This window comes from Gossypium hirsutum, chromosome A02 (assembly GCF_007990345.1).
Source record: "Gossypium hirsutum isolate 1008001.06 chromosome A02, Gossypium_hirsutum_v2.1, whole genome shotgun sequence".
NCBI lineage: Eukaryota > Viridiplantae > Streptophyta > Magnoliopsida > Malvales > Malvaceae > Gossypium > Gossypium hirsutum.
The window spans coordinates 66,521,751-66,593,839 of NC_053425.1; the positions used below are offsets into that span (position 1 = coordinate 66,521,751).

Here is a 72,089-nt window from a genome sequence, read left to right on the forward strand (position 1 = left end):
ATAATTGTGAGTGACTCATGGTTCATTTTGTATATAGCCTTGGAAGTTGGCTAATGTTGGTTATGAGTATATTTGTATTAATGTCATTTGTGAATGTGGAAACTTGCATAATTTCATGCGGAAAGGTTGATGTTTAAGCATGTTTGAAAATAGTATGAGAATGACATGTTATTGTCTTGGTTGTGATTATTTGGTTGCTCTTCATGCTTGAGTTTGTGCCATGTGATGTTGAGTAGAAATGTGCAAGTGAGGGTGGCAAAATGGCTTGGTAAATAGCCTTGTTTTTGTCCACACAGGTAGACACACGGGCGAGTTCTATGCCATGTGTGACACACGGTCAGCCCCATAAGCGTGTGATCTAGCCGTGTGCCTCTTACACCTATATTGTTGCAAAACAGAATGCTCAGTATCGAGCACACGGGCATGAGACACGGCCGTGTGTCTCAACCGTGTGATGGACACAGTGATACGAGCTCGCCTCATCTTGAGTGGAGTTGTATGTAGATTACCCGATTGTCTACGAGAAGAAGTTGATGGGTATGGAATGGAGAAGTGATTCCGGGTTTGAAAGAGACTTGGATGTCAAAGTTTAGGTTCGAGAATGGTGATTAAGTTTAGGTTTAAGAAAGAAAGCAGTTGGGATAGTTGGTAGGTTGTTTATGGTTCGAGAAAGAAACGAAATTCTGTTGAATTGGAATATTTGGGAAATGGACGAAATATGATATGGCTGATCCTAAGAACAAGTTGAACCGATATTAGCAAATATCGACCCGAGACTTATTAGTTCTTAAGAAGGGATGATTCAAACGAAATGGACCTCGACCCACTATCTAGGCAGATAGGAACCTCAGTATAAAGGGTTTTGAACGCCACACTAAAACTAGTGATAAGTTCAATTTCGTGAAAGAATTAGGTTGACGCCACTACTAGGTAGATAAGCCAACAAAAATCTTAAACAAGACTTAGAGAAGAAATTCTTACAAGAACAAAAGTTCGGCTATATAAAATTTGGAAAAAAGTCCTTTTACAAGAAATAAACAAACTATTTATAGTTGTTGCCAAGGTTAGCCGAATAGCCATTTTAGGTAGCTAAATAGCCTTTTGTTTTGTTCCTAATTAAGCTAGAAAATTCCAGATTTATTTTGGAAGTTTCCTTGAAGCTTCTTGGCTTTGGAGAACTCATTGGACGGCATTCTAGAAGCATTTGTTCAGCTGGAATTAATGGCACGTTTTGGGAGTTGAAATGCATATTTAAATTCGTCATTGGAACTTGGGAGATTAATTAGGCTGGTGCTTGGAAGAGATGAATGGTCTTAGCATTTAAATAAGCTCCTTGAGTAGTTGGCCAGCCATAAAGTGTGAAAACAAATCAATGAACAACCCCTCAATGTGAACTCATGGTTGTTGGTGTGAAAGTCTTGAATGCCAGCTTCGAAAATTGAGTAGCCACGTTGGGGAGAGTAACCATCAGCTGATGGTGAATGTTGCATTGACCGAACCATCATGGCTTTTGGGAAAACCAATTCAGCAACTTTAATTTGTTTAAATGCCGTCCCATGCACTGCATCTGCACACATAAATTAATTCAGCACATTAATTAATTTAAACACATTAATTTCGGCTGCTCAAGACACATTTAAAACTTGTAGTAGCTAAGACAATTTAATTATGCAAGCTCAAGACATGTATTAAATCAGCTGGAACTTAGACAAATTTAATAACAAAAATCGGCTGGGCAAATTTAATAAGCAGCTCATTTAAAACTGGTCTAAACTTGACTAATTAATTAGCTAATAAATTAAGCTAGTTTAAGACACCATTATACCTATTTATAAAGTCCAGATTATGACAAATTAATTATTAATTCCTAATTAACTAATTTAGCTAACAGCAAATTAAATGATTTTATTCCAGCAAATTGAATGAAAAAATAAAATGAGCAGAAAACAGGCTCTTAAGCTAAGTTGAGCTGATTTGAGCTTGAAGGAGAATGCATGGGTCGCTCGGCTTGCTGATCCAAGAGCTTTCAATAAGTCCAGCAACGGTTTCACCCCAAACTCTATCAACTAAGGCTGTTGTTGTGTCTTTGAATCTCTTTGCTCGAGCTCGGGTAATCGGTCCTACGGGCAACTCGAGAGGATCTACATTGGTTGCTGGCAACTCGGGAGGTGTGGTCGTATCATTCCCCCTCTCTTCGAAGCGATTTGCCCCCAAATTGTCACCTATATCATAAAAAGAAAGATCAGCTACATTAAAGGTAGCACTTACATTGTACTCACCTGGGAGATCAAGTTTATAAGAATTATCATTTATTCGTTCCAAAACTTGAAACGGTCCATCTCCTCTCGGTAACAACTTTGACTTCCGCTGAGCCGGAAACCTTTCTTTTCGCATGGGAACCCACACCCAATCTCCGGGTTCAAATATGACTTGTTGTTGCCCTTTGTTGGCCTTGCGCACATATTGTTCCATCCTAGCCTCAATATTAGCTTTAACCTTTTGATGCAATTGTTTCACATAGTTCGCTTTCTTCTTGGCATCTACATTAATAATTTGATCGTTAGGTAATGGAATTAAATCAAAAGGAGATAAAGGATTAAAACCGTAAACTATTTCAAATGGAGAGAATTTAGTAGTAGAGTGAACGGTTCGGTTATAAGCAAACTCTATATGAGGCAGGCATTCCTCCTACGATTTGAGATTTTTGCGGACGATGGCTTGTAGTAGAGTGGATATTACACGGTTCACCACCTCGGTTTGTCCATCCGTTTGGGGATGACATGTCGTGGAGAATAAGAGCTTCGTGCCTAGCTTGCTCCAAAGTGTCCTCCAAAAAAGGCTAAGAAATTTTGCATCGCGATCGGACACTATCGTCTTCGGAATTCCATGCAATCTGACAACTTCTTCAAAGAAAAGGTTAGCAATATTAACAGCATCATCAGTTTTCGAACAAGCAATAAAATGTGACATTTTTGAAAATCGATCTACTACAACAAAAATGGAATCTTTTTCAGTTCGAGTTCACGATAGACCTAAGATAAAATACATTGAAAGATCAACCCAAGGCCCTTTGGGAATAGGCAAAGGCATGTACAGCCCATGTGGGTTAACCTTTGATTTTTCCTTCTTACAAACCAAACATCGTGAACATATTTTCTCGACATCCCGTTTCATCCGTGGCCAAAAGAACTGTTCTTGCAGCATGGCCAAAGTCTTTGCAATGCCAAAATGGCTCATGAGGCCACCACCATGTGCCTCAAGTACAAGCAACTCTCGCACGGAACTTTGCGGGATACAGAGCTTACCTTCTCGAAAAAGGAAGCCATCAAACCTGAAAAACTTATCAACAGTAGCATGTTCACACAATTTATATACATCCCCAAAATCAGCATCAGAGTTATACACATCTTTCAAAAATGCAAAACCAAGCAGTTTTGAATCCAAATGATTTAAGAAAGTATAATGACGAGATAGTGCATCGGCCACAATATTTTCCTTACCTTTTTTATACCGTATAACATAAGGGAAGGATTCAAGAAATTCTACCCATTTTGCGTGCCTTTTGTTGAGCTTGTGCTAGCCTTTGATGTGCTTGAGGGATTCATGGTCCGAATGGATGACAAACTCCTTTGGCCACAAATAATGTTGCCACGTTTCCAATGCCCGGATCAAAGCATACATTTCCTTATCGTATGTGGGATAATTCAATGGTGCACCACTTAGCTTTTCACTAAAACACGCCACGGGCTTCCCTTCTTGAGTCAACACAGCATCAATCCCGATACCTGAGGCATCACATTCAATTTGAAACATTTTGTCAAAATCAGGTAATACAAGTAATGGGGCATTAGTTAAATGATCTTTAAGTGAAATAAAGGATTTTTCTTGCTCCTCGCTCCAAAAGAAGGCAGAATTCTTTTTGATCATGCTCGTGAGAGGTGCCAATGTGCTAAAATTTGGAGCAAAGCGACGGTAAAAACTTGCCAAGCCATCGAAACTTCATACTTGACTTATGCTGGTTGGTCTAGGCCACTCTTGGATGGTTTTCACCTTTTCTTGGTCAACTTGAAGTCCTTGCGAGCTGACAACAAATCCTAGGAAAACGACTTTGTTAGAACAAAATGTGCATTTCTTAAGATTGGCATATAAAGTTTCCTTTCGCAACACATCAAGAACAGCTCGTAAATGTTTCAAGTGATCATCTAAGGATCTACTATAAACAAGAATATCATCAAAGTAAACCACACAAAATTTACCAATGAAAGCTTGTAGAACATGGTTCATTAAACGCATAAAGGTACTAAGGGTTAGTAAGACCAAATGGAATTACCAACCACTCGTACAAACCGTGTTTAGTTTTAAAGGCTGTTTTCCACTCATCTCCCTTGCGCATCTGTTTTTGATGGTAATCGCTTTTGAGGTCAATTTTGGAGAACAACTGAGCACCACTTAGTTCATTGAGCATATCATCTAGGCGCAGTATTGGATGACGATACTTAATCGTGATTTTGTTCACGGCACGACAGTCAACGCACATGCGCCAAGTCCCATCCTTCTTCGGCACCAACAAAACTGGAACAGCGCATGGACTAAGGCTCTCGCAGATGAATCCCTTTTCAAGGAGTTCATTCACTTGTTTTTGTAGCTCCTTTGTCTCCTCGAAATTGCTACGATAAGTGGGTCAGTTTGGTATAGATGCTCCAGGAATGAAGTCGATTTGATGTTCTATTCTCCGAATATGTGGTAAGCCACTCGGAACTTCATCGGGAAATACATCTTCGAATTTCTGCAAGAGAGAGACAACAGAAGAAGGTAAAGCAGCATCTAATTCGTTAGCATTCAAATATGATTCCTTGTACATGAGTACAAGTATGGGCTGCCTCAACATAAAGGATTTTCAAATGTCACTCCCTTTTGCATAAACACTCATTTTTGTACTCGTCTTTTCTTCACTCTTTTGTTTTTCTTGTTCTTTATTCTTTTCTCTCATTTTTACAACTTGTTTCCCTCGTTTCTTTTCACTCACTTTTTCACACACCTTTTCGCTCTTTTCTTTCTTTTCATTCTCTTTAAAATTTTCAATTGAATCACACAACTTCTCTTGATCTTCGTATACTTGTCTAGGTGTCAAAGGCACTAAAGTGATGTTCTTGCCTAAATGCTTGAAGGTGTATCGGTTGGTGTAGCCATCATGTACCACCTTTCGACCAAATTGCCATGGATGGGCAAGCAATAGGTGCCAGTCATGCATGGAAACCACGTCGCAGAGAACTTTGTCGTTGTATTTTTCGATGGAAAATGGTGCCAATACTTATTTTGTCACCTTCAACTCTCCACCATCATTAAGCCATTAAAGCTTATACGGACAAGGGTGCTTCGTTGTGGCCAAGCCAAGTTTCTCCACCATTAACGTACTAGCGATGTTTGTACAACTCCCACCATCCACAATAAAGCTACACACCTTGCCTTGTACAAGACAGCGCGTATGGAAGATATTCTCGCGTTGTTGTTTATTCTCTGCACTTTGTAAACTTAGGCTACGTTTCATTACAAGGATTTCACCTTCGATGGCATATTCAAGATCGCCTTCTTCATCACTGACAGGGGTGTCAGATTCCTCTTCTTTCTCATCTTCTGACTCGATTTCGACGCTGGCACTCATCACCATTGTTCTCCGGTTAGGGCATTGACTAGCGATGTGCCCTCGCCCCAAGCACTTAAAGCACTTGATGTCCCTCGAGTGATTTGGATTGGCAACTTCTTTGCCTTTGCTTGATTCACTAATGGGTTTGTTAAACTTTTCAGGATTGTTTTGTTCATTCGGGCGATTAGGAAAGTCTTTTTTGCTCGTACCTTGTCCCCACTTTGAGTTGTTTGCGGGGTTGGCATAGGTCCGAACGGAGCTTTTCTTCTTGAGTTGTTTTTCTACTTTGATTGCAACATGAACCATGTCGATCACCTCGACAGAGTGCTGGAGGTCCACCACGTTAGCAATCTCTCGATTTAGCCCGGGAAAGAACCTAGCCATGGTTGCCTCGCGGTCTTCTTCCACGTTCGCACGAATCATTACTACTTCCATCTCTTTGAAATAATCCTCTACGCTTTGGTGACCTTGCGTAAGGTTTTGTAACTTTCAGTATAATTCCCGATGGTAATAGGACGGGATAAATCTCTTTCTCATCACTGCCTTCATCTCTTGCCATGTTGAGATTGGCCTCTCTCCGTTTCATCTTCGACTTGTTGTTAATTGGTCCTACCACAACATGGCGTAGTCAGAGAATTCGATGGCTGCCAACTTGACTTTCTTGGCCTCCAAGTAGTTATGGCAGTCGAACACCAATTCTATTTTCTTTTCCCACTCCAAGTACGCCTCCGGATCAGACTTGCCTTGAAAGGGTGGTATGGAGAGGTTAATGTTCTTCAAATCATCATCAACTCGGCCTCGATCCTTTTGACCCCGATTCCGCTGACCTCGGCGTCGCTCACTTTGGTTTGAACCTTGGTCGCTTTCTAAATCACTTGGGTCATACATCTCATCTTCGAACGGCCTTGCTCGTCCTCTTTCACGTCTAGGAACTTGAGGCATTCTTTCTCGTCACCCCCTCTCTTCGACTCGGTCTAGTCTCTCGTTTATGGACTCGAGTTCATTGCGAAACAGACGTTGGATTTCCCTTAGGAGGGCTTGCTGGCCTAAATCAGGGACTCCTCTGCCTTCGGGAGCCACGTTCCTCACAGGTTGTCTTGGTAATCCTTCGTTCATGTTACGTTCCGGACTTCGCGACATGTTGCAACCTCACCACAAACCTCACAAGATCTCTCGGAAAGAAAGAATGATGGGACTCACACTCGTGTTTACACTCGTTTGGCTTTTACCTTCCGTCGAATACGCTCACTCACTCGTGCCTTTTTCCACTCCTTTATTCTCTTATAACCTCGTAAACGATTTACAAGCTTGATCTTCTAGTTTGGGAATCGGTTTCAAAAGGGTAAACAATGGGTATGCCTTTAGGTTTAGGGTTGGCTGAAAGAATAGGGAATTGGGTTAAAAGTGTGGCGTGTATATGATTAGAGAGATTAGAATAGAAGATGGATCGGGATCTATATCAAATCAAGGCTTGACGTTCAAATAACAATCGAATTGCATAAAACACCTTTTTTTTGAATTCTTTTTTTTTCGAATTTTTTTCGAATTTTTTTCTGAATTTTTTTTAATGTACTTTTTTTATAACTATTAAAATGATAATTACAATATAATACTTGAATTTCATGAAGTGATTTTTTTTGTATATATATATTTTTTTCTGAACCTACTACGGGAATGCTCCGCTCCGAACGTTTAAGCTTCTCACTTTAGGTAGCTCTGATACCAAATGGTACGATCTCACCTCGTCTTGAGTAGAGTCGTATGTAGATTGCTTGATCGTCTACGAGAAGTTGATGAGTATGGAATGGAGAAGTGATTCCGGGTTTGAAAGAGACTTGGATGTCAAAGTTTAGGTTCGAGAATGGTGATTAAGTTTAGGTTTAAGAAAGAAAGAAGTTGGGATAGTTGGTAGGTTGTTTATGGTTCGGGAAAGAAACAAAATTTGGTTGAATTGGAATATTTGGGAAATGGACGAAATATGGTATGGCTGATCCTAAGAACAAGTTGAACCAATATTAGCAAATATCGACCCGAGACTTATTAGTTCTTAAGAAAGGATGGTTGGAACGAAATAGACCTCGACCCACTATCTAGGCAGATAGGAACCTCAGTATAAAGGGTTTTGAACGCCACACTAAAACTAGTGATAAGTTCGGTTTCATGAAAGAATTAGGTTGACGCCACTACTAAGTAGATAAGCCAATGATAATCTTAAACGAGACTTAGAGAAGAAATTCTTACATGAACAAAAGTTCGGCTATATAAAATTTGGCAAAAAGTCTTTTTACAAGAAATAAACAAACTATTTATAGCTGTTGCCAAGGCTAGCTAAATAGCCATTTTAGGTAGCTAAATAGCCTTTTGTTTTCTTCCTAATTAAGCTAGAAAATTCCAGATTTATTTTGGAAGTTTCCTTGAAGCTTCTTGGCTTTGGAGAACTCATTGGACGGCATTCTAGAGGCATTTGTTCAACTGGAATTAATGGCACATTTTGGGAGCTGAAATGCATATTTCAATTCGGCAATGGAACTTGAGAGCTTAATTAGGCTGATGCTTGGAAGAGTTGAATCGTCTTAGCATTTAAATGAGCTCCTTGAGTAGTTGGCCGACCATAAAGTGTGAAAACAAATCAATGAACAGCCCCTCAATGTGAACGCATGGTTGTTGGTGTGAAAGTCTTGAATGCCAGCTTCAAAAATTGAGTAGCCACGTTGGTGAGAGTAACCATCAGCTGATGGTGAATGTTGCATTGACCGAACCATCATGGCTTTTGGGAAAACCAATTCAGCAACTTTAATTTGTTTAAATGTTGTCCCATGCATTGCACCTGCACACAAAAATTAATTCAGCACATTAATTTCGGCTGCTCAGGACACATTTAAAACTTGTAGTAGCTAAGACAATTTAATTATGCAAGGTCAAGACATGTATTAAATTGGATGGAACTTAGACAAATTTAATAGCAAAAATCGGCTGGGCAAATTTAATGAGCAGCTCATTTAAAACCGGTCTAAACTTGACTAATTAATTAGCTAATAAATTAAGCTAGTTTAAGACACCATTATACCAATTTATAAAGTCCAAATTATGACAAATTAATTATTAAGACCTAATTAACTAATTTAGCTAACAGCAAATTAAATAATTTTATTCCAGCAAATTAAATGAAAAAATAAAATGAGCAGAAAACAGGCTCTTAAGCTAAGTTGAGCTGATTTGAGCTTGAAGGAGAATGCATGGGTCGCTCGGCTTGCTGATCCAAAAGCTTTCGATAAGTCCAACAATGGTTTCACCCCAAACTCTATCAACTAAGGCTGTTGTTGCATCTTTGAATCTCTTTGCTCGAGCTCGGGTAATCGGTCCTACGGGTAACTCGAGAGGATCTACATTGGCAGCTGGCAACTTGGGAGGTGTGGTCGTAGCACACGGCCTCGGGACACGGGCATGTGTCTTGGCTATGTGACTTCAATTTGTTCTTGGGCGACAAACAGAGAGTTAGATGGGTTAAGGACACGAGCGTGTGTGACCACACGGCCTGCCCACAGGGGCATGTCCCAAGCCACATGGGCGTGTGACCCCTGTTTTAGCAAAAATTCTCTAAGTGTCGTAAAATTTTCTAAAGTTCTCGATTTAATCCTGAACCGCTTTCAAAGCATGTTTTGGGCCTCGTAGGCTCAATTTTTGGGACGATGTGATTGATTGTTAAAAAGTTTTAATTTGGTGCCAAATTTACAAATTGGAATGTATGTTTGCTTTTGTTTACATCCAATAATGCCTCATACCCTGTTCTGGCGTCGACTACGGGTAAGGGGTGTTACATTTAATGGTATCAAAGCTATGGATTATTTGTTTTTCGGACTAACCTAGTATGTGTGAGAGTCTAGCTATACATACCATATATAACCTATGATAGTGTGATATCTCTCAACTCTAATGGAATTATTTTGTTGAGACAGAGATGCTTTCCAACCGAGCTACTTTTAAGAACACTGAAAGTGTAACATCCTGATTTTCGGGTTTTTCGCGATTCTTGATATTTTAAGTAAGTTTCTAAAATTTGGTATGTGATTATGGAATTCATAATTTGAGCATGTAAATGGGCTTATGGAAGGCCCATGTGTTGCCCAAAACCCGGTAGAATTTTCAAAATTTGGACTTAAGAGTTAGGGGTTCTGGCTAGGTGACCTTATGTAAAGTTGTGGGAGAAATGTATCCCAAAAAGAGCTGTAGTAAAGTGGAAAGGGTGACGCCACTAAGCTCCTAAAAAGGTGGCGTGTGGAGTATAGGGGAAGACATGGGATCGATTCCCTGTGTTGGCAAATAAGGTTATATATTTTTATGAGCAGGAATGATAAGTGATGGAACCCAGGTAGATTTTGTTGGAGGAGTTTGAATTAGTCAAGTGCATGTATTAAGGAGTGATAAGGGGAGAGATTTTAGGGATGATGGAGAGATAAGGGGGAGTGTATCTAGGAGAGATTTTAGGAGATTTGAAATGGGGGAAGGGATGGCCAGCCAAGGGGGAAGGTTAGTGTAAATTCGGCTATTGGGTTTTAGGGTGGCATTTTCCTCTTTTGTTTTCTTTCTTTTTTTCCCACTTGTGCTTATTTTTCTTAAGCAATTCCTCTCTTTTCTCTTCCATTATTTCATCCATAAACTCTTTGCCCCCATTCTTCCTCTCTTTCATTTATAGTAAAAGCTGAACTCATCATTCTTTTCATTGCTAACCGAATAGCATCAAGCCAAATCCCGAAGGAGGCAAGGGAAGTCGATTTCTCCATAAAGGTATACACTTGTTCTTTTTCTTTTAGCCAATTCATGTTATGTCAGAAGCCTTTCAACTCTTTTGTCAACACCCTTTTTGGTCCATAACCACTTCTTCTTCAGTGATCCAAAAACCGAAAGCACAGCATCCTTGGGTGACTTGGTGGCCAATTCTTAGGATCCTTGTGGAGCGATTTCTGTTAGTGTTTTGGAGCTGGGACTGCATTGAATCGGAGTTTTCATGGGATTGGAACCGTTTGGGTAGGTGAACCTTGGTAAGTGCTCGTAGCTTTAATCAATTCGGTATTATGGAGGTTAAGAAAAGCCGAAACCCCTCTAGTTTAGGGAGGTGGCCGAATATGGGTATAGGCTTTATGGGGTTCTTCTTTTAATATTTTTATGGTTTCTATAGTGGAGGAGCAGCAAGGCATAGTGTCGACTTTGATTAGCTTGGATCACCGGAGTGGCTAGATCTCGTCATAAATCTCGGCAAAGCTAAGGTGTCTAAGGCCATTATGGATGGTGGCTGAATGTGTTAGTGTTAATATTGAATGGTTCTTGATTTGGTTCAATTATTGTGAGTTGATCTATTTAACGGTTGATTATAGGAGAAATCGTGTAGGAGATCTCGTCGAGGAATATCGTAAAACAGGTGTGTAACGAACCCTTTTTCATAGCTTAAAGCGATAAATGCCGAAAAGCAAAAATGCCGAAATTCTGGCATTTCGAAGACTTGTGAGAAAACGAACGCTCATTAGTTAGTTAGATTCGTTGAGATGATGATTGGGAACATTGGAAATGGTAAGAGCACGATTTTTGGCATTCACGGTAAGTTGGGCCTCGAAGCGCTGATGTAGGGCCAATGGGCTTTCGGGCCCATTTGGGTAAAAATTGGTAGAAAAGGAGAACATGTTAAATTGTGCATCGAGACTGATAAAACCGTTATGGAATATAGGCTAAATGGGCCTAGATGACAAAATCGGCCAAGTAGGGCCCATTAGGGGTTTTAGGCCCAATAACTCGACTTCGCTAAAAATGGGCCAGAGTCACTGTTTGCACACATGAATTGTTAGTAACCGTTAATGAACATAGAAACCCTAATTTTTTAAAAAAATTACAGAATTACCCTTATAATATGAAAATGACCGTTTTGCCCCTAGGTAAAAATAACCATTATACCCCTAGGGTTTATATATGAATTTAATACATGGGATTTTGATAAACATGGTATGTATGATATGCATATGACATGTATGATATGCACATGATATGTATGATATGCACATGATGTACTCATAAATGCATTGGGTTCGGTTTTTATATGGATGGAGGAAGTGCAAAAGGGCTTATGCCCCAGTTATCAAAAGGGCTTATGCCCCAGCTATCAAAAGGGCTTATGCCCTAGTTATTAAAAGGGCTTATGCCCCAGCTATCAAAAAGGCTTATGCCCCAGTTATTAAAAGGGCTTACGCCCCGGTTATCAAAAGGGCTTATGCCCTAGTTATTAAAAGGGCTTTTGCCCTTATTAAAAGAGGCTAGGCCTCTAGTTATATTATAAAGCAGCTATGCTGCCAGTGGAGAGTTATGGTTGGGTGGGTTGAGTTATTCCCCACATGGTGTGTTGGCTGGTACGGGTGGAGAGTAGCGGATGGTGGGTCGAGTAGTCTCCCCAAATGGGCTTGATACATTCATTGATATTACATGTGATATTGAAATGAGCCTATGGGCCATATCGTTTACAGAAAACGGCTTCAGCCCAGTGTTATGAATTATAAAATATGAAAAGGCTACGGCCCAGTATATACATATTGAGATTGGACTTGGGCTAAGGCCCAGCAGGCTGATATTGTTTTGGGCTCTGAAAGGGGCTTGTTGCACACTGAGTTTCCAAACTCACCCCCTTTCCTTAACCTTGCAGGTGAGCCTTGATGTGGGGACTTGGAGCCGGAGGGGATTCAGAGTGGCCGCGGTGATCGCCTTTGGGCTTTTAAATAAGCATTGGTTTTCTTTAAATTTCCTTTAATTATTATTTATTCTTGGGTTGTAATAAGGCCATTTTAACTTTTCTTTTACTTCTTTTCGGGATTATTTTATTTGTAATAACTTTAAAGCTGGTTGATAATTATACAAATGGGCTAGACTTAGGACGTGTTTTCCAAATGATACTTGATTTCAAAATATCACAACACCACGATTATTCGATTTATCAAAGACGTCCACTTAAACAAATTTAAACTCGATATAACGAAGTGTGGCAATGGTCATGGGCATGTCTAGGATTGGATCCAATCGAAGAGCTTGGTACTTAAGTATCCTTCATGGCTCACCTCCTCTGTCTTGGATACCTACCTGGTTCCCAGCTTCCATTCACTTTGTTAAATCAACAAAATATATGGTTTTTAAAACACTAAAACGGAGCATGGGTTTTCAACTCTAATGTGGCACGTCAGATTCGGCCATAATGTCTGGGCTGGGTTTGGGGTTTTACATTTAGTGGTATCAGAGCCAGGTTGCAACAACTCGGCTGTGGATCGGGTCTAAAAATTTTTCGAAAACTTAGGCCTAAGAAGGGTATTTTTGGAAATGGTTTTTGAAGATTCTTTTCAAATATGTTTTACAGAGTATACATGTTGAAATGGTCCAAGTTTTTCTGCTTTAAATCAAGAGTTTCAAAATAAAGGGTGTTTTCAAATCAAAATTTTTACCTTCTATAAGCAAAAATATGGCTTTTTGAGTTTTAAATGGATTGGAGAAAGAAGTGGCGCACTGAATCCCCGGCACCAAGTCTATAAGTATATTTTCCTTACGATATATGGTAATGATATGATGCTATGAATAGAATTGAGACCCTGCTATGATACTTTAGATAGGGTAGAGCTATAAAACGGTAGGAATGAGACTGTAGCTAGGCTACGATGATACGAAAACAATCCTTGAACTGCTATAAGACATTTTCATAATAAACAGAGGAACATTATACTCATATCATAAAACTCGTAATCAGATAATTCGATATGAGTACAAGAGGAGCTCGTGGATGAGGCCGCGGACGTGGTCGCGGAAGGGTGCAAGCTGAATCTTCATCATCAGGGCATAGGCCAGCTGAGGAGGCATCTGTGCCACAAGCAACAGAGACTGGGTCTTATGATCGGGCTGCGGGGGATGACGATTTGTCTCAAGCCATGTTAAGGGTTTTGGAAAGGGTTGCTGGAGCTAGCACTGGGATAGTGAATAGAGGGTCCATATCGGAGCGACTCAGGGCCAGCGGAGTAGAAGTATTTAGAGGTGTATCTGGAGTAGCACCAAATGTGGCAGAATATTGGCTAGAGGCAACAGAACGGATCATGGACGATCTAGACTGCTCAGTGGAGCAGAAGCTGAAAGGAGCCGTGTCACTGCTACGTGACGAGGCATACCGATGGTGGATCACCGTAAGGGAGAGTACCCCAATTGAGCAAGTAACCTGGGGATTGTTCAAAACTGCTTTTAAGGGGAGGTTTGTTGGAGCTAGTTATGTGGATGCTTGTCGGAAGGAATTTTTGAATCTAACACAGGGTAATAAGGCTGTAGCGGAGTATGAGGCAGAATTTTTGAGGCTGAGTCGATATGCCAGTGGGATAGTGGCAATTGAATATGAGCGTAGTGTTTGATTTGAGGATGGACTCCGCGATGAGCTTAGGATATTGATAGCTCCATAGAGGGAGCGTGGTTTTGTTGCATTGGTAGAGAAGGCTAAGATAACTGAGGAGGTGAAGCTGACTGAGCGGCAGAATTGTGAGAAGGATCGACCCAGGTTTAAGAGGGATTTTAGACCCTTAAGTGCCACGAATTGAAATGTTAAAAGAGCAAGGATGGAGGAACTGGTTCCAGCAGTTCCAGTAAATACTTATAGACCGCAAGCTTGCAGAGACTTTGGTAAGGTGCATATGGGGGACTGCTGGAAACGAACTGGAGCATGTTTTCGATGTGGGTCTAAGGAGCATAAGTTCAGGAAGTGTCCTCAGAGGACAGCTCAGGAGCTAGCTGCAGAGCAAAGGGATGTCCAACCACGGCGAGGAGGACCACCACCACAGAGGGGTCGTGGGCAAGGTAGAGGTGGCAATGGGAATGGACGAGGACGTGGGGCACCTGGCAGGGGTGCTGGACACGCTGAAGCTTGACAACCAGCGTTGGTTTATGCTGCATAACGTCGTGAGGAGGGTGACGCTCCTGATGTTATAACTGGTACGTTCTTCATTCATAGCACGCCTTACACCGCTTTGATTGATGTGGGTTCCACTCACTCGTATATTGCTTGTGATGTATCTGGGGCTTTGGATGTGCTTCCTGAAGAGACTGTAAGTAGGGTATCGGTGATAAGCCCTTTGGGACATTCGGTTAAGGTAGATAAACTTTTTAGGGTAGTGCCTTTAATGACACAAGATAAAACTTTTGAAGGAGATTTGATGGAGCTGCCATTTGGGGATTTTGATCTTATCTTGGGAATGGATTGGTTAACTAAGCACAAGGCGACGTTGGATTGTGCTCCAAAGAGGATGGTACTAAGAACTGCCGAATATGAGGAGATAATGGTCATAGGGGGAAGAAGGGATTATTTGTCCAATGTTGTTTCGGCTTTAAGAGCCAAGAAGTTGATTCAAAAAGGTTGTGAGGCGTACTTGGCCTTTGTAAGTCAAACCGGACTTGAGGAGATAACGGTGGAGTCGGTTAGGACCATTAAGGAATTTCAGGATGTATTCCCAGATGAACTTCCTAGATTACCCCCTAACAAAGAAGTCGAGTTTGGAATCGACTTATTACCTGGAACAACTCCTGTGTCCATTGCGCCTTATAGGATGGCACCAAAAGAGTTGGTAGAATTGAAAGCTCAGATACAGGAACTGTTGGATAGAGGGTTTGTAAGACCAAGTGTTTCCCCGTGGGGCGCACCGGTACTATTCATAAAGAAGAAAGATGGAACTATGCATATGTGTATTGACTATCGGCAGTTGAATAAACTGACTATCAAGAACAAGTATCTGTTACCAAGAATCGACGATCTATTCGACCAATTAAAAGGAGCCTCAGTATTTTCTAAGATCGATCTTCGGTCGGGATATCATCAATTAAGAGTTAAAGAAGTGGATATTTATAAGACGGCATTCAGGACTCGATACGGTCATTACGAGTTTCTGGTAATGCCTTTTGGCTTGACTAATGCACCGGCAGCATTCATGGATTTGATGAATCGGGTGTTCCAGCCATACTTGGATCAGTTCGTAGTCGTTTTTATTGACGATATCTTGGTGTATTCGAAAACGGAAGAGAAGCATGATGAGCATCTTCGTGTAGTGCTACAAGTGTTAAGGGAGAAGCAACTTTATGCAAAATTTAGTAAATGCGAGTTTTGGCTAAAAGAAGTTACCTTATTGGGGTATGTTGTGTCTGCTGAGGGGATCAAGGTGGACCCTCGAAAGATTGAGGCAATTTTGGAATGGAAGCCACCGAAGTCGGTAACAGAGATCTGAAGTTTTTTGGGGTTGGCAGGTTATTATCGGAGATTCGTGGAAGGATTTTCTATGTTGGCAGCATCGTTAGCGAAACTTATAAGGAAAGGGGCACCTTTTGTTTGGACAAATAAGCAGCAAGAGGCTTTTGAGAAGTTGAAGAAGGTTTTGACAGAAGCGCCAGTGTTGATTTAGCCAAAGTCTGGTAAGGATTTCACTGTGTATAGCGATGCGTCACATGTAGGTTTGGGCTGCGTGTTGATGCAAGAGGGTAAAGTGGTCGCTTATGCTTCACGAGAGCTTAAGCCGCACGAGGTAAACTACCCTACGCATGACTTGGAATTGGCAGCGGTAATCTTTGCACTTAAGATATGGAGGCATTACCTGTATGGGGAGAAATGCATCATCTATACGGATCACAAGAGTCTTAAGTACTTACTGACTGAAAAGGAGCTGAATCTTAGGCAACGAAGGTGGATAGAGTTGTTAAAGGACTATGACTGTTCGATTGAGTACCATCCAGGTAAGGCAAATGTCGTGGCTGATGCACTAAGTCGAAGGGCTGTGGTGGAGTTGAAGGAGATGTTTGCTCGTCTAAGTTTGTATGACGACGGAAGCTTATTGGCTGAGCTACAAGTGAGACCGACTTGGGTAGAACAGATTAAGAAGCAACAGTTGGAGGACGAGTCATTGGTTTCTCGGTTTCAGCAAGTTGAGAAGGGGGAGAATCCAGACTTTGGGTTAAATAGTGAGGGAGTTCTTTGTTTTCGAGGGAGAATTTGTATGCCGAAAAACTCCGATTTGAGATTGATGATTTAGAAAGAGGCACATAATAGACCTTGTGTTATGCATTTAGGAGGGAGTAAGTTGTATCAAGACTTCCGAGAGCTATATTGGTGGCCTGGGCTTAAGCGAAAAGTGACCGAATTTGTAGGGAGATGTCTGACATGTCAACAAGTGAAGGCCGAGCATCAACTGCCTTCGGGATTGTTACAACCGGTAAAGATACCACTTTGGAAGTGGGAAAGGGTAACTATGGACTTTGTAAGTGGGTCATCATTGACACCTTCTAAGAAGGATTCGGTTTGGGTGATTGTGGATAGGCTCACGAAATCTGCTCATTTCATACCTGTCCGAACCGATTACTCACTTCACAAGTTGTATGTCGAGGAGATAGTGCGGTTGCATGGTGTGCCAGTATCGATAATTTTGGACTGAGACCCAAGGTTTATATCTCGGTTTTGGCAGAAGTTGCATGAGGCATTGGGAACTCGATTGGATTTCAGTACGGATTTTCACCCTTAGTCGGATGGGCAGTCGGAGAGGGTTATTCAGATTTTAGAGGATATGTTGAGGAGTTGTGCTATTGAGTTTAGGGGCAGCTGGGAGGACCATTTGCCATTGGCGGAGTCCGCGTATAACAACAGTTACCAAGCAAGTATTCAGATGGCTCCTTATGAGGCACTGTATGGGCGAAGGTGCCGTTCGCCCACTTGTTGGGCAGAAGTGGGGGAAAGGCAAATACTTGGGCCAGAGTTGGTAGCAGATACTGAAGACAAGATTAAGGTGATCCGGAATCGGTTAAAGGAGGCAGCAGATCGACAAAAGTCTTATGCCGATCTGAAACATAAGGATATTGAATATGCTGTAAGGGACATGGTCTTTTTGAAAGTTTCGCCTTGGAAGAAGATATTGAGATTTGGTAAGAAGGGTAAGTTGAGCCCACGGTTTATTGGGCCCTACTGAGTTATTAAGCGGATAGGGCCAGTGGCTTATCAGTTAGAGTTACCTCCAGAGCTGGATCGTATTCACGACGTTTTCCATGTGTCCATGCTAAGGCAATATCATTCTGACTCAACTCATATCGTACCAGTTGCAGAAATCGAGGTACGGTCGGATTTGACTTTCGAAGAGGAACCTGTGCAAATACTTGATCGTGATGTCAAGGTGTTGAGAAGGAGGTCAGTCCCATTAGTGAAGGTACTTTGGAGGAACCATGGCAAGGAAGAGGCTACTTGGGAGACCGAAGAGGCAATGCGTCAACAATACCCTCAACTGTTTGGATCAGGTAAATTTCGAGGCCGAAATTTCTTTAATAAGGGTAGAGTTGTAACATCCTGATTTTCAGGTTTTTCACAATTCTTGATATTTAAAGTAAGTTTCTAAAATTTGGTATGTGATTATGGAATTCATAATTTGAGTATGTAACTGGGCTTATGGAAGGCCCATGTGTTGGCCAAAACCCGGTAGAATTTTCAAAATTTGGACTTAAGAGTTAAGGGTTCTGGCTAGGTGACCTTAAGTAAATTTGTGGGAGAAATGTATCACAAAAAGAGCTGTAGTAAAGTGGAAAGGGTGACGCCACTAAGCTCCTAAAAAGGTGGAGTGTGGAGCATAGGGGAAGACATGGGATCGATTCCCTGTGTTGGCAAATAAGGTTATTTATTTTTATGAGCAGGAAGGGTAAGTGATGGAACCCAGGTGGATTCTGTTGGAGGAGTTTGAATTAGTCAAGTGCATGGATTAAGGTGTGATAAGGGGAGAGATTTTAGGGATGATGGAGAGGTAAGAGGGAGCGTATCTAGGAGAGATTTTAGGAGATTTGAAATAGGGGAAGGGATGGCCGGCCAAGAGGAAAGGTTAGTGTAAATTCGGCTATTGGGTTTTAGGGTGGCATTTTCCTCTTTTGTTTTCTTTCTTTTTTTCCCACTTGTGCCGATTTTTTTTAAGCAATTCCTCTTTTTCTCTTCCATTATTTCCTCCATAAACTCTTTTCCCCCATTCTTCCTCTCTTTCATTTATAGTAAAAGCCGAACTCATCCTTTTTTTCATTGCTAACCGAATAGCATCAAGCCAAATCCCGAAAGAGGCAAGGGAAGTCGATTTCTCCATAAAGGTATACACTTGTTCTTTTTCTTTTAGCCAATTCATGTTATGTCAGAAGCCTTTCAACTCTTTTGTCAACACCCTTTTTGGTCATAACCACTTCTTCTTCAGTGATCCAAAAGCCGAAAGCACAGCATCCTTGGGTGACTTGGTGGCCGATTCTTAAGATCCTTGTGGAGCGATTTCTGCTAGTGTTTTGGAGCTGGGACTGCGTTGAATTAGTGTTGTCACGGGATTGGAACCGTTTGCGTAGGTGAACCTTGGTAAGTGCTCGTAGCTTTAATCAATTCGGTATTATGGAGGTTAAGAAAAGCCGAAACCCCTCTAGTTTAGGGAGGTGGCCAAATATGGGTATAGGCTTTATGGGGTTCTTCTTTTAATATTTTTATGGTTTCTATAGTGGAGGAACAGCAAGGCATAGTGTCGACTTGGATTAGCTTGGATCACCAGAGTGGCTAGATCTCGTCATAAATCTCGGCAAAGGTAAGGTGTCTCAGGCCATTATGGATGGTGGCCGAATGTGTAAGTGTTAATATTGGATGGTTCTTAATTTGGTTCAATTATTTCGAGTTGATCTATTTAACGGTTGATTATGGGAGAAATCATATAGGAGATCTCGTCGAGGAATATCGCAAAACAGGTGTGTAACGAACCCTTTTTCATAGCTTAAAGCGATAAATGCCGAAATGCCGAAATCCTGGCATTTCGAGGACTTGTAAGCAAGCGAACGCTCATTAGTTAGTTAGATTTGTTGAGATGATGATTGGGAACATTGGAAACGGTAAGAGCGCGATTTTTGGCGTTCACGGTAAGTTGGGCCTCGAGGGGTTGAAGTAGGGCCCAATGGGCTTTCGGGCCCATTTCGGAAAAAATTGGTAGAAAAGGAGAACCTATTAAATTGCGCATCGAGACTGATAAAACCGTTATGGAATATAGGCTAAATGGGCCTAGATGACAAAATCGGCCAAGTAGGGCCCATTAGGGGTTTTAGGCCCAATAACTCGATTTCGCTAAAAATGGGCCAGAATCACTGTTTGCACACATGAATTGTTAGTAACCGTTAATGAATATGGAAACCCTATTTTTTGGTAAAATTACAGAATTACCCTTATAAAATAAAAATGACAGTTTTGCCCCTAGGTAAAAATGACCATTATACCCTTAGGGTTTATATATGAATTTAATACATGGGATTTTGATAAACATGGTATGTATGATATGCACATGACATTATGATATGCACATGATGTATTCATAAATTCATTGGGTTGGGTTTTTATATGGATGGAGGAAGTGTAAAAGGGCTTATTCCCCAGCTATCAAAAGGGCTTATGCCCCGGTTATTAAAAGGGCTTATGCCCCAGCTATCAAAAGGGCTTATGCCCTAGTTATTAAAAGGGTTTACGCCATAGTTATCAAAAGGGCTTATGCCCCAGTTATTAAAAGGGCTTTTGCCCCAGTTATTAAAAGAGGCTAGGCCTCTAGTTATATGATAAAGCAGCTATGCTGCCAGTGGAGAGTTATGGTTGGGTGGGTTGAGTTATTCCCCACATGGTGTGTTGGTTGGTACGGGTGGAGAGTAGCGGATGGTGGGTCGAGTAGTCTCCCCAGATGGGCTTGCATACATTCATTGATATTACATGTTATATTGAAATGGGCCTATGGGCCATATCGTTTACAGAAAAAGGCTTCGGCCCAGTGTTATGAAGTATAAAATATGAAAAGGCTACGGCCCAGTATATACACATTGAGATTGGACTTGGGCTAAGGCCCAGCAGGCTGATATTGTTTTGGGCTCTAAAAGGGGCTTGTTGCACACTGAGTTTCCAAACTCACCCCCTTTCCTTAACCTTGCAGGTGAGCCTTGATGTGGGGACTTAGAGCCAGAGGGGATTCAGAGTGGCCGCGGTGATCGCCTTTGGGCTTTTAAATAAGCATTGGTTTTCTTTAAATTTCCTTTAATTATTATTTATTCTTGGTTGTAATAAGGCCATTTTAACTTTTCTTTTACTTTTTTTGGGATTATTTTATTTTTAATAACTTTAAAACTGGTTGATAATTATACAAATGGGCTAGACTTAAGACGTGTTTTCCAAATGATACTTGGTTTCAAAATATCACAGCACCACGATTATTCGATTTATCAAAGACGTCCACTTAAACAAATTTAAACTCGATATAACAAAGTGTGGCAATGGTTGTGGGCATGTCTAGGATTGGATCCAATCGAAGAGCTTGATACTTAAGCAGCTTTCATGGCTCACCTCCTCTGACTCGGATACCTACCTGATGCCCAGCTTCCATTCACTTTGTTAAATCAACAAAATATATGGTTTTTAAAACACTAAAACGGAACATGGGTTTTCAACTCCAATGTGGCACGTTAGATTCGACCATAACGTCTGGGCCGGGTTTGGGGTGTTATAGAAAGTGATACTAAGATATTTGAAAATGTGTTTGTGATGAGTCAAAACTTGGAAAGGTATGAATAAGATTTTGTGATATATATGTGATGATGTACAAAATGAAATAAGCATAAGTTGAGAAATACGGGTAAAATGTCATTGTTTAGGTTGAACGTTGTGTTAAGATGGATTATGGTGATTTTATGAAACAAAATGATAGTTTATGTTGTGATCAACTCATCCATGTTTGTTTGGCATTCATATGATGTTCTGTGCCTGACTTGTTTGATTAAGTGACTGCGATAAGTAAACTTACTCAAAATTTATGGAATGTATGTATAAGTGCACTTGTTTGAATAAGATAATCGAAAAGTTTGTGTAACATAAATATGTATGTTAATTTCCCTGAAGTAAATTGTATGACTATGATGATATTATGATGATGATGGTGAATGTATGTTATGTGCCGTATGAGATTACTGAGCGTATCAGGCTGGTTGCTTATAGATTGTTGTTGCCACCTGAGCTAGAAAAATTCACAATGATTTCACGTATCAATGCTTCGACGATACATATCTGATCCTTCACATGTGATTCCTCCATTTGAGATTGAGATTCAGTATGATATGACCTACGACGAAGAACCAATCCGTATCTTAGCTCGTGAGGTTAAAGAATTGCAAAATAAGAAAACTTCGTTAATAAAAGTGATGTGGCATTGACACGGTATTGAAGAGGCTACGTGTGAGCCTGAAGATGTTATGAGACAACAATATCCGAATCTATTTAATGGTAAGATTTTCGGGGACGAAAATCCCTAAGGGGGGAGAATTATAACAGTCTGGTTTAGACCCTAGTCGGAATAGTGGTTTTGGAGCTATAAATTCGTGTCAAAAAAATATTTTAATTTTATTTTTTGTGCTTATTATATGTGAATTAGAGTGTGTGAAAATTTCGTATGAAAATTTGGTCGTTTATATGCTTAATTTGATAAAAGGACCTAATCGCTTAAAATGTAAAAGTTGTGTTCTATTTGCTAAAGTACCTATTTGCTATGTCTTTATAATTGTGAGCTCCTCATGTTGTGAATAGACCATTTTTAACTTGAGTGGACTATTATGGGCTTGAATTAAATGAGTTTTATGTTTTATCATTAAAGTTATTATGGTAATTAGCACATTATGTTAATATAATTAAAATAAAAATAAAAATTAGGCCATTTTATGTTCATCTTACTGAAAATTTAAAGAAAAAGAGAGAAAATAAACTTTCTAGGGTTCGGCCAAACAAATCGATGATTAAGGTATGGTTTTTGATCCTCTTTTGATAATTTCTACGTTTTTGTAATCGTTGCACTGTATTCTATCAAGCCCATGCCCTAATTTCTGATTTTTTCGATGATTTTGAAATATTCAATTGATGAAATTGTGAGCTTTGTGATGTTAGTTTTTAAAAAATAAAAGATATGTGTTGGGTTGATATATTTTGTCTTTGAATTTTTGATGAATTTGAGAAAAAAGGACTAAATTTTGAAATTTATAAATTGAGGGACTAAAATGTAAAATAAATGAAATATGTGGACTTGTATGAGTGCTATTAATATTCGGGTAAGCATAAGTATATACAAATTTTGTGTATTTTGTGATTTTTGTGATTAGGGACTAAATTGTCAAAATATGAAAATATGAGGGCTAATTTGTAAAATGCCCTAAACATGTGTTCATGGATTGATTTGAATGATTTGGTGAATAAAAGAGTTAAATTTGAATTTATATAGATCAAGAACTAAAGAAAATGGAATTAGATTTGAGAAAGTTGAAAGTCGTTGAGTAGTCGATTCCGTCTATCTGAATCCGTACGAGGTAAGTTGATATACAAATAAACGTGTTTTGAATTGAATTATTACTATTAATATGATATTGAACATTGATAAATGAATATATAAGTTGAGCATGAGATATCCGAGAAAGTATCGACAAAGTTCCGACGTCTGAAAAGCCCCGTACGAACCATAGAAATAGTTAGGATACATTTGTCATGACATAGGATCTGATATGTGTTTTCAAGTAAGACCACATCTGGGACATTGGCATCGACTTATGATTTACTTGTAGGACCATGTCTAGGACATCGGCATCGTATTTGATTTCGTGTAAAACCCTGTCTGGGACAGTGCATCGATATTTGTTTACATGTAAGACCACGTCTAGGACGTTGGTATTATACGAGCTTTTCGAGCTATCCACGTATCCTTATGATTCCAAACGGTTCAACGGGCATTCTGAGAAATGAATGATTATATGTGATGTATATCCGATTCACGTACATTCGAAATGTATACTATGTTTGAGAAAAAAAGGTAAATATATGTGCAAGTGATGATATATGTCGTAAATATGAGAAAATATGCTATATTTGTAAATGGATTGGGAATATGTTAAATGTATATAAACTATGTGGTTTGAGATAGTATTTGGCCAGGGAGTATATGTAATTTGATGATGCTTTAATGTTTTGAATGTTAAGTTTATTTGTATATGGCTTACAAAGCTTTTGAAAGCTTACTTTGTGTGTTTTTCAACTATTTTATAGATATCGTAGCTGTCGGGAGCTCGGGGATCATCAAGGATTGTCACCACACTATCGACCCTTATTTTGGTATCTTTTGACTTTGTGAATATATGAATATGGCATGTATAGGCTAGAGGTATTTGAATATGTTTTGTAATGTATATATCATGCCATGTGATATGGCTAGTTTGTGGTTGAGCTTATGGTTTGATTTTGGTATATGTTATGTGATGGAAATTATGCTTATGTGACGTGTTTATGAATGACCAAAAGAAATGGTCAATTTGGTAGTATATGTTATGAACATGAGATTGATTGATAATGATATGTCATGAATGTTGACTGTTTTGATTATGAAATGGTTGAAATTTGATGTGCAATTGGTGCCTATTTGATGATTGTAGGGAGGACCCTTAATGGGTGGCAAATTAGCCTTGTAAATGTCTAGTTTTGCCCACATGGGCAGAGACACGAGCATGTGTCTCAATCGTGTTGCTTGAGGGCCATTTCAAAATGAGCCTGAGCAGACCACACAGTCGCACACACGAGCGTGTGCTAGGCCTTATGGCCAAGTCAGTTTCGAGCACGAGTTAGACGCATAGGCGTGTGACTGGCCGTGTGATCCAAGTTAGTAGCCTCCCTAATTTTCACACGGCCTGGCACACGGGCGTATCTTGTGGCTGTGTGGAAAAGTCAGTATGTATGCCCTGCTTTGACACAGCCTAGACACATAGGCGTGTCTAAAGTCGTGTGAGGCACACGGCTTGTTCACATGGGAGTGTGACCTGTACCACTTTGAAAAATTGTTTAAGTTTCGAAAAATTTTGTATGTGCTCGATTTAGTCCTGACCTCTTTCTAATGTATGCTTAAGGTCTCAAATGAACTAAATAAAGGACACTGTAATGATGTTTGACTATGTTTGTGGATAAAGTTATTGAATTATTTGTAAAATGTTTCGATTTGTCCGGTAATACCTTTAACCCTTGTCCGGCGACGGATACGGGTTAGGGGTGTTACATTTGGTTGGTATCAGAGCTTCGGTTTAGTCGAATCTAGGACTAACTTAGCGTATGTGAGTCTAGTTATACATGCCATATTTATGAAATGTGATAATGTGATGAATCATGATAATGAAAATGTGTTTTTATATAGCAAATGGGTTCCAAACGAGCCATAGCTAATGATGTAGAGAGTAATGCGCCTGCTCTCACATAAGGGACAGTGCCATCTGACTCTAGACCGACTACGAGTAGCCATGATGGAGAGGCTAGACAAGTCTTCTATCAAGTGATGAATGATTGGTTAGTGAGTAGATTAGAACTAATCCGGCTGTTCAACAACCCTCTATCTTGCCTAATCCTCCGCAAGCCCCCACTATGCCACAAGTGAATCTGATTCAGTTAAGGAAGCCACCGATTGATAAAATTAGAAAATAAGGGGTCAAAGAATTCCTAGCTACTACAAATGATGATGCTGAGAGAGCCTAGTTCTGGTTAGAGAATACAATAAGAGTATTTGACGAATTGTCATTGTTTCCCGATGAATGCCTAAAGTGTGTCGTTTCGCTTCTAAGAGATAGAACCTATCATTGGTGGAAGACTTTAATATCCGTGGTTCCGAGGGAATGAGTCACTTGGGATTTCTTCCGAGCTGAATTTGGAAGAAATACATCAGTCAGAGATTCATCGATCAGAAACATAAAGAGTTTCTTAAGCTTAAACAAGGCCGTATGTCTGTTACATAATACGAGCGAGAACTTGTAAGACTGAGTCAGTATCTAGAGAATGTGTTCGGCTGAAGCTATAATGTGCAAGAGATTTGAGGATGGCTTGAACGAGGATATTTGTTTGTTAGTCAGGATTCTTAAGATCAAATAATTTTTTGTGCTCGTTGAACGAACATATAAAGTTGAAGAGCTCGGGAAAGATAAAAGAAAAGCCAACTCTGAAGCTAGAGACGTGACAAAGAGATCTGTAAGTAAATCATTTCAATCTGCATCAAAGAAGTTTCGAGATGATTATAGCAGTTCAAAGGCAAATATGGGACATGCGAGTAGAGATCGTATGAGATCGCATTCGAGTTTCAGAGCTCCAACTACATCTGTTGCCAATGTTGGAAATGTTCGATCTGATCGCCCTGAGTGCAAACACTATGGTAAAAGACATCCTGGGAATTATAGATTGTATGATCGGGCTTGTTTCAAATATGGATCGTTAGACCATTTCATCCATGTTTACCCTGATTCTGTATAGCTAGAGATTATACAAATTTGAGGCCAAGTGGCAATGCATCTCATGGTAGACCTCCTAGAAATGTGGAAAAAGAGGGACTAAAACACTGCTATTCAATCCGAGGCTAGAGCACCTACTAGAGCCTATGCCATCCAAGCTCGTGAAGAAGCTTTTTCTCTAAATGTTATAACTGGTACTTTCACACTTTATGATACTTCGGTGATTGCTTTGATAGATCCTGGATCAACGCATTTGTATATATGCATGAATTTAGTATCTAGTAAAACTTTGCCTGTAGAGTCTACTGAATTTGTGATTAAAGTATCGAACCCCCTAAGTAAAAGTGTCTTAGTTGACAAAGTGTGCAAGAACTATTCGTTAATGTTTTGAGACATTTATTTTCTGGCTGATTTGATGTTATTGCCTTTTGACGAGTTTGATATAAATTTGGGTATGGATTGGCTAATTTTGCACGATGCTATTGTAAATTGCAAACGAAAAACTATTGATTTGAGATGCAGGAATGATGAAATAGTTCTAATTGAATCTAGTGATTTAAATGGATTGCCTACTATGATATCTTCAATGAAAGCTCTGAGTATTTTGAGAAAAGGTTGTGAAGCTTACTTTGCCTATGTGATTGATTTGAAAGTGTCAGAAAAGAGAGTTGAATCAATGCCTGTTGTTTGTGAATTCCCTAATGTGTTTCCTGAAGAGCTTCTGGGATTACCTTTGATCTGAGAAGTTGAATTTGGTATTGAATTAGTACCTGAAACTACTCTAATTTCGATAGCTCCGTATACAATGGCTCCAACCGAACTAAAAGAATTAAAGTCTCAATTGCAAGAGTTGACCGATAAAGGATTTGCTAGACAGAGTTTCTCACCTTAGGGTGAACCCGTTCTGTTTGTGAAAAAGAAAGACGGTACAATGAGAATGTGCATTGATTATCGTCAATTGAACAAGGTGACTATCAAGAATAAATACCCTTTGCCCGAAATTGATGATTTGTTTGATCAATTAAAAGGAGCAACCATATTTTCAAAGATATATCTGAGATCGGGTTATTATCAGTTGCGAGTAAAAGATTCAGACATTTCAAAAACTGCTTTCTGAACGAGGTATGACCATTATGAGTTCTTAGTTATGCCTTTCGGATTAACTAATACACCTGCTATCTTTATGGATTTGATGAACAAAATTTTTAGACCATATTTAGATCGGTTTGTTGTCTTATTTATTGATGACATATTAATTTATGCGCGTGATGAATCTGAGCATGTCGAGCATCTGAGTATAGTGTTACAACCGATTATGATTCTGTAGTGGAAATGGGATAGAGTGACGATGGATTTTGTTTCAGGTTTGCCCTTATCTTCGAGAAAGAAAGATGCAATCTAGGTTGTAAGTGATTGATTGATGAAATCAGCTCATTTTATTCTGGCACGATCCGATTACTCACATGATAAGTTAGCTGAATTATAAATATTTGATATTGTGAGATTGCATGGTGTGCCATTGATGTATGTGTGATAAATTTTATATTTATGATTGATCGTACTTGAAAAATAACTATTATCACGATGAAGGCAAGCGCACCTATCGAACAGTAGTATAGTTTATAGCAAGATAGGAATGTTGAACCCACAGGAACTAAAAGTACTAGTATTAACTTTCTTTTTATTATCTAGCCTAAAAATAAAGGGATTTACTTTATCTCAACTAATTAACTAAACTAAGAATGCACAGGAAGAAAATTGGGGAAATACTTTTGGGAAAGCTGATTGATTTGGACAATACCTAAGGAAATATCCACTTAGACTTCACTTGTTACTTGGCTCTGTGTAAAAGCCCGATTTAAGGCCTAGTTGGAACAGTGGTCTCAGGACCACAAATCTGAAGTTGGGAAAATTATTTTATTATAATTATGAGATTATAGCATGATTATATTAGTGTTTGAAAAAATTGACGAGTTAATCTTAATTATTGTGAGCCCAATTGCGAAAAAAAAACTAAATCGCATAAAGTGCAAGTTATAATTTGATAGCTAAAGGTGTTATTTTATTAAAGAACCAAAATTGGGGGTCTTTAGTGGCAAATAGGCCCTTAATTGATGGCATAGCCGACCACGAGACATAGAGGAGACAAATTTTAAAAGTAGGTAGAAATTTGGTAGCTATTTTGACCAAAATGAAACAAAGTAGAAAAAGGTTGTCAATTTTTTTCTTCTCATCTCTTTCCCATGAAAATTTCAGCCATGAGAGGGGGTTTGAAAGCTTAAATTTTTCAGCAACTTATTCCTCTCACAAGTAAGTGATTTTAATGAGTTTTCTTCAAGATTTTCACATTTTTGAGACCCTTGAAGCATAAGCTTTCAAATGAGGGTGATATCTTGCAAAATGATCAAGAGTTTAGGATTTTTCCATGGATGTAATTGTGATAGATGCTGAGTTTTTATGGAGGAATATGAGTCCTAGTTATGTTATAAGCAACTTTTGAAAAAGGTGTTAGCTTGAAAACACCTAAAGGAACCATTTTGCATAAGTTGCAAAATAGGTAATAAGTGTATGAAATAGTGAGAATTTGGGGTTGCTATAAGATTAAAAAGAGTTAGCTAGGCTTGAAATATGAAGAAATTCGATAAAAATAGATTTTTGAATATAGGGGTAAAATGGTCATTTTGCCAAGGCCTAGGGGCAAAATGGTCATTTTACCAAAGATGTGAAGTTATGAATGCATAATTGTAATTAATGACTAAATGAGTACATTTTTGCTATTATAGATCAAGATTTACCAAAATCGAGCCTAGACTTGGGTAAAGCCAAGTAATCCGATTAAGACGTTTAGTCAAGTACTTTTTGTAAACCGAGGTAAGTTGTATGTAAATAATACAACTATATTGTTAAATGCATGTATTCGAATTTTATTGATTTTGATATAGCATAAATTTCTAGATTTTGAACTGAGTATGCATATTTATGATTGAGAAAGTAGAAAGATCCAGTGAGAACCCCAGGAAACAAACCGGATGTTCATGCCATAACATTGGGTTATGTGAGAGGCAGTGTAAGACCATTCCTGGGACATGGCATCACCATTGAGACGAGGGCTAGTGTAAGACGTGCCTGGGACATGCATCAGTCACATTACGATAGCTAGTGTAAGACCATGTTTGGGACATGGCATCGACATAGAGATAAGTGCTAGTGTAAGACGTGTCTGGGACATGCATCGGCCTCAATGATGGTAGCCAGTGTAAGATGTGTCTGGGACATGCATCGACTAAGCTTCGTGCTAGTGTAAGACATGTCTGGGACATGCATCAGTACTTATACACGAGAGCTAATGTAAGACCATGTCTGAGACATGGCATTGGCCTCGATGAAGATAGCTAGTGTAAGACCATGTCTGGGACATGGCATCGACAACTTAACCCATGTTTGAGGCTTATAGAATATCTGATAGTATTCCAAAAGGTTCAACTTTAAGAGTTAAGAAAGATATTTAATAAGGAAAGTATGATAATGTTTTGAGTGTTACAGGTACCTATTTTGGTATACATGTGTAATGATCTCAATTAGAAAATATGACTTGAGTGGACGGTAATGAGTAAGTCAAGTTATGCTTACCTTTGAGCTATGAGCATGATGATAAATGGTGAAACTGTTGTTGTATATTTATTTAAATGCAACTTACTAAGCTTTATGCTTACTTTCTTTCCTTTCTTTTTTCTTTTAGTACTGCCAAATTTCTCAAGGATCCCCCTTGGAGTCAGAGATATCGATCACACTATCAGCCATAATACTCAGTATAGTTGGATTTATATTTTTGATTATGGCATGTATAGGGCTAGACTAGGAAGTTGTATTATTTTGAAATTGTTTATGTATATTGGCTTAAGACAGAAGCCCTTCATTTTGTATTAAGCCTAGATAATGGCTATTATTTATTTTGGTAAATGTATATGAATTTCCTTCTATGAATGAATTGATGTCTTTTGGGATGGAATTAGTATATTGAAATGATCTTTTGTAGGTTGTGCAAAATGGCTTGGAAGATAACCTAGTTTGTCCACACGGGCAAGGCACATGGACATGTGTCTAGGCCATGTGTGACACACAGCTCACCCCCATGGGTGTGTGTCATGGTCGTGCGTCCCCTACACTTAAGCTTTTAAGTCAGTATTGTCCATGAGTAGGCCACACGGGTGTGTGCCATAGCCGTGTCTATAAATCGGTATTGTCCACGGGCCTGTGTCATGGCCATGCCCTAAAGTCAGTGTTGCACACGGGCTAAGGGCATTGGCGTGTCTCGAGTCACACAGGCATGAGGAACCCTAAGGCATGAACTTTTCCAAGTTTTTCTTAAATTCTCAGTTTAAACTTAAATCGTCTTGAATGTATGTTTTGGGCCTCGTAAGTCATATTAATAGACAGATTGAGTATGAAATGAAAAGTTTTAAATTGATCAAAATTTTATGGCCCAGTTTTACATGCGTATGCTTAAGTTAAGTCTGGTGACACCTCCAACCCTGTCTCAGCGTCGGATACGGGCGAAGGGTGTTACACTCTGAACCAAACGATTTATTCACTTGACTTGATTCGTAGAAATCCCTATGTTATATTATTATCTCTCTCAAGACTAACAATGTCTAACCATATGTTGATTAATTGAAATCTCTTTCTAATTAAAACCACTAGTGTTGCATTAACTCGATCTATGGATTCCCCTATTAGCTTTGACCCTAATCCAGCAGATTTATGTTGCCCTATATCTAGGGGTGCAATCAACTCCACTTAATTATGCTAGATTTACTTTTATACAGGGACTTTTGCTCCTCTGAATAAGTACATCAACACTTGAATCAATATCCTGGAATATTGAAACAAGAATTAAGAACACATAATTCAGAACAAATCAAGTATTTATCATATAATTCAGAAAATAATAACAAGATCCATCTTAGGTTTTATTCCCCTTAGGTATTTTGGGGACTTAGTTCATAAGTGTAAAAGGAAACATCTCAGAAGAATAATAATAACAAAACATAAAGAAAACCCAAAAACCCCTGAAGGAAGTTGAAGGGAGATCTTCAGTCTTGAAGGAGAATCCATCTTCTGAGATGGATCAATCGGCTTTCTTCGAGTAATTCCTTGCCTCCTACTTCGTTTGTCTTTTCTAGGTACCTCTTAGAGTGTTTATATAGGCTTTAGAATGCTTCAAAACCCTCAAGAGTGACCTTTTTTGACTAGGACTAGACTTTGGCTCGATAGGGACACGCCCGTGTGACACGCCCATGTAAGGTGGCTTAGGCCGTGTTCAATCTGTTAAATAGACACGTGCGTCTGAAGTACCATTGTGAGGAAGTCCAGGTCGTGTTGATTTCCCACGTTGACCCATTTTCTTCGTTTTTGGCCCGTTTCTTGCTCTTTTTACTCTCCAATGCTCACCTAAGTATAAAACATGAAATTAAAGGATTAGGAGCATCGAATTCCAAAAATCTGATGATAATTCATCCAAAAATATGCTAAGCATGGCATAAAAATATGTATAAATTATGACTTATCAAATACCCCCACACTTAAGTGTTTGCTTGTCCTCAAGCAAAATCTTCAACTCACAATCAAAATAAATTCTTCTCAACTTATAATTCTCATCAATAGTTTCTCAAAATAATCCATAAGTAATCATACATTGAAAATTCAACTTGAAGAACATCAAAGTTTCAAACATTCCAAGTTGAGCATTTTATCATGAAAACATAGGTGTCTCCCCTTATCTAAGTAATCACCTTTGATTCAAAATATCACAGAGTTTCATATCCTCACTAAAGATTCAGTCAAATCACTCGAGGTCTTTAAGGACAAGAAATTTAGCACTCAATAGTGAATATGAAAAGTTATTACCATAGGCTTGCTTGAAAATCAAATCTCCACCACTATATATTGAAATGATACATAAATCAAAAGGTCTTTAGAGGGTTGTAACATGGCTTTGGTTAGGGGGTGTGGTCACAAGCTGAAAGAAAAGGTTAGAATCGAGATTGAATTGAAAAAACACCTAACTAGAAAAAATACTAAAACTGACAAATTACATTCCTAATTAGAAGATCCTAGAATTGAGCTTTTCTTCATGGAATATGGAATTAAATACTTAAGCTCAAAAACAAAGAATTACTACTAATATGTATGTATGTATTTTTTTTAAGAACAAATCAAAATAACATAGAACTTTGCTAACTATCAAAAATAAAACATAGCTAAGCAATTTATTCAAATCAAATCTCGACAAAAATAGGGATCAAATGAGGGGATTTCAACAATAATGGGTTATGGGTTAATATTGAGGGTAAATCAATGAATGGCTTGTTAGGCTCAAGGGGGTTCACTAAGGGTTAATTATGAGGGTAGACTTTTATAGAGTAAGTGGGTTAAACCTAAGTGCCTTTATCTTCTCGACATATCAAATCAAATGGTGTGGTCTTGACAAGCATAATCGAAGCAAGTTCTAAAATAACAAATTAATATTGACGCGCTCATAGCAACAATAAAAGTGAGCATGAAAGAAATAATATATGCTCTAAAGGCTCAAGATCTCACAAAAATTATGGCTTTTTGATGTTAAACTTGTGAATTTCAACTCAAAATAATACCTAAACTTGGGGAAACAACCTAAAAGTTTTTAATTCTCAAAAATCAACTTATCATGCTTGATTCTTTAATTCCTTAAAGTTTAAACAATCAATCCATAAATGCCTATGTTTCAATTCAAGACATATCAATAAAAATCATAAATTAATCAAAATTCATTCTAATAGTGATATGAGTGAGTCACGTGAGAATAAGACAAAATTCAAGGATTTTTCTGATAATGATAAAAATAACCCCCCACACTTAAGATGTACATTGTCCTCAATGTACAAAGATAGACTTACTGAAAAATATAGATATAATATCATAAGATAGGGAAAGAAGTGAAACTTTCTGCATGTTAGATGGGTTCCTTGAATTGGAGTTATGGAAAGTAATTGGCTAAGGCAAGGGTGAGATTGGAGGAGGATACTCCAATGGTGGTAGAGGTTGGGTCTCATAACCATAATGTCCAGCGAAGAGTTTATCATGGTGGTTGAGCAAGACATGGCAGTCGTGGAGGACCTTTTCCCGTGGAGTTGCAAATTCCTAAGTAATAGTGAGCTTTGAAGCTCTTTATAACTGCGATAGAATCAATAACTCTTTAGGAAATATAAAGTAGTATGATTACTCGTAAATAAATGGCAAAAACATAAATTGCTTAATATAAATTTTAAAACCTAAGGATGAAGTAAAAATAAAATTAAAGAGAAATAAAATAAAAAGTAGTTTTAAAAAGATAAAAGTAAAAACATAAAGATAATAAATAAAAATCTTCAAAAAATCTTCATCACTAGATGGTTCGCAAGGTGGTGGTGGCGATGAGATGTGAAGGTGCTGACAAATCTGATGTAAGGCTGCATCAATGCGATCAAAGTGCTAAAAACATTGCTACTCGAATCGAGTGAGACACTCAGAGATGTCAGAGAGTGAAGCAGCCGTATGAACTGGGCGATGAATAGGTGGCGGCTGAGAGGGTGGATCCTCGTGAGGTGGTGGGACATATCAGTAATGTCCTCTGGGTCCTCTTGCTCGGCTGACTGGAAGAGGCAGTATTGGGGAGGATCAAATCCACGTCGTCGCTCGATCATCCTCATATGGAGCATACTCGAGATGCCCTGTGGGGACATCTGACCGATGAGGGTGAGGGAGGATGCTTGTGTCACCGTGTCGAGGAGACTGAAGTACCGCACCGACGAGTCACATAAGGGTCGATGGAAATGACTTCCTTCCTATGTCGCTCTGTCTGATGTCGAATGGCAAGTGCGATGAAATAAGCAAGGTCGAATACATGCCTATGTGCCATGCTCCATAAAAGATAGGCATTGTTAATGTTGACGACATCGGTGCTCTCTCGCCGTCCTGTCAGGGTGTGGGCTAGGATGGCGTGTAGGTATCTCAGGGATGGAGCGAGAGTTGGTGCCTTGGAGCGACTAGTATCATAACTGGTCGAAGTAGGGACTAGGACCTTCCAGCAATTTGAAGGCGAATAGTGGATGTGGCGATGGAGGCTGCTGAAGTCGTCGTCGTCCATGAATTCCTCCGTATACAGTCCTAATGCGACACCGAACTCAGGCACGCTCAATTGGCGAACTAAACTGCCGAGACAGAACTGGACCGTTCTAAGATCATCGAACTCTGTCATAACGGATTGAAGGTGGAAGGTCGAATAGAGGTCTAATGTGAGCTAGAGATATGTAGGCTCGACGATCTCGAAGAAGAGCCCCCATGGGTCAGTAGTCAGGAGAGCTAGAACTGCGTCAGCGAGTTGGATCTGCTCTAGGGTGGTCCAATCAATGCAATGGCCCACACATAAAGGTTGGGCCCGTAGTATTTGGAATAGTTCCTCCTGTGATCCCAGTGGAAACTGTAGGAATAGGTGCTGAATTTCAGTGGTAGGACCCGAGGATGATGCTACTCCTTTTCTCTTCTTCAAGGCGGGGATGGTCGTTTTCTTAACACATGGATTTGACATGGTATGCAATAGTGCTTGGTCGAGGGAGGAGGTTGGTCGTTTGAAAAGTGGGTGATGTGGGTCGGCCACGGGCGTGGGTAAGGAAGATTGCAGCGGCTAGGGTTAGGGTTTTTTTCTTGGGAAAGGGGATGATGAATAGTGGGGATTTATATAGATTTTGAAGCTCACGGCCATGGGGCACGCCCGTGTGCCCTTATTTCAGCCTGTGTGTTTCGTGATTTTCAAATTTGGACGCGTCTGGAAGTCAACCCACTCCCGTGTTCCTTGGGCGTGTTGGTGCACACGGTCGGGTCGCACGCCCGTGTCCTGCTTCATTCGCTTCTCTCACGCCTGTGTATATGTGCGAACGCTCATGTCAATTTGACAGTTTAGAACCACGGGTATTGGGCACGGGCGTGTCGCACACTCATGTTATTTTTTTAATTTTTTCTACGGCTTATAGACACGGGTGTGTCGAACGCCCGTGTTGATTTGGCAGGATTGCCCACGACCATGTCACACGACCGTGGCAACGTATCGAATCCCGTGTTGGGGAAAAATTTTGCTCTATTTTCACACAGCCGTATTTCACAGCCGTGTCACTTCCCGTGATATGAGCACGACCTAAGGCACGCTTGTGTGCCTAGCCGTGTAGATTTGGAAAACCTATGTTCAAGGACTCAATTAGTAATTTAGATGTTAAAAACTAAAATTTAAAGAAATTGAAACTGTTGTGCTCGGGTTGCCTCCCGAGAAGCTCTTCTTTATTGTCTAAGCTAGACTTACCTCTCTGTTGTGTGGTCATGGTGGTGTGAGGAGTTTACACTCCTCATTCATGCTATCTATTTTATCAAAATAAGGTTTTAGACAAGTATTATTTACCTTAAACATGCCAAATTTGGAATGAGTAACCTTGAATGTACCATATGGGAAAATGGTAAGTACCGTAAAAGAGATTGCTCTATTAGGTTCAGAAGTGGTAATGCGAGGGTCTACTGCATCTAGTAGTACTTTGTCTCCAACCTTAAGTTGATTTGGTGAAACATTGAGTCTGTCATGGCGTGGTTTTGGTTTATCACGTGTTCTCAGTTTCTGTGCACGTCATACATCTAGTTCCTCGATTTATAGCCTTCACTCTTCAAAGATGGATCCTTTTTTGTTACTTGAGCATGGCTCATGTATGCTCCTCGAACGTGTTTCCTGCAATGAAGGTTGCACCACATGATCTGTATTAGTAGCATGATTTATACAACTACCCTCGATATTCGATGTGTTACTCAAATTACGAGCTTGAAGAGTGATTGTTTCATCAACTGCACGAAGTGTGAGTTCACCTATACCAACATCAATAATAGTTCTAGCAGTTGATGAAAAGGGTCTTCCTAAAATTAAAGGCACGTCATCATCCTCTTTTATGTCTAGAACAACAAAATAAATGGGAAATATAAATTTGTCAATTTTAACAAGTACATCTTCAGTAATACCCTTAGAAAATCTGATTGTTTTATCCGCCAATTGAATGCTCATCCTAGTTTGTTTGGGTTTCACAAGACCTATTTGTTTAAACTTTTATAGGGCATGACATTAATACTAGCCCCTAAATCAGCCAAAGTATTGTTAACGTGTAGACTACCAATTAAACAAGGAATCGTAAAACTCCCTAGATCTTTCAACTTATTGGGTAGCTTATTCTTTAGAATGGCTGAGCAAACTGCGTTCAACTCTACATGCGGTGCCTCATCCAACTTTCGCTTATTTGTTAAAAGCTCCTTTAAAAATTTAACTACATTCGGCATATGCGAAAGAGCTTCAATAAATGGTAAGTTAATATGTAATTTCTTTAATAATTTAAGGAATTCACCAAATTGTTCATCCGCATGGTCTTTCCTTGCCGCACTGGGGTATGGCACACGAGGTTTGTACTCTCTGCTTACCGGTTTTTGCTCATTGTGGTGCACTTCACCTTTACCTTTACTTACCATAATTCCTTGCCTCGGTTCTAGTTCATGTTCAACTAACCCTTCCTTATCTCGAATGGTAATCACATTGAGTTGTTCCCTTGGGTTTGATTCAGTATTACTCGGCAAGATACCTTGTGGTGGTTCAGAAATCAGTTTGACGAGTTGGCCTATCTGGGTTTCGAGCCCTTGAATCGATGCTTGTTGATTCTTAAGTGCTGTCTTCGGTATTCTGAAAATGAGTTTCTGACCCTGAGATAAATTTTGTTAGCATCTCCTCAAGGTTCTGTTTCTTTTCCTACTGGTAAGGTGGTTGTTGAAAGCCTGAGGGATGTTGTGGCCTTTGATTTCCTTGGCCACCCCATGAGAAGTTGGGATGGTTCCTCTAACCTGCATTATAAGTGTTACTGTATGGGGTATTTTGAGGTCTAGAATTATTATTACCCATTTATTGAACTTGTTCCTCCTTGGTGCTAGGGTTGAAAGATTGATATTCTGTGTGCAATCATCCTCCATTTGCATCACACCTCATCACTAGATGTAACTGAGTAGAACAATATAAACTGTCAATCTTTTTATATAAAAGTTCTACCTGGTTAGATAGCATAGTGACCGCGTTGAGGTTGAAAACACTAGTGCTTTTGTCAGCTTTGTTCTCATGACTTGCCACTGATAGTTATTTAGTGACATCTCTTCAATAAATTCGTAAGCCTCTTCAGGTGTTTTGTTGTTTTAAGTACCACCGGCGGCTGCGTTGATAAGTTTCCTTGTTGAGGGGTTCACACCGTTGTAAAAAGTCTGAACCTGCAACCATAGAGGTAATCCATGGTGAGGGCACCTTCTCAATAGATCCTTGTATCTCTCGCATGCAGCATAGAGTGTTTCTAGATCCATCTGCACAAAAGAAGAGATATCATTCCTCAACTTAGCCGTTTTAGCCGACGAAAAATATTTAAGTAAGAATTTTTCGGTCATTTGTTCCCAAGTAGTGATTGACCCTCATGGTAACAAGTTCAACCACTATTTAGCTTTGTTTCTCAATGAAAAGGGAAACAACCAAAGGCGAATGACATCGTCAGAAATGCCATTAATCTTAAAAGTGTCATAAAATCCAGAAAATTTGCCAAAGGAGTGTTTGGATCCTCGTCTTGCAAACCATCAAACTGAACAAACTGTTGTATCATTTCAATTGTGTTAGGTTTCAGTTCAAATCATTTGTAGCAATAGCAGGTCTAACTATACTCGATTCAGCTCCTCTTCAAGTAGGTTTAGCATAATCATACATAGTACGAGAAGTAGGATTCTAATTTATTGGATCTGTAGCAACCACAGGAGGAAGCTGGTTATTCTGATTCTCAGCCATCTCCTTGGTTGTATTATGGATATCTTCCTCTTTTCCTTCCTCTATGTTTCTTAGGTTTCGTCTTATTTCTCTTCGGTTTCTGTGAGCTGTGCTTTCAATCTCACTGTCAAAAAGTAATGGTCCTGACGGGTTTCTTCTAACCATAAACTATAAAAACCTGTCAGAAGAAAACAAAAGAAAATTTAGTAAAGTTAACAAACCTAAGATAAAATTTAAATTGCAATAAAATAAATGGCTAAAGTAATAAAATTTAAGCATTCCTAATATTTTAGTTCCCTTGCAACGGCGTCAAAAACTTGATGTATGCATGATAAGTTTTATATTTATGATTGATCGTACTTGAAAACTAACTATTATCACGATGAAGGCAAGCGCACCTATCGAACAGTAGTATAGTTTATAGCAAGACCGGAATGTCGAACCCACAGGAACTAAAAGTACTAATACTAAATTACTTTTTATTATCTAGCCTAAAAATAAGGGGATTTACTTTATCTAAACTAATTAACTAAACTAAGAATGCACAGGAAGAAAATTGGGGAAATACTTTTGGGAAAACTGATTGATTTGGACAATACCCAAGGAAAAATCCACCTAGACTTCACTTGTTACTTGACTCTGAACCAGACGATTTATTCACTTGACTCGATTCATAGAAATCCCTAAGTTATATTATTATCTCTCTCGAGACTAACAATGTCTAACCCTATGTTGATTAATTGAAATCTCTTTCTAATTAAAACCCCTAGTGTTGCATTAACTCGATCTATGGATTCCCCTATTAGGTTTGACCCTAATCCAACAGATTTATGTTGCCCTATGTCTAGGGGTGTAATCAACTCCGCTTAATTATGCTAGATTTACTTTTAGACAGGGACTTTTGCTCCTCTGAATAAGCACATCAACACTTGAATCAATATCCTGGAATATTAAAACAAGAATTAAGAACACGTAATTAAGAACAAATCAAGTATTTATCATATAATTCAGAAAATAATAACACGTTCCGTCTTAGGTTTCATTCCCCTTAGGTATTTAGGGGACTTAGTTCATAAGTGTAAAAGGAAACATCTCAGAAGAATAATAATAACAAAACATAAAGAAAACCCAAAAACCCCTGAAGGAAATTGAAGGGGGATCTTTAGTCTTGAAGGAGAATTCGGCTTTTGGGATGGATCAATTGGCTTTCTTCACGTAATTCCTTGCCTCCTACTCCGTGTGTCCTTTTTAGGTACCTCATGGGGTGTTTATATAGGCTTTAGAATGCTTCAAAACCCTCAAGAGTGGCCTTTTTCGAATAGGACTAGACTTTGGCTTGACAGGGACACACCCATGTGAGGTGGCTTAGGCCGTGCTACAATCTGTTAAATAGACACGGGTGTGTGAACTACCCGTGTGAGGAAGTCCAGGCCGTGTTGATTTCCCACGTTGACCCATTTTCTCCATTTTTGGCCCATTGCTCGCTCTTTTTACTCTCCTATGCTCACCTAAGTATAAAACATAAAATTAAAGGATTAGAAGCATCGAATTCTCACAAATATAATGATAATTCATCCAAAAATATGCTAAAATTGGGATAAAAATATGTATATATTACGACTTATCAGCCATTATCTATTGTGTCAAACAGAGATCTGAGATTCACATCACGGTTTTGGAAGAAATTGTAAAATGCTTTGGGTACGAAATTGCACTTCAGTACTACTTTTCATTCGTAGATGGATGGCCAATCTGAGCGGATAATTCAGATACTCGAGGATATGTTGAGATGTTGCATTCTCAAGTTTGTAGGTACATGGGAACAATATTTACCTTTGATTGAATTTGCTTATAATAACAGTTTTCAATCGAGCATCAAAATGGCACCGTACAAAGCCTTATATGGCCGCAAATGTCGTACACCTTTGTATTGGACAGAGCTCAACGAGAATAAGATTCACGGGGTTGACTTGATAAAAGAGACTGAACAGAAAGTAAAAGTGATTCGAGATAGTCTGAAAGCAGCTTACGATCATCAGAAATCATATGCAGATTTGAAAGGAAAAGATATTGTATTTGAGATCGGACACAAAGTGTTTCTAAAAGTACATCCGTGGAAGAAAGTACTCCGATTTGGTAGAAAAGGCAAATTGAGTCCGAGGTTATCGGGCCGTATGAGATTACCGAGCGTATCGAGCTGGTTGCTTATAGATTCTTGTTGCCACTTGAGCTAGAAAAGATTCACAATATATTTCACGTATCGATGCTTTGACGATATAGATCTTATCCATCACATGTGATTCCTCCGTCTGAGATTGAGATTCAGTCTGATATGACCTACGGCGAAGAACCAATCCGTATCTTAGCTCGTGAGGTTAAAGAATTGCAAAATAAGAAAATTCTGTTAGCAAAAGTGATGTCGCATCGAAACGATATTGAAGAGGCTACGTGGGAGCTTGAAGATGTTATGAGATAGCAATATTCGAATCAATTCAATGGTAAGATTTTCGGGGACGGAAATCCCTAATGGGGGAGAATTGTAACAGTCCGATTTAGACCCTAGTAGGAATAGTGGTTTTAGGACCACAAATCTGAGTTAGAAAATATTTTAATATTATTTTTCGTGCTTATTATATGTGAATTAGAATGTGTGAAAATTCCGTATGAAAATTTGGTCGTTTATATGCTTAATTTGATAAAAGGACCTAATCGCGTAAAATGTAAAAGTTGTGTTCTATTTGCTAAAGTACCTGTTTGCTATGTCTTTATAATTGTGAGGTCCTCATGTTGTGAATAGACCATTATTAACTTGAGTGGACTATTATTGGCATGAATTAAATGAGTTTTATGTTTTATCATTAAGGTTATTATGGTAATTAGCACATTACGTTAATATAATTAAAATAAAAATAAAAATCAGGCTATTTTGTAACACCCCGAACCCGAGACCGACACCGGAGTCGGACACGAGATGTTAACAAACTTTGAAAAATTTTTCCAGACACTGCCCAGTCTGAGTACTAGTCGCTTCAAAAATCATATCTTGAGTTTCACAACTCGAAAATCAGTTTTGTGATTTTTCCCTCAAACTAGACTCATGTCCCCACCTATGTATTTTTTTCTAGAATTTTGGTCGGGCCAATTAGTACAGTTTATTAGTCAAAGTCTCCCATGTTACAGGGGTCGACTACACTGACCTTTTCCCATTACGACTTGGATATCTCTCTGCACAGAGCTTCAATACTGATGCCGTTTGTTTCTATGGAAACTAGACTCAGAGAGGAATCCATAGATATATGGTATGACCCCTAATTATCTCTGGTCAATTTATAGTGAATTTCCAAAGTCGGAACAGGGAGTCCAGAAACTGTTCTGGCCCTGTTCCACAAGAACCTGAATATCTCTTACTGTACTGTTCATATGATTGTTTCGTTACTTTCATATGAAAGTAGATTCATCAAGGTTCGATTACATAATTTATTCACTATTTAATTCCACTCCTACGAATTTCTGTGATTTTTCCAATCCACACCACTGCTGCTGTCAGCCTCTGTTTTCAAAGTAAACCTTACCTATTTTCGGGGTTTCATGGACCAACTAGGGCCTTGTCATACATATGCCCACATATGATCATACTTAGCCATTCCAATGGCTGATCATTTGCTCAACACTTCCATTCCAACTATAGTTACATCATGAAACCATCTATACATTCATAAACACGAATGGTCTAATGCCATACTCCACTTCTACAAGCCATTTTCGCATGGCTGTACACTTATACATTTCATAAAGTACTCGAAAAACAACAATGGGTAGTCCTATACATGCCATATCAAAATTCAACCAAAATAGTACCCAAAAGAGCCTTTGATAGTGTGGGCGACTTCGACTTCAAGATCCCGAGTCCGATAGCTGGAGAACCAAAAATCTATAAAACAGAGGAGCAGTGTAACGAGTAAGCAATTTATGCTTAGTAAGTTTTGAGCAAGGAATTCCAGCATAAACAAAGAATAACACACATTTAGCTAAACGGAATATTTCACAATACGCAATTTACCGATATCAAACTTGCTTCACAACATTAACAACCCTTATGTACATACACAATAGACTAACTTAGCCGAAGGCCGGTAGCTCGTTTATCAACTGAGCAAACATTTATCTGTAAGGGCTCGATTAAATTCAACACATACGTAACATATCCCCATATTGGAATGTTTTTCGAGTATTCGCTGGAATTTTACAGCAAGCTCATTCATTACCAAATCACGTACCTTCGGGATTTAACCGGATATAGCTCCTCGTTCAAATGCCTTCGGGACATAGCCCGGTTTTAGTAACTCACACAATGCCTTCGGGACATAACCCGGATTTAATAACTCGCACGAATGCCTTCGGGACTTAACCCGGATTTAGTATCTCGCACAAAGGCCTTCGGGCTTAACCCGGAATTTGTATCTCGCACAAATGCCTTCGGATCTTAGTCCGGATATATTCACTTAGCACAAAGCCTTCGGGACTTAGCCCGGACAGCATTCAATTAATCATGCACATCTAACAATAATTCATGGCACATTCATATTTCATTTTCATTTGCGAAACTCAAACACAAGGCACATATCGTCCTTGCACATTCGGCTCAATAGCCTCACATAGAGCATGATTTAATCACATCGTAATTTAAGCTCTCTTACTCAAGAACTTACCTCGGGTGTTGTCGAACGATTCCGCTAGCTATTCAACCACTTTTTCCTTCCCTTTATCGGATTTATTTCCCCTTTGCTCTTGAGCTTAATTAAACAAATAAATTGATTTCATCATTTAGGCATCAAAAAGATGAACACAAGGCACTTAGCCCATATTTATACATTAGACATTAAAGTCTCATACATGCAAAAATCATGCATCAACACAACATATTAGCTAATTTCTTTCCCCTTGGCCGAATATGCATGTCTATTTTTGGGGTCGATTTCAACACTTAATACACACATATACACACTAGTAAAGCATCCTCCCCCTTTTCATCAATTTAACACATGCATTGCTCATTAACATGCAAAGTTACATTCGGCCTTAGCACACATCTTGCTAGCCGATTCTTCTCCATTTAGCAACCAATGCACATATGTGCTCACACAAAAATGCTAAAAAGGAGGTTCAAGAATCATCAAGCCATCATCACATGCATCATTAACAAGCTTCATATTTTTGCATGCAATGGCATTAACACAACCTCCACCTAGGCCGAATCTTAACTCATCCTCATGCCTCATCACCACAACATCAAACACCAACCAAGAATGATGCATCCATGGTCAAGTGCCATTTCCATCACATAGCAAGATTTAGACCATGGGCTAGGTAGAACTCAAGCTAACAACTAAAAGATGCATGCATCTCATGGAACATCATCAAACATACCTTAGCCTAGCTACATGCATGGCCGAATCTCTTCACCTTTCTTCTTCTTTCCTCCTTAAAATTTTTGGCCAAGGATGAACCAAAGGATGAGAAATTTTTTTCTTTGTTTTTCTTTCTAATTTAGGCTAAATGAAGGTGAGAAAAGGATGAACAAAGATCTTCTCCTCTCTTTTCTTTAGCTCACGGCAATGGGGGGAAAAAGAATCAACTACACACTTTTTTTTGTGTATTCATCATACTCCTTTTCATTATTTAATTTCCATGCCTATTATTTTATTTTTTTCCACCCATGATGCACCAACAAAACATGTCTATGACATGTCTTGGCCATCAAACTTGGTCTACCATGCTTGTCATGGCCGGCCACTACTAGTAGGGGGGGAATTTGACATGCAAGTCCCCCCTTTGTCCACATGCACTAATAGGTCCTCACACATTGACCTATCACATTTTAGAATTTTCTCACATAAGTCCTATTGACTAAATTCACATGAAATCAACCAAATTGAAGCTTGAAATTTTCACACATTCATAATTACATATTCTAGACAATAAGTATCACATTCAAACATTTCGGTGACTCGGTTTAGCGGTCCCGAAACCACTTCCCGACTAGGGTCAACTTTGGGCTGTCACATATTTTATGTTCATCTTGCTGAAAATTCAAAGAAAAAGAGAGAAAATAAACTTTGTAGGGTTCGGCCAAACCAATTGATGATTAAGGTATGGTTTTTGATCTGTTTTTGATAATTTCTATGTTTCTATAATCGCTGCACTGCATTCTATCAAGCCCATGCCTTAATTTTTGATTTTTTTGATGATTTTGAAATATGCTGTTGATGAAATTGTGAGCTTTGTGATGTTAGTTTTTGGAAAACAAAAGATATGTGTTGGGTTGATATATTTTGTCTTTAAGTTTTTGATGAATTTGAGTAAAATGGGAAAATTTTGAAATATGTAGATTGAGGGACTAAAATGTGAAATAAATGAAATATGTGGACTTGTATGAGTGCTATGAATATTCGGGTAAGCATAAGTATATGCAAATTTTGTGCGTTTTGTGATTTTTGTGATTAGGGACTAAATTATCAAAATATGAAAATATGAGGGCTAATTGTAAATGCCCTAAATGTGTGTTTGTAGATTGATTTGAATGATTTGGTGAATAAAAGAGTTAAATTTGAATTTATATAGATTAAGAACTAAGGGAAACAAAATTAGATCGGGGAAAGTCGAAAGTCGTCGAGTAGCCGATTTTGTTTATCCGAATCCATGCGAGGTAAGTCGATATACAAATAAGCGTGTTTTGAATTGAATTATTACTATTAATATGATATTGAACATTGATAAATGAATATATGAGTTGAGCATGAGATATCCGAGAAAGTATCGACAAAGTTTCAACGTCTGAAAATCCCCGTACAAACCATAGGAATAGTTAGGATACATATGTCATGACATAGGATCCGATATGTGTTTTCGTGTAAGACCACATTTGGGATGTTGGCATCGACTTATGATTTACGTGTAAGACCATGTCTGGGACATCAGCATCGTATTTGATTTCGTGTAAGATCCTGTCTGGGATAGTGGCATCGAAATTTATTTACATGTAAGACTACGTCTGGGACGTTGGCATTGTATGAGCTTTCCAAGCTATCCGCATATCCTTATGATTCTGAACGGTTCAACGAGCATTCTAAGAAACGAATGATTATATCTGTTGTATATCCAATTTAGGTACATTCGAAATGTATACTATGTTTGAGAAAAAAAAGTAAGAATATGTACAAGTGATGATATATGTTATAAGTATGAGAAAATATGCTATATGTGTAAATGAATTGGGAATATGTTAAATGTATATGAACTATGTGGTTTGAGATAGTATTTGGCCAGGGAGTATATGCAAATTGATGATGCTTTACTGTTTTGAATGTTAAGTTTATTTATATATGGCTTACTAAGCTTTTGAAAGCTTACTTTGTGTGTTTTTCAATTGTTTTATAGATATCGTAGCTATCGAGAGCTCGGGGATCGTCAAGGATTGTCACCATACTATCGAACCTTATTTTGGTACATTTTGACATTGTGAATATAAGAATATGGCATGTATAGGCTAGAAGTATTTGGATATGTTTTGTAATGTATATATCATGCCATGTGATATGGCTAGTTTGTGGTTGAACTTATGGTTTGATTTTGGTATATGTTATGTGATGCAAATTATGCTTATGTGACGTGTTTATGAATGACCAAAAGAAATTGTCAATTTGGTAAGAATTGATATATGTTATGAACATGAGATTGATTGATAATGATATGTCATGAATGTTGAATGTTTTGATTATGAAATGGTTGAAATTTGATGTGCAATTGGTGCCTATTTGATGATTGTAGGGAGGACCCTTAATGGGTGGCAAATTGGCCTTGTAAATGGCCTATTTTTATCCACATGGGCAGATACACAGGCGTGTGTCTCAGTCGTGTTTCTCGAGGGCCATTTCGAAATGAGCCTGAGGATACCACACGGTCGCACACACGGGCATGTGTCTTAGTCGTGTTGCTCGAAGGCCATTTCGAAATGAGCCTGAGCATACCACACGGCCACACGCTCGGGCATGTGCTAGGCCGTGTGGCCAAGTCAGGTTTGAGCACGGGTTAGACACATGGGCGTGTGACTGGCCGTGTGATCTAAGTCAGTAGCCTCTCTAATTTTCACACAGCTTGGCACGTGAGCATGTCTTGTCGCTGTATGGAAAAGTCGGTATGTATGCCCTGTTTTGACACTGCCTAAACACACGGGCATTGACCTGTACAAATTTGAAAAATTGTTCAAGTTTGAAAAAAAATTGTATGTGTTCGGTTTAGTCCCTACCTCTTTCTAATGTATGCTTAAGGTCTCGATAAACTAAATAAGGGACACTATAATGATGTTTGACTATGTTTGTGGATGAAGTTATTGAATTGTTTGTAAAATGTTTTGATTTATCTGGTAATACCTTTAACCATTGCCTAGCGACTGATACGGGTTAAGGGTGTTATAGGTATGTACGTAAAGTTTATAAGCATTGACTTCATGAAATTGTGAGTTCATGATTTCCACTAGAATGATTTTGTGAAAAACTTCTTACTATTGGTCTATACTTGTGATGTATGAAATTCATGGCAAATTCAGTTGAAGATCATGTGATTGGCTTTCGGGCCAAATTGGATTATGATATAGCATGTTTTATTCACTTAAATTATGATTTATCGAATATGAGAATAAGGAAAGATTGGTATAATTGCCTATTAAAATGGTTAGGAAAGCATTGGAAGGTAAAAGTTTAGGTAATTGAAATATTTTAAGATATATGCTTGAAAATATGAGTACACATAATCAATGTGCATGTTTACAATGAGGTTTCAAATGATTTGTTAATTGTTGTAATATGCTACAAAAGAGAGATTACGGTTGTTAGGCTAAAGTCAAGACATGTTAAATTTTGCTTCCAAATTGATATAGCAAACAATGTGACTGAATATTTTATAACTATAAGGTTTATAGCAATTTATATTAATTTGTTTTATGTTTATACTGTAGGCTTGGTAAATGATTGGTAAGGGTTGCTTATTACGTTCATACGGACTTACTAAATTATATAGCTTACCCCTTCCTTTCCCATGTTTTATAGTGCCGTGAAGCTAGCTTGAGTTGGAGATCGCCAGAGATCCTATCACACTATCAAGCTATCATTTTGGGTATTGATGTATTCAAGTATTTTGAGTTATGTAATGTACAGAGACTTGGTCTTTTGGTCATATGTGTCATTATGAGTTTAACCAATATATTGGCTTGTAAGGGTCAAAGGCTTGATTTGATATTTGGCCATGTAAATTGGCTTAATTGGCTAACATGGTTGGGAGCATAAGTACATTCACATATGTGTTAATGTCTATGGTGATATGATCATAGTATGCTTGGTGAATGTGAATTGTTTGGAAATGTGATTTATGGCATGAATGTGAATGTTTGGTAATATGGTCTATTGATGAGATGATAATTTGTGTGTACAATAAGGTACTAAAAGTAGTTAAATGAAGACTAATGAAGGCGAAATTGACAAGAATAGTTTATAGCATGATAAATGTTGTGTGTATGATAGATGTCGATATGGTACAGATATGTGATGGTCATAATTATGAATGGTTCATGATTCATTTTGTATATAGCCTTAGAAGTTGGCTAAAGTTGGTTATGAGTATATTTGTATTAATGTCATTTGTGAATGTGGAAACTTGCATAATTTCACGTGGAAAGGTTGGTGTTTAAGCATGTTTGAAAATAGTATGAGAATGACATGTTATTGTATTGGTTGTGATTATTTGGTTACTCTTAATGCTTGAGTTTGTCCCATGTGATGTTGAGTTGATATGTGCAAGTGAGGGTGGCAAAATGGCTTGGTAAACAGCCTTGTTTTTGTCCACAAGGGTAGACACACGTGCATGTGTCTAGGCTGTGTATGACACACAGTCAGTCCCATAGGCATGTGATCCGGCTGTGTGTCCCCCGCACCTAAATTGTTGCAAAACAAAATACTCAGTATCGAGCACACGGGCATGAGACACGGCCATGTGTCTCAGCTGTGTGAAGGACACGGCCTCGGGACACGGGTGTGTGTCTCGGCTGTGTGACTTCAATTTGTTCTTAGGTGACAAACAGAGAGTTAGACGGGTTGGGGACACGGGCATGTGTGACCACACGGCCTGCCCACATGGGCGTGTCCCAAGGCACACGGGCGTGTGACCCCTATTTTAGCAAAAATTCTCCAAGTGTCGTAAAATTTTCTAAAGTTCTCGGTTTAGTCCCGAATCGCTTCCAAAGCATGTTTTGGGCCCCATAGGCTCATTTTTGGGACGATGTGATTGATTGTTAAAAAGTTTTAATTTTTTTCAAAATTTACAACTTAGAATGTATGTTTTCTTGTGTTTACTCGGCAATGAACAACGTTTGTATAGAATGAAGACAATACAATGCAAGGTACCATGCTAAGGCCTATAGACACAGGACATGTAACTTCTAAGGAGTAGATTTAGTACGATTTTGCTAAGGCACTATTGAATGTAAGGGTAGATTCTTAGTAATCCCAACCTTCCAATCAACATCGTAGAGCTTCAATCCGTTGTCGTAGAATCTTTGTCATAGCATTCTTAGTTATTTATTTATTCGTTTGAATTTTATTCACATAATTACTCTCATGATTGCCATTGCATTTTTACTCTTGCTTTGTCTTAGCATTTTCCAATATTAGTCAGTATATATTTCACACTCATCTTATTATTTTAATTTATCACTGTGTATTTAACTCGGCTTTGCCATAACATTAATCCTTATCATAACTTGACCATTTCTATACCTAATTCAATCCTTGTGGAGACGATCTTAGTTATTACTTTATTACTTGATTCAACATGTATACTTGCACAATTTGCATAATTCACACGTGACATTTATGCATCTATGATGCCTTTGGTGTGGTGTGGTTACCCGAGGATCTGGGTCAAGTTACTTAGTTCATCGGGGTAAAATTTAATAGAATGTATAGTTAACCTATGAATTACTTGTTTAGATATGAGCATATCTATGTCAATGATATGTGGATTATGGAATTAATAAGTTATTTGTGATAAGGGTTATTATGTTATATATTGATATGAGATCATGAACTAATGTGAACGTGTATCTGGCTATTAGGAAATTGTATGTTATCTCTTTATATTTTGATGTCAGATAAGGTAAATTTAGTTTGATGTTTTAAACTATGAACTTACTAAGATTGTTAAGCTTACTTGTTTCATTTATGTTCTTTTGTAGTTGTCTAAGTTGCGGACTAACTGGACAAATTAGAAGAAAGCTCACATTATCTAGCTATTTGGTAGCTTTTATATTTTGTTTTGGGATGTGGCATGTATATATATATGTGTTTTGTTGCGAATATGTAAATTTTATTCTATAAAAGTTATGAAGTGAAATATTTCGTTCTTCTTGGTAACACTCCATAACTCTAATTCGGTAACAGAAAGGGTTAAGGGTGTTACAGGTTTGGGATGAAGTTGTTCACGGATGGGCAATACCAAATTTTGGTTCATTCCTACCTTGATGACTTCCTGGGGTTGCCAGGCCTAGGGTTTATTTCACGTTCTTCCTTTCCCAAATAGTTGATTCATTGAGTAACCCTACAAATAAGTCAATAGATCATACCTCCAGTTGCTAATCCCTTATAGGAGGATTAGTTCATCATATATTTCATAAAACAATATGGAGTTGATGTAAAGAGAAAACATGATAAATGGTTTAAAGTGTAGAGTATAAGAAAATGCTTGATTTGTATTAAAGATGGAAAACAAATCCACGGAGTTTGATGGTCTCCACAAATCAGATCTCTTGAAAAAAAAATTGAAAATAAACTCTAAAAACCTAAGAAAGAAAGAAAACTAAACTAAGTTTAAAAGAGAGAATTTAGGTTAAGTGAATGATGTCTATAACATATGCCAAAAGAGTCTAGGTAGTCATCCTCCACAACCCTAGGATGTTCTCGAGCTTTAAGTTTGATTGTGCAAACCAAAATGCCCCTGTTTCATATTTGATTTCCATACTAGAGTCGATGTCGTGACACACCAAAACCTATGTCACGACATAGTAGTCAGTTACTCCTTTTGGGAAATATTCAGAGGTATGTCACGACATCCTTAGGCTATGTCACAACATTAAAGGCAGTCTTGAGGTTTCTCCATTCTGTCCCCTATCTTGCATCATTGGTCCTCCCATGTTGCGATGTAGCGACCAATATCAGTTTAATATTCCTTTTAAAAGTCTCTTGCACACTCACAAAGTGTGTTTAGCTTACCTTTAGGCCTCATTCGGCCCCTAAGGTCAATAAAAGACTAAATTTTGCACATTTTATTAACTTATTAAAACTTAAGAAAACATAATTCAAATATACTGAAAATGCTTGTTTTTAAGCTCATAATGTGCGATAATTAGTTTAATTTGCAGTACTGAATTACGATAGATCAAACTCCCCCAGACTTAAGTCATTTCTTATCCTCAAGGAACATAAACATAAGTGATAAATAAAAATGACGACCCTTGAGCAAATAGGATACAAGTATTGACTTCGGAGCACATGACATAGGCATTTTACATTCAATCAAAACTTTAACATGATGAAAAATTCATTTACCACTGTTGACCACAAACATCTAAGTTTAGTATGTTACAAAGTATACAAGGATTAAGGGGCTCACATGTAGTGATCCATCAATAAATCATACAACTAATCTGATTATCTGAGCAAAATACAAATAGTCATTTATGTGTATGTTTAGTCTGAGGTCCATTCATATATAACAATACTTAGGTCATATAGGACTTTTCAGCTTGTAAAGTTCTGAGGCTTAGGATAGGTATGGAATTCAAAGATAGTAAGAATCAAGAGGGTTACAAACATGAAAATAGTTTGGTACATCGTATTGATCCCTATTCTTCCCCCCTTAGTGACCCTTACCCACTCACCACCTTATTTCTTCTTCTCACCTTCCTTGTCTCTCCATATATAGGAAGTCATAGCATGACATAGTAACTACAACTAGCCTTACAAGTTTTTGTGCACTAATGAATGAGTTTTTCTTTCTTTTGCGACGTTGTGACTTTTCTTCTTTCCAATACATCACACTCATAAATGCCTTTTCGCTAGTTTAAGACTTTTTCTACTCGTACTAATTTTCTTTTAGGATATTTCTTTTTTGTTTCACACATTAGGTTAACTTATAGTTCCTATATGACATCAATCTTTCCTATTTCACTCTATTTTTACAAAATCCTTGATGATGTATCTACTTAACTCAATATGTATGGCCAGACGTTTATACTTGTGCAGTGCAAGACCAAAGAAAAAAGGTAAGTACAAATTAACATCTTCAGGCATGGGGTCTGTAATGAGGTTCATCAATAAGTGTTAACAGGCCCAAAAATTGGTACTAAAGGTGAACTACAAATAGGTCAGTTTTTTGGCTCTGGATGTGTTTCAAATATTGCCTTAGGTCATCCCTGAATATCTCAATGTGCACAAATTTAATCAGTCAAACAAACTCAAATCCAACCATTTATCATTCATACTAGCATGCTTGTTTCATTGTATTTTCCATATCAATATAGCTTAATATCTATTTATAGTGTAAAATATAGAACTTAGTAGTCTAATAATAAAAAATTTAAAATCACCTACCATCTTGCCATATGAAACAACCCAAACCCGACCTAGATGTTATGGCCAAATCTGGTGTGTCACATTGGAGTGCTTTTCGAAAACTTACTTTAGCTGATGAAAACCTGTTTGGAAATTTAAAGCCTCTCTGTTAGAACTCAAATCATTCTAGTTATTCGTCATTCACTTTAAATTGTCATTACTTGTAAAACTCTGTTTGTTGCGGAAGAATTTTGGAAGTGTTGCGGAAACACAGTGTTTTGAAAATAGATATCATTTTGGAAAACTGCGTTCTACTTTTAAACGGATATGATTCATGATAAGCAGAAATCCCAAATTAAAAGCTAGAAATTTAAAGAGGCCTTATTACATAATTTAAAACCCAAAATGAAATTTAATAGCAAATAAATGCCAAATAAAAGAAAACAGGAGCAGTAGTGTTGCCATCTTCGAGTCCCTCGCAGCACCGATCCGTCTAAGGATTACCTATAAGTAAAAATAGTTGGGTAAGTTTACGAAAACTCATTGTGTAATCCCAGTAATGAAAAAATAGTGAGTAACACAGTCTGGGCCTAAGCCCTATTCAGAAATAATACAGGGTGGGCCTTAGCCCAATACAGTATCAATTCAGTACAATGATGCAACCCAACCAAAACTAGCCAACACACCACTCAATACCAACCAACACACCATGTGGGGACAAAGTCAACCCACCCTGCCAACACACCAATATCACAGCAAAGCTACCAGTAATAATATCGCAACAAAGCTTCCAGTATCAGTAACGCAACAAAACTGCCAGTAACAGTATCGCAACAAAGCTGCCAGTATCAGTATATGTGGCCAAGCCACCAGTACAGTACACTTCCTCCATAACAGTATCCCAACGCCATGCAGAATGTCATGTCATAAATCATACAAGTATGTAGGATGTCATGCTCAGTACAGTCAAATCGTAGCACAAATCTACCATTTACCCTCGAGGGGTAACATAGTCATTTTATCCTATAGGGGTATTTTGGTCATTTTACCTACCTTGGGGTCTAGGTACGAATATCGACCCATCAGAAGGACTACAGTTGCCTCGAGTGACTCGTGTAACCTTAATGGTCCTAACAGTGCAAATAGGCCCAGGGCCCATTTTGCGGCCCAAGTGGGCCCACACGCTCTTGCGGCCCATCAAGCCCAACAGTTACCATGGCCATGTGAACTACATAGCCCAATCCAGTAATTACCATATATTGCAAAATTTATCTGTGTGAAGCCCACAAGCCCATTGGGCCTATACAGCCCATTTTAGCCCATCGTGGCCCAAAACGGCCCAAACCCATGAGAATGCTCCTTGAAGCCCCTACAGTCGAACACCCATATTTAGTGGGCTTGGTTTACCACATGTGAGTTCACACACCCATGTGGCCAAAAGGCCATTCTTTCGGCTTTTCGGCTTTTGCCGTTCTATAGTCTATTCAGTGTGTGAATACACACCTATTTGCGAAAACGAGCGAAAGCCCACGCACTCCAACCTATCGCAAAAGAAACGTTGGTTAAATATCTAACACACGTGTTTAAGAACCCTAACTGAAACTTGTTCCAAGAGATTACTTACTATTGCCTTGCGTGAACGAACAAGATTATAGCCCGCTTAGATCGTGACAAAAGTTGCTAACAGACCCTCGAATATTATATGCATGATAGTGAATCCATTACACTCGCTGCCTAACCACAAAGGTTGAATGACACAAACCAACCCAAAGAAAATAAACTTTCAATGAAGCAAAAGAGTATTTGGCCAAGATCCAAGAACCTCAACCAAAGTGTTTCAGTTCAAGAAAATACCAATGAGTAGCGTTACCTTAGAATAAGAGATAAAAGGAAGATTCTGATTGCCTCAGGAATCCTAGCGAACTTCTTCACTCCACGCGTAATACTACATCCAAAACAAAAGCACCATAACCAACGAGGGAAGACATGGAATTCGACATTTAGGAAAAGAGGGGATAAGCCGAATAGAACAAAGACAAACCAAGACTTACCAATCCGTATTCGACCACTCACCAGCGAGAAGGCTTGAGAGGATAGTACGAAAGAAAATGGAAGAAAAGGAGAGGAGAAGAGGGTACAATCAGCTAGGGGAAAGTTGATTAAGAGAAAGGGAGAAGAGAGGAGGAAAGGTTCGGCTATGGCAAAGAAAACTAGGAGAAGGTGAAGTGATGGAGAGACGAATGTAGATTAAATAAGGTACCAGTCGGTAGAGCAGAATCAAAGTAAAATTAACATGAAGCATCCCCAAACAGTCACAAATAAGTTTTGGCTACTAAACCAGCACAAACAAAAGAGATCGAAAAGAAGCAAAAGGATTCAACTACTGAAAAAGAGAGCAAGCAGTAGCCAAATTCGGCATTAAGTGCCTATGACTGAATTTGGCACAAGAAGAGTCCTATTTTCAGCCACCAACTCCCTCTCCCTTACTCCTTGATCCACTCCCTGATTTTCTCCTAAATTTCCTCCTGTCCACCAATTCAAACATTTAAAAATCTCCCTTTTTACTCCCCCAATTTGGCTAACAACAAATCTTATTCAAACCTGTTCAAATTCTTGGTGTTTCAGTCAAACAATACTTCTTCCCATGGCCTTTAGCAAAAATAACCTCCATTTTCTCAAGCAAGGATTCAAACCTCAGACCACTAGCATATACAACATGCCACTTACCACTAGATCAGTAGGATTTTTGTGTCATACTTTTCCAAATTAAACTTATAACCCTACTAGCCAAAGATAGGGGTTTTATCCTTAAAAACCAAAATTTTGTGGAAGCCAAGACTTGAACCCATGACTTCTCATACACTTCCAGAGCACACAACCACTAAGCCAAACACTCGTTGTTCCCATGCTCAAGGCCCATTCCTTCTAGGCCCAAATTCGAGGTGTTACACCAAATTTATTTCTAAACATAAGCAACCTATGTACATGCTCCTAACTAATAACTTGTATTTCTACAAGCTCACGTATACATAAGACAAGAAAAATAGAAAAAAACATAAAATATTTGAAACACAATTTCTATGCTACCCCCCACACTTTAGTTGACATATTGTCCTGAATGTGTTGCCTCTAAAGAGATAAGGAAAGAAGGTACCTGATTGATCGTTGTCATTCCAACAGCTAATGGTGGGTGCTCCTTCCTTTGGTCGTGTAAGGCTCAAATTATTTGTGTCTTTTTACATAGAAAACTTAAAAAAAATGTAATGGAACTAAAAATCTACTTATTAATTCTACTCCTACAAGGAATAAATCAAAATCATCCAAAAATTAATACAAATCTTCCCAAAAACAAAAATTTTCAATCATCCTCTTTAAAATTCATCTTCTCACTTCCGTCATCCACCTCATTCTCTTCGCTTTCTTGCCCCTCTTCTTTTTATTCCATATTTATATGCCCAAACATGTTAGGTGTATAATTGGGGACCTGAATGTTGTTTTGCCTAGAAATTCTTGAAAAATTGTTCCTGACTCTTACATCCACTGAATCATCCAATCTAACTTTGGATGACTACTCTCACTAACTTCCTGTTGAGCTCGTGCCAACCTTTATGACAAAATTGGTGTAGTTGTAGCTTCTTGTTGTCACTTATTCCAATCTTTTACCTATTTGGTTCGTAGCTCAATGTATTGTTAGAACAAGGTGTCCCCGATGATATGTCGGGAAGGTTTCAGCGACTACTCAGTAGATGTCATAGGTACACCGGTCTTTTTACATAAGGCAATCACTAGATGGTGAAAGAAAACTTCCATCTTCTAGCCACTAATGCATCTCTTCATGTTCTGGTGGATCCATTTGCCAGTATAGACCTACTTTTTCTGCAAAATAGCATAGAGGAAAATTGCTTTAAAGGTATTAACGCCAAAAACATTTAAAGTAGGTACTATTCTTGTGCACAAAAATTGAATCGACATCTTAGGTTCTAGAAACATAATAGCTTTACGAAAGGACACGGGAACATTCGTACCTGAGCGATATTCCCATTAACCCCTTCCTTCAGTTAAAAAGATTATAATGTTATCCATATCTATGTCTCAAAAATATTCTAAATCAGTTTCATTAATAAAATCATTCTCATAGTATGGAGCATTACAAAAGTCATAAATAATTCAAGGGGTTATTCTCACTTTATTCCCTCGCATAGGTACTATATCCTCCATATGGACTTTAGTGTTTTTAGACTCCTTGTCCCTTAATGATGCATAAAACTAGTGTTTTTAGACTCCTTGTCCCTTAATGATGCATAAAACTCTTGAACAATAGGGACCACAACATTATCTTTCAAGATTGTCCAAAAATGTTCCCAACTATGATATCTAACCAAAGGCCATATTTCCTTAGACAAAATCATTAATGGATCGAATCCCCTCACTTGGATAAAGGTTTTTCTTGTAGTTCAGTAAAATATTTTTAATATTTAGGTTTGTAAAATTAGGGGGTTTGGAACTGTCGATGGATCAAGTACATTGGTTCGTCTATAATCAGTTTATCAAACAATATTTAGTAGAATAGTAACAAGTTTGAGTTAGGAACCCTTAACCTCAAAGAAATCTTTAAAGTCCTTGTCGAACACATTAGTTTATCATTCCTTTGGTTGCTCCCATCATTTGCCACACCAAAAGATTTTGAATGATGAGGGATTTCACTCTAATTAAAAGAAAAGAGTGAGAATTAAGATTTTAGGGTTTAAGAGGTTTAAAAGTTTAAGAAGATTATAGGGTAAAGGGGTATTTTTACTAATACAAATTGGGTAAAAATAAGTGTTTAGCTATTGGGTTGCGCAACTAGGTCGGGTCAACCCTACAAAAAATTGCAACGATGTCACAATACAAGGGTTCCGTGTCGTAACATCCCTAGCAGCTTACTGCTGTCATGACATAGGGGTTCTGTGTAGTGACACGTTCTTCAATTTGGAGAACATAGGAAAACTATCTTCTTCATTGCGACTCAGTGCTATAATGTCACGGCATCGGTATGTTTCCTGCATTCAGTGTGTAGTTTCAGCCCAACTTTCCATCTTGAGGATGCCTTGGTCTTAGAATAAACATGTATTAGATAAAAGTTAACATTTAAACTATGTGGTAAGTTAAATATACAATAATTTATGAAATTAAGCAACGATTCAAATAATTTTAAGTTTTATTGTCAGATTCATCGAACACTATCTTTAATTCATTGTTGGACGACTCTTGCATTCTATCAGTATTAGTACATCGTTCTTCGTGCCATTCCACATTCGCTCACTTTTCCTTTTCCTTAAACCTATTTTATTCTTTTTGTATGCATAAAAGGAAGAGAGTCCCTTAACCTAGGAATGTTAGAAACAGATAATTTCTTACATTCCCTAACTTTATCCTACCTTCCTCTTCACTTGGTTGATGACCACATTTAAAAATGTTTGTTTCACTATTAAATTTCATGGTTAACTTGTTCTTCTCTAAATCAATGGTGGATCTAGAAGTGGCCAAGAAGGGTCTACCTAATAACATTGATATTTCACGATCTTCTTGAAAATCAAGCACTACAAAATCTGTTAGGATAATAAAATTACGCACTTTGACTAAGACATCTTCTAGTACAGCTTTAAATTGTGCTGAAGACCTATAAGCTAACTATGATGTTATTTGAGTAGTTTTAAGATCCCCCAACCCGAGTTATTCAAAAATTGATAGAGGCATTAAATTACTATTGGCTCTTAAATCACATAGAGCTCTATTAAAACAAATGCTCCCTATTTCTATAGGAATAGTAAAACTTTCTAAGCCTTTCAGGTTTTGAGGCACCTATCTTGAAATGATAACACTACAGGAGTCACTTAAATTAACTTGTTCCCCTACCTTAATTTTCTTACTCCTAGACATCATTTCCTTTAGTAACTTGGCGTACTTAGGAACTTTCTCAATAACTTAATTAAAGGTAGGTTGACATTTAATGTCTTAAACTAGGTTAGAAGCTTACAAATTCATCCTCATCCCGCTTTTTCTTTTCTTCAAGTCTTGAAACGAATGGGATCTTTGTGATTTTGTCATCTTTAGGTGTATCTTTTTCAGGCACAACTGCCTTGCCATTACCTCTTCTAGTTCTGGTTCATCTTCAGTCTCTGGGAATTCCTCTTGGGAGTCATCAGTATTCTCTACAACTAGCTCCAGAGTAGGGTTTTTAGGCTACTTAGTACTTTGCTGGATCGAAGTGCTATCGCCTTCATGTGCTCCTTACCTTCCCTCCTTGGGTTATCTTCCATGTTGCTGGAAATACCTGTGCCAATTTGTCTTTTAATGTCACCCACCAAGGTCATCAATTAGCTCATTTGATCCTTGAGTTTATTAAATGTTCTTGTTGAGTTGGTGCACTTAGACTGCACCTGCTTGACATCAGTTTCCATTAACTACATCTCTCCCTCAATTCTATCTAGACGTTGACCACATGTAATGTGGTCACTTAGGTTGACCCTATCCTAAGGTTTCCGCAAATAGAGAGGTTAATGATTAGTATTTTTATCTTGATTTGAAATGTTACCTCCTCATTGGTTTCATTCCCATCTCAAATTCAGGTGATCTATCAAACCTGGATTATACGTATTTGAATAAGGTCCCACCCTTATTCCTGATGTAATTTACATCCTCGGTAGGATTTTTGATATAGTGGAAGAGTGGTTTATCTCCCTCATCCGTAGACAGTGTAGAAGTAGATTTGATACAGTTGAGCCTATTCATTAACTCTTAATATTTGTCATCCTCTTGGATATTTTTACTGTAACATGTTTCTGGCCATATGTGAATCATTTAATGGGCTACTGACAGGAGTTTAAAACCATTTTCGCAATTATTTTGTATGCATCCTCGTACGTTCTGTTCATAAGGGCTCCTCTTGTTGCTCCGTCTAATCCAGATAGTGTGTTTGCATCCAACCCGTTATAGAATATTTGGAATCGTATCCACTCAAGAAATCTGCAGTACGGGCACTTGGATACTCTTAAAATGTTTCCATGCCTCATAGAAACTTTCTCCTGCCATCTGTCTAAAGACAATAATCTCTCTTTTGATCTGAACTGCTTTGCTGATAAGGAAAACCCTTTGTAAGAATTTCCCAACAAGTTCATCCCATGTCGTGATAGACCATGGTGCCAACGAATCTTAGCCAAGAAAGACATTATCAATCAAAGAAATAGGGAACAAAGAAAGACAAATAGCTTCATCAGTGACCTCGTTATACTTAAAGGTATCAAAGAGTTGGAGAAACCATTTTAAGTGATGATTGGGGTCTTCTGTCATTGTGCCCCTAAATTGTAGACTATTTTGAATCATTTGAATCATTGTCAGCTTGATCTCAAAATTATTAGTTGTAATCACTGGCCCTGTTATGCTCTCTTGATCCATGTCCAGACTTGGCTGTGCGTAATCCCTTAGAGTTCCTTCGTTACGCACCATGTATGTGTTCTTGGGTAACTGCGACGGTATTGTATCTTAGGGGTTATTATTAACTTTGTCTAATAGCAGATTCTCACATGATAAAGTTGCTTATAGTAGGTGATGGTGGATCTTGCATCTACTATTGTTGTTACTGCCAACGGTTTCTACGAATTAGTCTCTCTAGATTTGTAACTAGCTTGATAGGTGTTCCCCTACTACGAGTCATACACTAAACTCAGAAAAATAAGGTTAATAACAATAAAGAAATTAAAATCGTAGCTGTAACTCAAAATTTCCTAATTCTTCTAATTGAGTGTAAAAATTAAAATCAAATTAGTGACATTGCCTTCTCGACAACAATGCCAACAACTTAACTGCCTCTGGACATACCAATGTTGAGAGTGTGAATACTATAAAAAAATATAAAAAATACAAGACAGTATCTGCAAGTATATGAGTTGAGTTGCAATATAGTTTTACAATGAAATAGGTGAGTACTCTGAGGATTGTGCCCAAGAGAGGCAAGTGCTAGATCAATTCTAACCTAAACACTAAAAGATCTAAATAGTACTTTAAATCATTTATAGTACGTGAATAAAATAAACTGCTTTTTAGGATTTTTATAATGATAAAATAAAATAACATAAAAGAAATAAAGTTCTAGAGATAAAAGAGTAGAGTGATAAAAGAAATAAAGTTCTAGAGATAGAAGAGTAGAGTAAATCAAATCTTGATTATGGGTGACCAGCTCGCTTCGGTAATCCCAATCAACTATTGTCTTCGATTCCTCGTCAATCAACTAGTTGCTACATCTTTTGATTCTCCACTAACATATCGAGTCAACAATGACTACTTATCTTCTAACCTCACAGTCCAGACTGGTTTGGGGTAAAGGTGTTCACGAATGAGCAATACCAATTTTGGGTTAATTCCCACCTTGATGACTTTTCGGGGTTGTTAGGCCTAGGGTTTGTTTCATGTTCTTCCTCTCCTAAACAACTGATTCGTTGAGTAACCTTACAAAATAGTTAATAGATCATACCTCCACTCACTAGTCCCCCACAAGAGGATTAGTTCCTCATGGCTTTCATAAACAATATGGAGTTAATGTAAAGAGAAAACATGATAAATGGATTATAATGTAGGGTTTAAGAAAATGTCTGATTTGTATTAAAGATGGAAAATGAATCCATAGAGTTTGTTGATCTCCACAAACCAGATCTCTTGACAAAGAACAACTGAAAATAAACTCTAAAAACCTAAGAATCAAAGAAAACTAAACTATTTAAAAGAAAGAATCTAGGCAAAGTGAATGATGTCTATAACATGTGCCAAATGAGCCTATTTATAGAGTTCAAGTGGTCGACGTCCTCATCCCTAGGTTAGCTGATGTTTCTAAGCTTTAAGTTTGATTGTGCAAACCAAAATGCCTTTATTTCATATTTGATTTCCATCCCACAGTCGATATCACAACAAACGAGGACTTGTGTTGTGGCATAGTAGTCATTGACCTTACCTTGGGATATCTTCAGGGGTATGTCAAGACATTGAAAGCAGTCTTGTAGTTCTCCAATTTGCTCCCTATGTTGCAACATCAGTCATCCCATATTGCGATGTAGTGACCAATATTAGTTTAATATGCCTTCTAATGGTCTCCTACACACTTACAAAGTGTATTTAGCTCAGCTTTAGACCTCATTCAGCCCTTAAGGTCAATAAAAGACTCAAATTTGCACATTTTATTAACTTATTAAACGTTAAGAAAACATAATTTAAATGCATTAAAAATTCTTATTTTCAAGCTTCTAAAGTGCATTTATTAGTTTAATCAGATACACTGAATTTCGACAGATCAAGAGGAGACCACATTTTTGTTTGGCTCGGCGGGAGATATAGAGATGGTTGGAGGAGAGATGGGGGCTCTCTCTTCGGACCAAGGGTTCCTTGCCAAGTCTGTTGTGAACTAATCTAGCCTCGTCATTTTCTCTGACACAGGCGAACTCTCCTCCTAGCCTCTTCCTCTTGTGGCTATTATGACTTGCCTGTACCATAACATCAATTACCCCCATAGCCTTTTATGCATTCTCCATGAGAGCCTTCACATCCATGTTCAGTAGATTGTGGGAAGAGTTAAGGAAAGAGGAGGAACATGCAATAATAGCATAAAGGTCAGCAACAATGCCAACATGGGTTCTGTTGGAGGTGACACCCCTACAAATAGGTGTCGAGGGAGACAAGCGTCAATGAGGTATACTTTGATCTGCACAAAGGAGGTTAGAAGGCTCTCGTCTTCTCCTCACTAAAGATTGGGCCACAATTGGTGGCTTCATAAGGCCATGCTTTATTGGGAAGCTTTACTATTTGGGGTCTACACCCAATGCTAAATTTGTTGATCTAAAGCCATTTGGGCTTTACTCTTCTAAATAGTAATGGAAGACACTCCTTATTGTTAGCAGTTTTTCTAGCTTCGGGGGACACCCCAACCTTAAGCGATCATATTGTGCCCTAGTGAGGTCAGAAATAATTGCTTGTTACTGGAGACAAATGAAATTGTGAGGGATGGACCATCTAATGGGAAAGCCAATCTGCCATCTAGTTTCCTTTTCACCTGTATAAATTTTTGGTAATTTGAGTGGAAAATTGAAGATGAACTCTAAATAATGGACTTGTAGACCTTGCAAGTGTAGAAGTGGACTATCGCAGTTGAAATACCTTGAGTGATGACTTCTATTTGGTAAAAGTGTTTAAAAATTCCATGGAATGGCAACTCACAATGTTGCTACAATCGAGGAAGTAAGCTACCAACATCCATCAAGAAGGGTAAGTGAGTTGCCAAGTGTAATCTTGTAGTTGTTTAACACAATAGAAAAGAAATGACATAGGGGAAGGTGAAAGCCTACCTCTAATAGGTATAATTTGAGGAACAAATCATGATTAGAGTCACTCAATCGATAGTCCCCTTCTACGATTTCAAAATTGTAGGCAAAATTTGGCAGCTTGATTCCCCTAGTTGATAAATCTTTGACCCTTTCCTCTGGAGTGGTCATATATCTGTAAAAAAATGATTCTAAGGGAATTCTAGCTCTACGGTTAGATGGCTTATACCCATTTATTGTAATATACCTACTACTTTGATGCCTTTAATCCCTACCACTGTATTTCATCGATCTCCCTCGTGACACTGGTCTGATACGAGGCATGTTGGAACTACTACATAAAAAGAAAGAATAGAGGAAAAGATACCTAAAAGACAGGTGATGTCTTAAGAATGATGAACTCTGATGGTTTGAACAAAGAAAGAAGATGAAAGGAATGGAAGAAAGGTAACTAATGATTTTGAAGAAAACTTAATCAGAAATTCTTTTTGAAGAAAACGTGATGTCTAGTGAAAAGAATTCGATTTCTCTAGGTCTCAATTTAAATAGCCAAACAACCTTGAAAAGTTCAGTTTAAATTTCCATAGACGATTCAAGTCTCCCAACTAGTACTTGACACATGTTAGCCACGAGGAGGGTTATTTTAAATCTCTTGATAACAAAAAAATAAGGATATCTACTAGATCTTGATGTCCATCTAGTACCCATCATATGGTATTTATCGATGTAGGATCCACAAAGTAACGCAAGGCTGGAAAGCTATATGTTTCTATTCGATTCACTAAGGGTTTGGACAATCTGCCATTCAAGCTGGATGAGTTTAAAGTAAACTTGAATTTAAGCAATCAATGTTAAAGCGTTAAGGAAGTGTAGAGGTGACTATGATGTAAGCATGCCCGAGGCATCCACAAGTGCGAACCATTCCAAAGGGTCCCATGACTCGAGCAGGTACCAAGCAACTTCAAGAAGCTTTAACAGATTTGTTGACTCGAATTTGGGATGAAACAAAGCCCCTTGACATTGGACAAGCTGTGGACAGCTCTTTGAAGACTCATTGCACTCTTGTGCAAACTGATTTTAGCTCCTCTCCAGCTACCCGAGCTCAACTCAGCTCCAATCGGCTCACTTGAGCTTGTGTCAGCTCGTTTGAGGTCAATTTAGCTTATTTTCAGGTCGTTTCTTTTTCCATTTCAATAAACTAAGTTTTAACTTTATTTTAATTCAATTTACTATAGCTCAAGCCGAATTCTCTAGCTCAAATCAGTTCAATAAATGTTTTGTTTATTTGAGCTAGCCGAATTAAATAAGTTAGTTAATTTTAATTTATTTTGTCCAAATTAGTTAAGTTCTTATTTAAAGTTGTTAGTTTCTATTTAATTATGTTTAAATGATATAATTAAATGTGTTCATTTCTTTTGTAAGTTCAGCCAAATATAGAAATACATTAAAGGCTAGGTGCATGTACGGGTTTGTTCAATGAATGAGAAGATTCATGCACGGCTTGGTTCAATGCTTGGAAGGAATCATGTTCATATACATGGATGGTTAATTACATGCTTATGGATTAATGAAGATACACTTCCTTTGGACGGCACACATGCATGTATGGAGAGCATTAATTGAATGCTCATGAACGACCAAGTTCAAGTCCCCTTTTTAGTTCCATGCATGACCGAATATATGTGGGTGAACTATTGGGTTTCCTAAGTACTTATTCAGCCAAGGGGTAGCTGCATAATCAATTTCCAACTTCAATTCATGAATGAAGATTAAGAGAAGACGCATGGACAGCAAGTTACAACGTATGGGAGAATGCATCTATTTCTTGATACATAAATTGTTTGCTGCCCACAAGACTTCCCTAGGTGCCTATTCGGCCAAGAGACACTTCTTGAATGCTCTATTCATTCCATGGCCGAATCTAGACAAGCTATTGATCTTCCAAGTGTAACACCCCGAAAATTTATACAGTAAGATATTACTCTTAATATAGTAAAATAAGGAAATAAAGTGACAAGAAAAGGAAAATTGAGTTATGTCACTGGGAAGTATATTATGACATATTGATTCAAGAAAGGACTAAATTGTAAAAGTGAGAAAAGTTTTAAGGCCCAAGAGTAAATACTCAAAATTTGAGGGATTAAAGTGTAAATATGAAAAATTTGAAGGGCTAATAGTGTAAATATTTTAAAGGTGGAAGGATCTAGAAACTAAGGAAAAATTTGATGAATTAGGACCAAATTGAATAGGTGAAGAATTATGAGGGACTAAATTGCAATTTTACCAAAATTAAGTGATGACTCAATAATGAAATTTTAAAAGATCACAAAGGGCAAAATGGTCAATTGGAAGAGAGAGAAATCTAGAAAGTAATGATGATGTTGGAGATATTTAAGATTAATTAATTAATTATTGTTATTAATATTTTAATTTGATTTTTTATATAATATTTTATTATTTTATTATTATTTTATTAGTATATATAAAGAAAGAAAGATGAGTAAATTCTCATCCATTTTCCATGCATTCACGTTAGGAAGAAGAGAAAAGAAGAAAGAAACTTTTTATTCTTTACAATTTAGTCCTTCTACCAAAAATTTACCATTTTCACCTAAAAATCAAAAGAATTTCCATAGCTACCACGGGAGAAAATTGTTAAGGAGACTATGGGGAGTTAGAATATCAAATTAGATTCAAGGAATAAAAGCTGCAGGAGAGAGAAAATCAAATTAAAGATTGGAATCAATAGAACAAGGTAAGTACAGCAATATTTCAATATATTTTTAAGTTTGTTATTATTGAGAAAACATTGAAATAATGTTATAGTAGAGTCTTGTTATATAAGATTCTATGATCTTGATTAGTTAGTGAAGGGAAATAGGAGAAAGTGATGGGAAATATTGTAGAAAAGGGGAATAAGGGTGTTACAAACATGGTAAATAATATCTTGCACTAAAACAGTTTTGGACAGCAGCAGTAGTCTAACCTTGAAAAATCACCAAAAATTGTGGAACTTGAATTAGAGGTTGAATAAAACATTTGAAATTAAATCTTATTGAGTCTTATTTCTTATAGAAGAAACGGTGTAATCAATGGAATTGTAAATCATGAAATATGATAAATTTTGCGAGACAAGGTCAGAATGATTTCGGGTTCCCCTTTTCTGGCTTTGGAAAATCATCAAAAATAGGAGACAAAATAATTAGGGGTTTAAATTTATATTTTTAGAATAATAAATGAGTCTATTTTAGATAGAAACAAACGATAACATCATTTGAATTCTGTACAATGAGATAATTAATTTTTAGTAAAGAAGGGTCAGAACTGTCAAACAGCTGAATAGAAGTGACTTTAAAGAATAAACTGTACTTATTGGCTAAGGCAAAAATTCTGAATTTTTATGGTAAGAAGATATATAAGTCTAGTTTTAGGGAAAATTATCCAATATTAATTTTGAGGTCTTTACCTCGAGATATAAATAATTTAGTGAATATGACGCAAATGGACAGTTTTGAATATACATATAAGGGAATAGTGAAAGTATTGATAATGTTACTTGTAGCATGTTACATAAATTGAGGATGAGGAATGGAGAGGAGGAGGAGGAGAATATGTATTAATATTCAGCTAGCATGGCTAATTTGTATGTTTTAGGCTCAGAGACTAAATTGAATAAAAGTAAAATTTTAGGGGCAATTTTGTAAGGATATCAAAAATGACCAATTTGAAGGAAAAGAATTGACTTATTGTCTAAATGAATAAATTGAATGGAATTATCAATTTAGATCAAGATTGGATGAAAATCGGGGAAAAAGAAAATTTATCAAAATGCCCCTAAATCTGGGTATTTTTGCAATTTTGTCAGGTAAATTTGTGTATCATAATTGAGCATGAAAATATGTTAAATTGTATGTTATATTGGATTGAATGTGAAATATTAGTACATTCGTATAATATGAAACAATATGAATACAAAATGAATTATTACCATATATGCTTGAAGTATATATATAATGATTTGTACATGTTATATGGACACATGGTGTGGAAAGTATGTGCATATAGAATTTGATTTATGTTAAGTTTGACATGAATCATTATCAGAATAAATATATGTGAAATATATGGAAATTATGGTACATGAAATTTTAATATAATGAAATAAATGATTTTAAATGTAACACCCCGAACCCGAAACCGACACCGGAGTCGAACACGAGGTGTTAACTGACTTTAACCCCTTACAAAATTTATTTTCCAGACACTGCCCAATCTGTGTACTAGTCGTTTTAAAAATCATATCTTGAGTTTCGTAACTCGAAAATCAGTTTCGTAATTTTTCCCCGAAACTAGACTCATGTGCCCATCTATGTTTTTTTTTTCTAGAATTTTTGGTCGGGCCAATTAGTACAGTTTATTAGTCAAAGTCTCCCAAGTTGCAGGGATCGACTACACTGACCTGTGCCCATTACGACTTGGATATCTCCCTACACGGGGCTTCAATACTGATACCGTTTGTTTCTATGAAAACTAGACTCAGAGAGGAATCTGTACATATATGGTACGACCCCTAATTATCTCCGGTTAATTTTTAATGAATTTCCAAAGTCGGAGCAGGGAATCCAGAAACCGTTCTGGCCCTGTCCCACTATAATCTGATTATCTCATAATATACTGCCCATATGATCTTTTCGTTACTTCCTCATGAAAGCAGACTCATCGAGCTTCGATTACATAATTTATTCATCAATTAATTCCACTCCTACTATTTTTAGTGATTTTTCAATCTCATGACACTGCTGCTGCCAGCATCTGTTACGAAAGTAACTAGGTCCATCTCATGCCTACCCTTGATCCAACTCAATCGAACATTCGTGCCATTTTCGCATGGCTTAAAGTTTACATGCCAAAATTCAAACACAACGTAATAGCTTATACATGCCAAAATGTTCTTCTAAGCCAACTAAGAAGAAAGTACCAAAACTTGCTATCCGATGTGATGACTTCGACGACGGCCTGACCCCGCAAAAATAGATGAGTCCAAGCAACCTATATTGGGTGACAAGGAAACACCGAGTGAGTTTATAACTCAGTAAGTCAAAAGCAATGCACTACCATCCATCAATAACATTATCACAAGAGGAAACAAAATGGAACGAGACAATTTACTCCATCCATACCGAACCATACCATAGTTCCTCCAACCTATCGATTCAATTTCATATCAATTCATGCATTCACAATCCATATACTCATCAATAGGACATTGAAGCATTTTCATAAATCAATTTATTTTCGTTACAATCAAATGACTAAACGGCCTTTCACCCATCCTACGATAAATTTTATGTACGTGACTTCAAGTATAGTTGTCACATAGGTTCAACTTACCGAGCTTAACACCAAGTATAAGCATAGCACCTATTAGCCATGTACTCAAGACACTTACCCGATCCGCTGTCCGCGATCGACTCAATAGTGTCGCACACATAGTGTCCATAATGATTCACGAATGTATATTGAGCCCGCACACTCAGTGCTATATAATCAACTCGCACACTTAGTGCTACGTAATCCAATCGCACACTTAGTGCTACATAGTCAAACTCGCACACTTAGTGCCGCATGGTCAATTCGCACACTTAGTGCATCATATTCATTTCGCACACTTAGTGCAACATAGTCGAATCGCACACTTAGTGCTGTACAATTTAATCCCGCGCACTTAGCGCCAATCTCATGGTCATAAATGGTTATCCCGCACGTTTAGTGCCGAGATCAACAACTCAGTACATCTTACCTCTTTTCTTTCATTCAACAATTTCATCATCACATACGTACATGCATATATATATATGTATATTTATTCATTCCATTCAGCATCAATACATACACATTATGACCATTTGAAATAATACCAACTACATGCTTAATGACTTACCTCGTGTTGGGTAAGACGGTTCCAACTCGGCTACTCGATAACCTTTTCTTTGCCTTTGCTCGATTCACCTCCTTTAGCTCCTTGAGCTAAATCAATAATTTAACTAGTTTAACCACCTTGCTAAATATTTACAATCCAATTTCACATGTATATGTATGTTAGTATATTCGGCTAATAACCTCATGCAACTACCAAAGCCGAATCAACTAAATATACTTATGAATATATATATATATCATCATCGAAATCACCTAAGCTTAGACATCAATTTTTAATTTCAAGCAAGTTGCCGAATGCAACCTTACTAAATTTTCATGGATTCAATATACCATTACCATGAAATCAACAACCAAAAATTCATAGACAATTTAGGAAAATCACATTACAAATCTCAAATTCAAACAAAAACCATGGCCGAAATGCACATATAACCACATAACAAAAATATTGAACCTTTGGTTGCCTAACTAGCTTAACATCCATCAAATTTTAAATCAAGAAACTCACCTCATCTATAATCAACCCTCAATACCCTAAAGCATCAAAAACGACATCAAAGAAATACAACCATCCATGGCCGAATGTCATCTTCTTAACTTTACAAAAAAAAACATTTGCCATGAGCTAGCTTCTATACTTGATGGCCACTCCAAATCTACAAAGATTTTCAATGATAGAGCATTAACATACCTTAATCCACTTAAAGGACCACCTTGGCCGAATCTTGCTTCCTCTTCTTCCTCTAGTTAGAACAATTGCAAAAGAAAGAAAACATGAACACTCCTTCTTCCCTCCTTATTAAGCATTCAAACTCCCTCATTTTCATGCCACAACATCAAACACTCCTCCTAGGCACAAGCAATGGCCGAATTCTTTCCAAGTTTTTTTTCTCCCCTTCTTTTTCTTGGTTTTTCGGCTAGGAGATGGCAAGTATGACACCCATTTTTTTTTGTTCCCTTTTCTATTATTATCCCCATCATTTGTTCACCAAAAGAAAACATATTAAATTAGAATGAGTAGAGCATCATCACTCCTTGGCCGGCCACCATGAATTTTATGGGCAATTTGACATGCAAAGCCATGCTTCCTCACCCTATTATTAATTAATCCTTATAATTCATCTATCATCTTTTCTGTCAACTAGGTCCTTTTTGAATTAATTCACAATCCTAATGCTAATATTAAGCATTTAATTTCTCATATATTCACTGTCACACAACAATTTATGCAATTAAAACACGAAAATAAATTTTTGGCTCGGTAATGTGGTCTCGAAACCACATTCTGACCGGGGCCTAATTTGGGTTGTCACAACTCTCCCCACATAAGAAATTTTCGTCCCCGAAAATCTTACCGGTAAATAAATTTGGATATCGATCCTTCATAGAGTCCTCAAGTTCCCAAGTGGCTTCTTCAATTCCGTGTTTATGCCACAGTACTTTCACTAATGAGATTTTCCTGTTTCGTAGTTCTTTTACTTCATGTGCTAAAATACGAACTGGTTCTTCTTCGTAACTTAAATTAGATTGAATCTCGATCTCCGATGGAGGAATTACGTGCGATGGATCGGACCTATATCGTCGAAGCATCGAGACATGAAAAACGTTGTGAATCTTTTCGAGCTCAGGGGGCAAAATTAATCGGTATGCAACGGGTCCAACTCGTTCGGATACTTCGTACGGACCGATGAACCTCGGACTCAATTTGCCCTTACGACCAAATCTAAGCACCTTCTTCCAGGGTGAAACTTTGAGAAATACTTTGTCTCCAACCTGATATTCAATGTCTTTTCTTTTCAAATCCGCATACGATTTCTGACGATCTGTGGCTACCTTCAGACTTTCACGGATTACCTTTACTTTCTGTTCGGCATCTTTAATCAAATCAACTCCGAAAATTTTACTTTCACCGAGCTCAGTCCAAAACAATGGTGTACGGCATTTACGACCGTACAAAGCCTCGTAAGGTGCCATCTTAATACTTGATTGGAAACTATTGTTGTAAGCGAATTCGATCAAAGGTACATACCGTTCCCATGAACCACTAAACTCAAGGATGCAGCATCTCAGCATATCCTCGAGTATCTGAATTATCCGCTCGGATTGACCATCGGTTTGGGGATGAAAAGCGGTGCTAAAATGCAGCTTGGTACCCAAAGCTTCTTGCAATTTCTTCCAAAATCGCGAGGTGAATCTCGGATCTCTATCCGACACGATAGAAATAGGTACTCCATGTAATCTCACAATCTGAGAAACATACAATTCGGCTAGTTTATCCAATGAAAAATCCGTACGCACGGGGATAAAGTGAGCCGACTTAGTCAGCCTATCAACAACAACCCAAATCGCATCCTTCTTACTTGCGGACAATGGCAGTCCGGACACAAAGTCCATTGTGACTCGGTCCCATTTCCACTCGGGTATCATGATCGGCTGAAGTAACCCTGAAGGCACTTGATGTTCCGCTTTCACTTGTTGACATATTAAACATCTCGAAACAAAGTCGGAGATGTCTCGTTTCATACCATGCCACCAAAACCAACGTTTCAAGTCGTTGTACATTTTCGTGCTCCCCGGGTGAATTGACATTCGGCTACAATGGGCTTCGTTCAGAATCATCGGAATGAGTTCTGAATTCCTTGGAACACACAAACGACTTCTAAACCTCAAACAACCATCATCATCAATCTGAAACTCCGATTCCTTGTTCGGAACACACTCAGCTTGTTTTGCAACCAATTCATCATCGACTTTCTGAGCTTCACGAATTTGATGAGTCAATAATGGTTTGGCTTTTAATTCAGCTACTAACACATTGTCAGGTAGAACAGACAAGTGTACATTCATCGCTCGCAAAGCAAACAGTGATTTCCGGCTTAAGGCGTCCGCAACCACGTTAGCCTTTCCCGGGTGGTAATCAATGACAAGCTCGTAATCTTTCAACAACTCAAGCCAACGTCTTTGTCGCAGATTCAAGTCTCGTTGAGTCATCAAATATTTGAGACTTTTGTGATCCGAAAACACATGGCACTTCTCACCAAACAAATAATGTCACCATATTTTCAATGCAAACACAATGGCGGCTAGTTCGAGATCATGGGTCGCATAATTTCTCTCGTGTGGCTTCAATTGTCTTGACGCATAGGCCACAACTCGACCTTCTTGCATCAATACGCAACCCAACCCAAGTAGGGATGCGTCACTATAAATGACAAACTCTTTACCCGATTCGGGTTGCACCAAAATTGGAGCTTCAGTCAGATGAGTTTTCAGTTGATCAATGCTTTTCTGACATTTCTCCGTCCATTCGAACTTAACATTCTTCTGAAGTAGCTTCGTCATTGGTGTGGCTATCATCGAGAAACCTTTGACAAATCGTCGGTAATAACCGGCGAGCCCTAGAAAGCTCCGGACTTCGGTAACATTTCTCGGAGGCTTCCAGTTAAGTATGGCTGAAATTTTGCTCGGCTCAACCCGAATACCCGATGCGGATACCACATGACCCAAGAAGCTAACCTCTCTTAACCAGAACTCACACTTACTGAACTTAGCATATAACTGCTTATCCCGCAAAATTTGCAACACTAGCCTCAGATGCTCAGCATGTTCGGTCTCATCTCTTGAATAGACCAAGATGTCATCAATAAACACAACTACGAACCGATCCAAATACGGCCTGAAGATCCGATTCATCAAATCCATAAACACCGCAGGGGCATTAGTGAGCCCAAACGGCATCACTAAGAACTCGTAGTGACCGTACCTCATTCTGAAAGCAGTTTTGGGTACGTCCGAATCTCGAATCTGCAACTGATAATAACCCGATCTCAAATCTATCTTTGAAAACACCGATGCTCCCTTTAATTGATCAAACAGATCATCAATACGCGGTAACGGATACTTATTCTTTATCATCACTTTATTCAGTTGACGATAATCAATGCACAACCTCATGGTTCCGTCCTTCTTTTTCACGAACAATACTGGTGCACCCCAAGGTGAGAAACTCAGTCGAGCGAAACCTCTATCCGTCAATTCTTGCAACTGAGCTTTCAACTCTTTTAACTCGGTTAGTGCCATACGATACGGAGCAATCGAAATTGGCGTAGTTCCAGGTACAAGCTCAATACCAAACTCTACTTCCCGAACAGGTGGCAAACCCGGTAACTCTTCAGGAAAAACATCCGGGTATTCACAAACCACCGGCACCGATTCGGGTTTCTTTTCTAACTCCTTGTCATCAATTACATACGCGAGGTATGCTTCGCACCCTTTCC

The 72,089-nt window shown here is 38.1% G+C and overlaps 1 non-coding gene and 1 pseudogene across 1 annotated transcript; both read left to right on the forward strand.

The window, feature by feature from the left end:
* The first annotated feature begins 37,349 nt into the window (after positions 1 to 37,349).
* LOC121217038 (small nucleolar RNA R71) lies at positions 37,350 to 37,456 on the forward strand. Its single transcript, XR_005913248.1, has one exon. It is a non-coding gene; the product is annotated as a small nucleolar RNA R71 (small nucleolar RNA).
* A 21,086-nt stretch (positions 37,457 to 58,542) lies between these two features.
* LOC121216453 (uncharacterized) lies at positions 58,543 to 58,633 on the forward strand (annotated as a pseudogene).
* Positions 58,634 to 72,089: the final 13,456 nt, after the last annotated feature.